Source organism: Lates calcarifer, unplaced genomic scaffold (genome assembly GCF_001640805.2).
Source record: "Lates calcarifer isolate ASB-BC8 unplaced genomic scaffold, TLL_Latcal_v3 _unitig_5390_quiver_850, whole genome shotgun sequence".
Classification (NCBI taxonomy): domain Eukaryota; kingdom Metazoa; phylum Chordata; class Actinopteri; family Centropomidae; genus Lates; species Lates calcarifer.
The window spans coordinates 1-52,212 of NW_026117487.1; the positions used below are offsets into that span (position 1 = coordinate 1).

Sequence of the window (52,212 nt, forward strand, 5' to 3'; positions counted from 1 at the left end):
CACCACCAACACAGTACTGTACCTGCAGTACTCTAATACTAATGTATAATGGGAAGTTCAGTGGCTCCGGGACGCTTCCCTGGGGACTCCACCAGTCCTAAATGTTGGACTGTTCCTTTAAATCACTGCTTTAAAATGATAAACAGCAGAGACAGGAGTGTGTGTGTGTGTGTGTGTGTGTGTGACCACAGTGAGAAGCAGCCGGTCCGTCGTCCATAGAAGAGCTTCCTGTATGATATCCCATCAGCCCTTCACCGCCCAACACGCCGCCGCCGACACACTGTGGTGGTCGTCCAGTGCAGAGAGACGCTGGGGAGGTCTGTTTGTGTGTGTGTGGACACTCAGGTGTTTGGTGTCGTTCTCTGGGTAAAACTCACCTGGTGTTGACGTTGGTGATTAAATTCAGCTCCTCAGGGTCAATCTCAGACCAGCAGAGTCTGGGTTCCTGCTGGTCCTGGAAATCCTTGAATATCATGGAGGGATGTTGTGGAAAATCCAGAACATAAACGAGGACTGGGGTTACATTTAAACGCTGTAATGAACTACCAGCATACATCATCAGTTAATCTATTGATTACTGTGATCAAACGATGAATCATATGTCTGTAAACTGTCAGTCTCTCCGTCAGAGTGACGTCTTCAGTTTTCACAGGAAAAATCACTGAAGTAATCGATCAGTGATTGGGTTACGGTTTGGGGGATGATGATGATTACAACAACAGGGTTCCCACATCTCCTGGAAGACCTGGAAAACCTGGACCAATCTTCCAGTCATGGAAAATAAGATAAAACATTTTTAAAAATCTGGTAATTCTCCTGCTTTCCTTTGGCTTAGAATCAACTACAAGGCTACCAGAAGCTTTCCAGCGGTTTTTAATTTGTTCAGCACTGAAGTCCATCCTGGCTTTTTTCTTGAACGTGTTTGAATACGTTTGTATTAAAAACAGACTCAGAGCAGAAAAATGTGCAACGTTAAAGAAAAAATATGAAGATAAATGTAATGTTTTTAGAAAAAGATGGAGCACAGTTATTCCTCTGATCATTTTGTGAAATGGCTTAAATGTCCCTCTGCTGAAAACAAGCCGAGCTAACGTTAGCATCTTTAAAACAACACATTAGCAGATGGTTTGATCGCTGTTTGTCATACAAAAGAGTGGGAACCCTGAACAAAGCTGTTTCTGTGTCGTCAATCTGATCACATTAATTGATGATTAATCTGTGATTGATAATCCCATTTGAGCAGAGCTCAGGTGACCTTTGACCACCAGGTCACAGTCGGATCAATCTGGGTAAAGCTCACTCACCTGAGTGTTCAGTTTCTGATCTCCTCCTCTTTGACCAATCAGACGTCACCTCCAGGACTCTGATGGCCCACAACAGCAGCCTGATGTCTGGAGTCCAGCAGGGGGCGCCACGGCTTGGATACTTAGGAACCACAGCCAGCTCCAGGCCAAAGTCAGCCAGGACCCCCCCACCTCCTCCACCATCTCCACCCAGGAGGAGAAGGAAAACTTTCTCCCTCAGACCCCCAGCCTCCTGCTTCCCTACTGTCTGCAGGTCTGGACCCACACAGCCCCAAACCTGACCCCCATCAAGACCAGATCACAAGGTAACATCTGGTCCCAGTTTTTATTTATATATTTTTATTAAAAAATATTAACAAATATTTAGAAAATAATGTAAAAATTGGGAGACAAAACTTTATATGTTAGGAAATGTTAATCATTTGAAAATACAGCTGCAGCAGTATTTGACATAAGAATATTTTTATAATGAAGTAGTAATATTTTAAAAATCCTGATACTGAAGACTGAAGTCTCAGTAGGTTCACATAATGTTTTATTCAAAAATCACTACATTCAAAATATAAAGTCAAAATAGTTTGAACAAAATTTTCAATACTGAACAAAAAATGTGAAAGTTAATATTTTTACAAAAAAAGTTGTAATATTTTTATAAAATGTAGAATTGTACAAAAAAGGCCTACTACTGTTAACTTCCTGTTTCATGCTGTTTTCATGTTTCTCGTCGTCAGTGTCGCTGTGTTGTCTCAGGAGTCTCAGCATCCTGTACCTGTGGCGAGCCTCAGGTGTTGGCCACACCCACTGAAGTGACGTCACAGGGTGGGAGTCGAGAGGTGGAGCGTCAGCAGCTCAGAGGCAACGCCAACGAATCAAAACCAAACACTAATCTTGAGCCCGCCCCCTCCATCACACCCACAGCCACGCCCACCACCTGTGACATCACCATTTCTGACATCATCACATCTGCCATTGTCTCTGACATCACCACTGCCTCCGGGCAGGGGGTGAGTCAAAGGAGCTGAGACCAGAATCCAGACTGATCGAGGTAAGACAGGTCTTTAAGAACTTTATCCAAAACTCGAAAGGTGTTATTTCTTTAAAATTTCCTTTTTTCTCAAAATATTAAAACTTTATGCTGAATAAATTCATAAATTCTGTTTTAATATTTACTGTCGTCAGTGTCGACAGATGATGTTTCTGAACAAACTGTCGGAGCCGATTCATCTTCATCTGATTCACCCACATCTTCCTCCTGCCCTGTCCCGCCTCAGACAGGTAACTTCCTGTCTATCTCATAGTCGGTAACATTGTAAGTCTCCTGCAGCGCCACCCTGTGGTCAGACTCCACCTGTGTTTAGAGTGAATCATCAGGCTGTTTGTTGTTTCAGGATCAGGTGATGTCGAGGAGTCGTGCAGCCTGCAGCAGTGTCAGCAGGTCGCCAACGAGCTGAGACAGACGGCGAGACGAGCCATACACCTCTACCAACAGGTTCAGTACTGACTGTAACTGTAACTGTAACTGTAACTAAAACTCATTTTCTCTCCTAATATAAAACATTCTCTTTAATTTTTTTCCTTAAAATGTAATATTTTAAGGAAATATTATAATATTTGAAATGTTTTCAATGATTTCTCAAATGTTACATTTATTTTATATATATATATATATATATAAATAAATTTTGCTTTTTCTTCACAATTTATGATTTTATGTCAATATATTTTGATTCTATGCTCAAAATATTTCTATTTTATTTTCAAGACTTCCCTCTGGAAATCTCAGTTTTTTTGTTTCTTTAAATATTCTGACTTTTCTTAGTGTATTTAGATTTTTCTTGTAATTTTGCGATGTTTTTTCAGAACTTTACAAATATCTCAAAAATTTATTTCTTTTCAAATTATTTCACCCTCATTATCGTAACATTATGACTTTGTACTTTCAGTCAGATTTTTTTATCTGTTGTTTTTATTTCTCCCTCTTGTAGCTCGGTGTGTCGCCCGGCGTTGCAGAGCGGCGTCTTCAGATGTCGTCCGTCCTGCAGGAGGCGTTTGATTTTGTTTACTCTGAGATGCAGGTAGTCCTGCAGAAAGACGGACAGAGCAGCGGCGCCCCCTCTGGTCACCTGGAGGATGACGGGACGATGTCACTGCTGGAGAAATACTCTGAGATGCTGGTTCAGATGACCCAGAACAAACTGAACCGAATCTGATCCAAGACCAGATGGTACGGAGGCTGAAAGAGGACAAAACTGACTTTGACCTCAGCCTGAGTGACAGACTGCTGCTGCTCATTCATCAACGACTGACAGATTTTCTAAACATCAGTATTAAATTTAAAGCACCTTACATTTTATTTGTGTTTTAACTCACGATCACTGTTTGTACATAAACTGTAGTTTTATGTTTCTTAATAAATGTTTAATGTTTCAGAATTTACTGTTTTTTATTTCAGGCTTAATTTGTTTTCATTTTTAGCTGAACAGAGAAGAAGAGAAAACAACATAGGAACTCTTCAACACTGAGGCATCGGTCAAAGATCATATGATTAACAACCAACACTTAAAAAGTGACTCACCAAATATTCACAAAACCTACACACAAAAAAATACGGCTAACTAAAAACAAAAGAGAAAACTCATGAAATAATTAATGTAAAACAAATATAAAATTTCAGTGGCTTTTGCTTCTGGAAAAAAATATAAGAAAATATACTTAAATTTATTGTTTAACATTTTTTTGATGTCTTGAAAATGTCAGGATAAAACAATAAAACAACATGATGTTTTATAAGATATATCAAATATCACAAAGTATAACAAAATGAAAAATATAATTGAAATAAATCATATCTTCAGTTTTGAAAAGTAATTTTATTTTGTTGGAAATGGTTTTCCATAAACTTTGTTATCACAAAATGCCAGCAATTATTTTAAATGTGTGATTTTTTTCAATGACTAATTAATTAATATGGAGATATGATAAATATTTAACTTAAGTTTTAGGATTTATTTTTTGATTTTATTTTGAATTAAATTATTGTATCAGTTACACCGAACTGACACACAAACTGAAACAAAACAAAAAATCGTTATTTTTCAGTCTAAAACAAACCAAAAAAACACAGAAAGTTAGTTTTAATGACGTTTCCAGGTGTCCCGTGTGCGTTTGTTTTTTCCTCCTTAAGTCAGATCAGGAAACGCGCGAGCGGGCGGAGGTTGGCTGAGACACCGGCAGCTGGCAGCACGAGCCACCAGCCTCCGCCCCGCCCCGTCAGAGTGACGAATCAGAGGAGAAGAAAGTAAAACAACAAACAAACAAACCTCAGAAAACAAACAACAACAACATCAGGAGTGAGGAGACTCTGACATGGCGGCGGTTCGAGGAGCCAGATCCTCGACCCAGAGCCGTCTGTAACATCAGGCCGGGCTGGGAGCGTCTGTCGGCGTGGACTCGGCGTGAAGCGGCCGGGGCTGTGGGGCATCATGGCCGCTGTCACCTCCCGGAGAATCACGACAGATTCAGCCGGAGGGTCAGACCCGAGAGGCCCCGGTCCTGCCTCCGGGGGGATCCGGCAGGTCGGCGGAGACCTGGAAGAGACACATCGTCCGGCAGCTGAAGCACCGAGACCTGAGCCAGCACGCCATGTTCCAGGACCTGATCCGCTTCTGTAAGACCACAAGTTTTATCTGAGCTGCAGCTGGACCGGGTTTTAGTTGACGCCCAGTGTGGTCCAGATTTACAGACAGAGGTCCCGGAACGTTCAGTTTTCTGAACCAAACTCCATTTAAAAATCAGCCTGTTTCAACAGGGGTGAGACTGAGTTATCATTAGGTGTCAGCTGTGAAGTTACAACGGCTGCTAAAAACCGAGATTTTTTGGAATGGAGTTTGGTGCAGAGAAATTCTTCCTGGTTACCTACCTGGTAAAAGAGTTAATAACAAAAACGAAGTTTATCGGGCTCCTGTAAAAGTATTTTTCAATGAGCCAAACTCCATTTAAAAAAGCCTCACATTATTTAACAGCTGTTGGTGATTAGAGATTGAGGTTTTTGTTTCACTTTTCACCTTTTCACCAAGTCAAAACAATAAAGTGATATTTTCTTAGTGGAGTTTGGTTGAGAAACATCCTGAGTTGCATAAATACAATAAAAGACACAGTTAATGCTGTTAAGAAGTAGATATGTAAACTACTATATACTATATGCAGAAAACAGATATTTAAATGGAGTTTGGTTCAGACAGATGCTACCTGGTGTCACACCTAGAAAAACGAGTTCTTCAGTTTAAGTTGAGCCAAATTGAATAAACAGAAATCAAGGCTCAGTTTTAAGATAACAAAAAAGCAGAGGTTTTGTGAATAGAGTTTTGGTTCAGAGACATTCTGCCTGGTTTATAATCTGTTAAAGACTCAAGTCCAGAAAGTTGTATTTACATTAGGACTGTTGGCAAACTATGAAAATTAACTAAATCCAGATGAGCTGGGTTTAGTTTATATGTGATATTTTCCAAACATATCTCAGGAAGCTCCTGTAAAGTTGTTGTTGTTGTTAAAACCAAAGGTCATTAAAAAATGTCATTTTAGTTTATAATTTCTAATCACAAGCCTGAGATTCAGCTGCTCTGAAGTTTGGCTCAAGTCTATAAATCCTACTGTACAGGAGTCCTGTCTGCAGTAGACCTTATTCTACTTTATTCCATTGGACTCATAACCAGGTTCTCTGAACCAAACTCTGTTCAAAAACTCTTTTATTTTATAGTTTTTGTTCACAAGGCTGAGATCAAGTTCAACACTGAAATCACCGTCCAGTGAAAAACTGTATTTTTTGAATGGAGTTTGGTTGAGAGACGCACTACCTGATTACACACCTGTTAAAACACAGTGAAACTTGGATCGACTGTAACTCCAGCTTTAGTTTTCAGATGAACGTTCTGACTTTAGCATCTGTTCACAGTAAACAAGTTCCTTTATTTTGTTGCCGTTCTTGGACAGGAAATGGTCAGAAAATAAACCTCATGTTTTGTTCCACTTCCTCTGAGAGGTGACTCATATGTGACGACCAATCACAGGTCTGCTGCTGCTGCTTCATCATCTGCTCTGATACTGATGGTGTCAGAGAACGTGATGCTGGTGGATCATCACAGAACCACAAACCCTCAGAGAACCAATTTTATTTCCCTGTTCTGCAAAAATTAAAGAGACTTTAGATTAAAAGATGAGAAACCAGGCAGGAATCTTAAAATCGTCTGATTTTGAATGGAGTTTGGTGCAAGGTTCTCTCTGTGGCTGTGAATGGACACCAGTTATTTTTACTTTAATTTTCATCACTTAGAGCTGTAGCTAATGTTAGCCAAGGGTCAGCACAGGTAGAAACCAGGACCAGGACCAGGGCGTGGACAAGGACCAGGATCTTGTCTGGATCTTGGTCTGGATCTTGGTCTGGATCTTGGTCTGGACCTGGATCAGTTCTGACTCCACTGATTCTGTTTCCTGTTTTGTTTGCAGACACTCAGCTGCTGGAGAAAACAAGTCTGGCCAAAGGAATCCTGAGCTGCTCCCTCAGGTAACTCACCTGTACATACACACACACACACAGTTCAGAGTCGGTGTGAACATGTGATGATGCTGTCGGGTGTGTTTGTTTTGTGTATCGAGGCGTCCCTCCCCTGACAGCAGCAGCTCCATCTCCGCTCTGCTCCACCAGAACAGCCAGCTGAAGAAAACTACAGGAGAGGTGAGAGACACTAACACCAGCACCTGAGTCACACCTGGTGACATCATCACTGCATCATGTGATGTCACAAACTCCTCTCAGTCCTCCTCTCTCTTCTTCTGTTGTGTTGTAGCTGGCCTATCAGGTGGTGGAGCTGCAGCAGCAGATCAAGATCAAGGAATGTGTTCTGGAGGAGCAGCATGCCAGGTGAGTCACATACCTGAACCTGCTCACCTGTCAGCTCACCTGTCACCTGTCACCTCACCAGTCTCTGGTTTCTCAGGCTGGCGGAGGAGGAGTGTCGGCTGGCGGGTGCGTTTGATTCCCATCGGGAGCTGCAGGAGCGGGTGGAGCGGGTTCAGGGGAAGAACGGGGTGCTGAAGACGGAGTACGACGCCCTGCTGGAGCGACAGAGGGGGGCGGAGACAAGACTCAGGGAGGAGAAGGTCAGAGGAGGACACCTGGTGGAGGACATGATCCACCTGAAACAGCAGGCTGCCGCCCGCATGAACAGCCGCAACGAGCGCAGGTCCAGGTACCTGAACACACCTGAACACACCTGTTCATCACACCTGAAAGTTGTTCTCGTGTTGTGACGTTAACGTCTCATTTCTTTGTTTCCATCAGAGCTCGTGAAGCGAACCTGCAGAAGGAGCTACAGACGGCTGCCAGGTCAAAGGTCACCATAGACAGGTATGATGCACCTGGTGTTTCAGTACATGATTTGTTGGTTCAGTGTGAAGTTGGTTCATGTTTACAGGTCTGGGCTCTTACTGTGGTCGTTTAATCTCTGGCTGTTTGACTCTCAGCTCCTCCAGCGCTCCGACCTCCAGATCCACGTCCCCAAAGAACGAGAACCAGGACCAGGAGTCCACAGAGCAGAGACACACCAGACTCTTCAGGTCCGACCAGACTCATTATTTAAACTCAGGTCAGTGAACTCGGGAATGTTTGGTCACCAGTTTAGTTTTCTGTTTTCTTGTTTTCAGATCGGCGTCGGCCACGTCCCCGAGGATCCTCTCCTCCATCAGAGAGCTGTTTGAGTGAGTCTTCACGTCCCGTTTTTATTTCAGTGTTTAGACACGTGACTTTAAAAATAACGTGTCTACCTGTGTGTGTGATGTCAGCAGGAAGAGGCGTGGCCACTCGGTCTGCAGCCTGGAGGAGGACCTGACGTGTCCTGTTGGAATCTGTCTGTCAGCCAGAGTCCCGGCCAGAGCCCTGCACGTCCTGGTAAAACACACTGATCTCTGTTAGTTCAGGAAACGTCTGTCGCCCCCTGTGGTGGAGATGAGAACTGCAGGATGTGAAGAGACAGTGTTCCTCTGTGTTTGACAAAGACCTCCTCTGTCTCCCTCTCATTACCCATCATGCCTCTGTGTAAAGCAGCAGCAGGTCGTGTTTTTACGTCACCTCCATGTTCCCTCAGTCTCCTCCTCAGCTGGAACCTGGAACCTCATGACCTTTGACCCGGTTCCTCTGAGAACCTGAACCTCTCAGAACTGTGTGGTTCAAAGTTCCTCTTGTGTTTTTACATCAGTATTAAGTCGAGGATGAAGCAGCTGATACTGATTCCAGGTTGTTTGTTTCCGTTGATTCGATGATTCTCGACCACGAGGACTCACCTGTATCCAGGTGAAGAACACACACACCTGTTCAGGGTTCACAGGTGTGAGACAGGAAACATGATGTGAAGGATGAGGCAGGCAAACTGTTCAAATCATGTTTTTTTATGAGGAGGGAGTTGAAGGATTCACACCTGTCTCACCTGTCTGTATCTCACCTGTGTCACCTGTCTGTCTCTTTCTCAGGACGCCCATGAGCAGGGCATTAACGCGGTGCGGTTCAGTTCCAGTTCAGACCTGTTGGCGACCGGAGGAACGGACCGGGTCATCAAACTGTGGGAGGTCCGAGCAGGTAAACTCACCTCTGCTCACTTTATTACCTGTATCCATTTAAATGATGAGGTGTTGTGACCTCACTGATGATGTCACCAGGCTCACTGACCCACAGAGCGACTCTGGACGGCAGCACCGAGGGTATCACCTGCATCGAGTTCGACCCCACGGTGAGTAAACCCTGCGCCTCAGGTGTTGGTTATTAAAGGACCAGTCTGATGTTTGATTTGTTTGTCTTCAGGGTCTGAGGATCCTCGCGGCGTCTTACGATAAATCGGCTTTGTTGTGGCGACTGGACGACTCTGTTCCCAAGGTAACCATGACGACTTCTCTGATTGATCTCAGTGTCTCACCTGTCTCACATGTCTGTGTCTCACTGAGAGACAGGTCAGTTTTGACAACAACTACTTTTGGACTTATTCTTCTGACTGGAAGGTCCTGTGTCCTGTGTCTCACCTGTCTCACCTGTCTCACCTGTCTCTCAGTGTCTAACCTGTCTGTGTCTCTCCTGTCTCTCAGTGTCTCACCTGTCTCACCTGTCTGTCTCAGCTGACTCTGACAGGTCACATCAGGAAGGTCACAGCAGCACGGTTCAGCAGTTTACCTCATCAGGTGGTGACAGGAAGTGCAGACAGAACCATCAGACTGTGGGACCTGCAGAGAGCTGCCTGTGAGTCACACTGATCAATCACCAATACCTGATCAATACCTGGTTGGTGAGTGTTCACTGAGGTGTGGACCTGTGTGTGCAGGTGTGCAGGTAGTTGAAGTGGCGTCGTACTGCAGCGACCTGGTCTGTTCTGAGAACTGTATCATCAGTGGACACTTCGACTCCAAGATCAGGGTCTGGGACACCAGGTAGCACCTCACCCTGTCATCACCTCACCCTGTCATCACCCAGTCATTTCTCTGCTACACATTCATTTACTGATGTTCACTCATACACTTTCACCACTTCAACATTTAACTCCACTGCTTCACCACTTCATTAATCACTCACTCACTCACTCACTCTGTCCAACTGAACTTCCTTCACCACGTTTATCATTCACCACTTCATCATCAGGCCTGACATCGAGCTTCTGTCAGTTTCTTTCAGTAGAGTCATGAACAGTAGAAACAGCTCATCAGTCGACTCTGTTTTCTATTCAGACTCCACTGCAGGTTACTGTCTCAGAAGAAGCAGTAGAAGCAGTAGAAACAGTAGAAACAGTAGAAGCAGTAGAAACAGTAGAGTCGTCTCTGTGACTGACGGCTTTAATTTAAACCACCTGACACCTCTCATTCATCCTCCCTCCATCTCCACGGTGACTCCTCGTCTTCCTCTGTTACCTAGCAACAGCTCAGCCACAGCACGACCTCCCCCCATCTCCACAGAGTCAGAGTCACACTCCACCATCCACCCTCCCTTCCCCTGATTGGACAGTGACATCGTTCACTGGGCTGTGATTGGTCAGAGTTGAATAATATCATCCTAATGAGGCTTTTTATTTATTTACAGAGGTTTGATCATAAATTCTGATCTAAAATCAATAAAATCAACAGGTGACATCATCATCTGCCTGTTGATTGGTCAGTTCACATCTAAGCTGAAAGCTCTGGATATTTTTATGTGGTTTAATAGGTGAAGGTTCAGGTATTAACCTGAGACACCTTTATTAACTTTTCTGTGAATGAAAAACTCATCAGACGAATAAAGTTGTTAATAAAGTTAATTGAAGTGTTGTGTTGCGTTCAGGGCAGTGAGCTGCGTTCAGGAGCTTCCTGCTCAGGGTAAAGTCACCTCGCTGGACCTCAGCGCCGACCACCGTCAGCTGCTCAGCTGCTGCCGTGACGACTGCCTCCAGCTGGTCGACCTGAGGAGGCGGAGCAACGACCGCATGTGTTTCAGGTAGAAAACATAAGAGTCTGATGAAGTTTGTTGTTGTTGTGGTTGTTGTGGTTGTTGTTGTGGTTGCTGTGGTTGTTGTGGTTGTTGTGGTTGTTGTGGTTGCTGTGGTTGGTTGTGGTTGTTGTAGGTTGTTGTTGTGGTTGTTGTTGTTGTGGTTGTGTGGTTGTTTTTGTTGTGGTTGTGGCTGTTGTGTGGTTGTTGTTGTGGTTGGTGTGGTTGTTTTTGTTGTTTGTGGTTGTTGTTGTGGTTGTGTGGTTGTTGTTGTTGTGGTTGGTGTGGTTGTTTTGTTGTGGTTGTGGTTGTTGTTGTGGTTGGTGTGGTTGTTTTTTGTTGTGTTGTGGTTGTGGTTGTGTTGTGTGGTTGTTGTGGTTGTTGTTGTGGTTGTTGTTGTTGTTGTGGTGTTGTTGTTGGTTGGTTGTGGTTGTGGTTGTTGTTGTGGTTGTTGTTGTGTGGTTGTGGTTGTGGTTGTTTGTTGTGGTTGTTGTTGTTGGTTGTGGTTGTTGTGGTTGTTGTTGTGGTTTGTTTGTTGTTGTGGTTGTTGTTGGTTGGTGTGGTTGTTTTTGTTGTGTTGTTGTTGTGGTTGTGGTTGTGGTTGTTGTTGTGGTTGTTGTGGTTGTGGTTGTTGTTGTTGTTGTGGTTGTTGTGTTGTGTGGTTGTGGTTGGTTGTTGTTGTTGGTTGTGGTTGTTGTGTTGGTTGTTGTGGTTGTTGTTGTGGTTGTTGTGGTTGTTGTTGTTGTTGGTGTGGTGTGGTTGTGTTGTTTGTTGGTGGTTGTTGTGGTTGTTGTTGTGGTTGTTGTTGTGTTGTGTGGTTGTTGTTGTGGTTGGTTGTTGTTGTGTTGTTGTGGTTGTTGTTGTGGTTGTTGTGGTTGTTGTTGTTGTGGTGTGGTTGTTGTTGTTGTGTTTTGTTGGTTGTGGTTGTGTGTTGTTGTTGTTGTGTGGTTGTGTTGTTGGTTGTTGTGGTTGTTGGTTGTGGTGTGTTGTGGTTGTTGTTGTGGTTGTTGTTGTGGTTGCTGTGGTTGTTGTGGTTGTTTTGTGGTTGCTGTGGTTGTTGTGGTTGTTGTTGTGTGTTGTTGTTGTTGTTGTTGTTGTGGTTGGTGTGGTTGTTTTTGTTGTGGTTGTTGTGGTTGTGGTTGTTGTTGTGGTTGTTGTTGTGGTTGTTGTTGTGGTTGTTGTGGTTGTTGTTGTGGTTGATGTGGTTGTTGTTGTGGTTGTTGTTGTTGTTGTGGTTGTTGTGGTGAAGGGACTGACTGTGTCTGTGTCTCCATCAGAGCTGAGGGGTTTAAATGTGGCAGCGACAGCACCAAGGCTGTGATCAGGTGAGTTCTTAACACACACACACTAACAGATGGAGGCAGTGGTATTCCAGCAGCTCCTGGTTAAATCCCTGTTTTTGTCAATGGAGTCTGGTACTGATATATAGAGATGTTTCTGGATCTTCCTCTTTAATAAAAAGCTCTGTCTCTGTAGGAATCCTGTCATAATGTTGTCAGACTCTGAGAAGAACAGTCTGAGTCTGTCAGAGATAAAAACTGAGGTGATCTGGTTTAGTGGTCCAGGTTCATGTTCATTTAAACACTAACTGACTAGAGGAGCAGAGAGTTTCTGTGTATTTAATCGTCTCAGTTTATGATCAGAACATTCCAGCAGAAAACAGAGAGATAAAAATAGAGGAGGATGGACGGAGAGAGAGAGAGAGAGAGAGATGCTGCCTGGTTCATGTTCTGCAGTTTCCATGACGACAGCAGGACCAGGATGCTGTGTGTGTGTTCATCTCTGTGACAGAGACATTAAATACATCAACCTGTTTCTGCACAAACACACACACAGTCTGCGTTCCCTGCTGGGTTCTCTCTCAGGTTCTACACAGAACCGACGAGGCTTCTAACTCTGCTCAGCTGGAACATTACCGTGATCAAACTCACAGGTTCGAACCCCTGACACAGAACAGGTGGTTTGTACCTGTGATTATACAGCTGTTGAGTTTATAAGCAGAGATCCACTGAAACCAAATAAATATGAATTTATTATTTGAAACTTTGTTGTATTGTATTCAGCTTCACTGTTTCACTGTAATTCACCAACTCAAGTCCTGGTTTGCAGGACTCATGACTTGGACTCGGACTCAAGCATTCCCTGAATTCAGACTCAGATGTTGTTTTTTGTAATAGGCCAAAATCTTTTGACCTGATTTATTAATATGACTATTAACAGAAAGGCAGGCAGGTGTGTTCACCTGTCTACCTGTGGATTCATGTGAATCCTGTCAGTGACAGAGACCAGACCGGGACCTGTCACAGTAAATCTTAATATATTGAATATATTGAAGTAAAAGTAACTGCAGATTTCTGTTGGCTGGAGGGCTTTTATTGTGAAGGAGCTGCAGGAAGTGAAGAGAAACATAAGCACATTAGTGGTGTAGAAAGTTAATAACTTTTTTTTTGGACGTTCTTTCTCTTCAGTCCAGACGGTTGTTTTCTGGCGGCTGGATCAGCAGACGGAACCGTTTACGTCTGGAACGCCTCGACCAACAACCTGGAGACCCGCCTCCCTGACAAACACAGGTATAACAATAGTTTTATTCTGTGAATGATGAGATGCTAAATGTTGTACTGTTCCTTTAATAATCCCTCTCTCTCTTTAGTTCGTCCATCAGCGCCGTGTCCTGGTCTCTGTCCGGCGAATACGTCGTCAGCGTGGACAAGAGTAGGCGGGCCGTCCTCTGGAGCGACATCTGAACCGGCCAATCCACGAGGAGGTCACGTTGTCACGGCAACACCACTCACAACACTGATCACAGAGCTGTTGCAGGGAACATTTGGGATTTTTTTAAAAGCTATTTGTTGATTGGACAAAAGGGACAGAACTTCCTGCTTGATGCATTTTTCTTTACCACAACACAGGAAGATTACTGAGGGAAAACACAAACATTCATTAACAAAGGGAAAACCTCGTCTAACATTTACAGCATGTCTCTGTGGACATTTTGTACAAACCTAAAACAACAGGCTGATTTTAGTTTACATGTTTTATTTTTCTGTGTTGTAAGTATGTTGTTGTTGTTGTTGTATGTTATTTTTTTAGGAGGTGCAGACGACCTCACATCCAGGTTTTTGTTTTTGGTGTTAAAGTGTGTGGTGTTCAGGGACTAAAATTAGCGTGGGGTATTCGGGTACTGAAACAAGAGTGGGGGATGTCAGTTGCTGGTTTAATCCTGCGTGTGACCGACGTCCAGACAAAAAGACAAGCAGGTCTGAATATTTATGATGCATTCAGGGACCAGTCAGAGCCCATCAGACTGCAGTGAAACATTTTGCACCTAAACAGGGACTGGAACTTCGCCTTCCAGTCCAGTCAGCTGTTGACTTTACATTCTTGTCCGTCCACCTTCTCTCCAAGAACAGAAACAGGGTTTGTTGTTGTCCTGGTTCTTCTGAAATCCACCACCATCTCCTTGGTCTTGGTGACAGGAACAGGTGATTACTCCCACAGCAAAGAGGTCCACCAGGTCTCCAGTCCACTGCTGAGACACCCCACAACTACAGAGTCATCTGAAAACTTGTGCAAAGAAATAAAATCAGTGAATCAGTCAATGAAAATATTTTTTTTCCCGTATACTACTCCAGGTCTCAGTCCACCCATGGAGCTGACTTTCTGTCCGGTTCATTTTTGATATCAACCTGATGAAGACAGTTTGGCTCAGACAGCTGAGTCTGAGGAGGTTGGACTTGAGGTGGATCAAAGGTTTCAGATGTGGACTCCCCATCAGAGTTGTGTGGACAGTCTGAGGTGTAGAGTGTGAAGAGGTCTGTGGTCTGTCCATCAAGTCGAGCAGAGTTTTGTTAGAGAAGAAATCGAAGAACATGATTGTCACAGAGCTGCAGGGTTTGTCCAGATGAAGCAGGTAGACTAAGGTTTCATGAAGAACTTGTTGATCAGAGGATGATGGACAGCTGCTTTACAAACTGATTCAGAGTCAGGTTGCTCTCTTCAGACAGGCTTTTGAAATGCCTAAAGTTTCCTTCACAAAGGTTTTAAATGTTGATGTAACATTAGTTATAAAACATTTATGTAAAAATCTCCAGTCTTCTTGTCAAATTCAGACGATCCATTCAGTCCCGTCCGGTCTGCTCATCCAGGACTGGGTCATGTTTAATGATTAGTTCATCATTTTTTGAGGAATTATTGTGTGATATACACCGATCAGCCAGAACATTAAAACCACCTGTAGGTCCCCCTTGACCTCTGGGGTTGTCCTGTGGATCCTTTGGGTCCTCTGTGGTGTGGGGTGGGTGGTCTCCATGGATCTGGCTTGTTCTGGATCATCCCACAGATGCTGGATCTGATTGGGATCTGGGGAGTTTGGAGTCCAGGTCAACACCTTGGACTCTTGTTGCTCAAGACATTTTTGAGCAGGCTTGGTGGTGTAGTGGGTTTGTCTTCCTGCTGGGGGAGGACCCTGTTGCCATGGGGGGGGGGGGGGGGTCAACAACAGTGTTTAGGTGTCAAAGTAAAATCCAATGAATGAAGGAGCCGAGGTTTCCCAGCAGAACATGGATTCTAACCAGATTATCAGTGTTATTCACTTCACCCGTCAGTGGTTTAATGTTGATCGGTGTAAATGTCACTTGGTAAATAATTCTGAGCCTCATCATCCCCACTGGGTTTTATTGATCTGCCTCAAATGTTCAGACTGAACAGGTTTCAGTGTAAGAGAAAACAGTTGTTCAGAAACAACCCGAGGAACAAATCAAAGAGTTTGGATCTGTATCCTGACACCGAGGAGTCAGAGTGAGGAGTTTCCTGCAGCTCTCTGCGCTGGATTTACATTTAAAAGGCGTCTGCATTAATCCTCTGTTTGGCCTCTCAGCTTTGAAGAGTGAAGTCAGCGGCTTCAAAGAGAAAAGTCGACGGCCGGAGGCTGTGATGGAGTCTGAGCACACACAGAGAGATTTACATCCTGTTAGATCAGCTGCTGAAACATCCAGAGCAGCTGATTTCATCGGTGTCAAACTCAGACTCTGTCGTTCAGTTAAAGTGTCGACGTTTCCTCTTCAGAGCTTCTGTTCATTTTCTGAACAAATCACGTCGCTGCCTTCTCACCTGAGAGACGAGCTGAGCGTCACTTTAAAAACGTTAAATATCAATGTTTACAGTCGTCTGATTTATTGATTTATTGATCATTTTTATCAACATGTTTCTGTTGTTTTTATTTATCTTCAGGTCTGAGGCTCCTGATGGTGAAAGGGAAACATTCTGTTCTTTGTCTTTATTTATTTACTCTCTTTGGCCTTAATGTACAACCAAAATCAGAAAAACAAAGTGTCTTCGTTTGTCCTAAAGAAAACTGAGGAAGAGATAGGAATTTAATAACTGAGTAAACAGCCTGAATAAAATAAAAAAAGAAAAAAAAGGGAAACATGCAGTTTGTCTGATGGAAGCAACACAAATAATTCATTGTTAAAGGTGTTTATATTTGTACGGAAGTACCACTATAATGATGCACAAATAGAGTTAATTAAATTATAAAATTAAGTAAATAAATAAAACCTGAGAGCCACAACATCATGAAAAAATCAATAAGAAATATGAAATAAAACCTGTTTTAAGATTTTGTCCAGATATTCAGTTTCATTCAGACATTTCTGATCAGACTGTGGTTTCCACTGAACCCAGTGAATCTGGATCAATGTATAAACTCAGGTTCAATGAAAACATCAAAGAATAACTCTCTAACTTTGAACCTGGCTCTTATTTTACATGTTTTTGGGTATAAATGATTGACAGGGACAGAAATATTTGGAATCGGTGCAGTATTGATCAACAACAGTGAACAGCTGCTGCAGTGTAATCCAATGGATGGTCGTCCACGTCAGAGTCCGTCCACTACAGTTCTTGTTTTTGTCTCTGACAGACTCAGATTGTTATTCTGTGTCTGACAACATGATGACAGAATTCCTACAGAGACAGAGCTTTTTATTAAAGAGTCAGATCCTTTTAGTTTAACCAGAAACATCTCTATATATCTCTACCAGACTCCATAGAGAAAAACAGGGATTTAACCAGGAGCTGCTGGAATACCACTGCCTCCATCTGTTAGTGTGTCTGTGTTACTGTGTGACTTTCAGTGGTGGAAGAAGTAATCAGTTACTTTACTGAAGTAAAAGTACCACAGGTCAGTCTCATATGAAAACAATTTGATAAATCAGACAGCTTCATGTGGCTGTGATTGAGTTTCCTTTCGCTTCCTTCACAGCAAAAAAAGACAGTTTGATAGAAAATATCTGACTCTGACTTTCTCTGTTCTGTTTTTCCTCTGCTGCTGTAACTTTCTAATAAACTCTATCTCTTCTAACGTCTGTCCTTTGTCCTGTTGTCTCCTCGCTCGTCTCTGATCTCGGGGCGTTTTTCTCGTGACGAACTGTTGAAGTCTCGTCTGCGAGTTTTAAAAATAAAGCGATGATGGTGGTGATGATGATGATGAGGAAGAGAAGCTTCGGCGCTGGAGGCTGTTTCATGCTGAGGTCATTAATGAGGAAACAGGAAACAGCTGCTGCCTCTGACCTGACCCACCGCCGACCCTCAGAAACTGATCCACCACAGAGACCAGGACCAGGATCAACAGCACAATCCTGATCACCCTGGATTTTGTTTCGCAGGCTGAATCCAAACCTCCACCCTCTGGACCTTTTGCCAGTACAACAGAAAAAAATCCTAATTATTCAGCCTCATCATGTTGTTCTGTTCATAAAATGACCTTGACATGGTTTTGCCATGGATTATGGGTCATTTAATGAGCTAGCAAACCCTCTGAAAGTCATACAAAGTCCACCTGAAGTCCCTTGGAAACTTTGTGGATTTGGACAGACTTCAGGACTCATGGCCTTCCCGAGAACACAGTCTGAGAGTCTGGATGTTTGTATTCAGTCTTCGTGGATGTTACTGGATCCTGCAGACACAACTCAGGGCTAAAAACAGCCATTTGTGTCAACGGTCCCCAACTATTGGGCCACGGACTGGTACCAGGCTGCACAGAAAGAACAAAAATGTATTTAGTGAATCCCCCCCCCCCAACACACGATTTCTGATCGGAAATATTGATCATGTTTAATATTTATCGATCGTCTTCAGAGCAGATCAGGGAGGGTAAGATCAGTCTGAACACACCTCACACCACAGGAGAATCTGACAAGATCATCTTTACAACCATCAGATAATCAGACCTGAGGACTCCGATCAGGAGACTCGGACTGGTTATCTTGTAGTGTGAACCTGCTTTACATGACACTGGTCGGTGGTGCACAAAATGTTGGTGGCCGCCATATTTACGTTGCCCTGCTGCAAAGCTCATGACTACAGGAGAGGGTTGGACCGTAGATACTGGTAAATCCAACCCTGAGGCCCTGAGATCCTTAACCTCCTTCACTTGGGACAGAAACTCCCCCCCAGCCCGAGAGAAACATTACTGTTTCCAGTCAGAACCACAGCCTCAGACTTGGAGGTAAAGGCTTTTTTTGTGAAACTGATTTTATTTGATTTCAGTAATGTTCCATAATATTTTGGCACTATAAATCTTCCATACAGCTGTGTTAAACTCTGGTCTGTTTCCCTCTGCAGGTTTTCTTCTGCTTTTTGAGGCAGGTTGACGTCTGATGTTTGGAGAATTTGTGACATTTCGAGGTAAAATGTAAATGAATGTTTCTATTTATTTCCTCAAGGACGGACAGACGGACAGATGGAGGGATGACGGAGGTCAGAGTCCAGCTGTGAGCTTGATGTTAATGTCACAGGCAGAAATAAAATCTGTCCTCTGGGTGTTTCATTTTTTAACACATTGTACTGCTAATGAGTCTGACAGCAGGGAGAGAGAGAGAGAGAGAGAGAGAGAGAGAGAGGCAGTGAGGGAGGTAGAGAAGGAGGGAGGAGGGTGAGTTGAAGAGGAGGAGCAGAGTGGTGGATTCAGTCAGTCGCTCAGTGGATCGGAGCTCAGATGGAGGTTTGTTCTTGTGCTGAGGAGAATCTGACGGTATGACGACGACTTCCTGAGAGAGAGAGAGAGAGAGACATCCTCCCCTCAGTTTCCACGGTGACGGCATCCCTCCATCCTCCTCTACCTCCTCCTCCTCCTCCTCCTCCATTATCTCTCCGTCCGGCTGCTGTCGGCTCGTCGGCGTCATCAGGATGGGAGATAAAGGAACCAGGTAAGAATAAGTGTGTGTGTGTGTGTGTGTGTGTGTGTGTGTGTGTGTGTCAGTAACACACCCTGATGAGTGCGAGTGTGTGTTTTTATACTGAGCGCTGCTGTTTGTGTTTCATGGTTCCTTCATGTCGTCCTGCTGCTGGTTACAGATACAGAGGAGGTGTGTGTGTGTGTGTGTGTGTGTGTGTGTGTTGTTGTAACATTATGTAACGTTCTGTCAGAACCTCGAGCAGTGTGTGTGTGTGTGTGTGTGTGTGTGTGTGTGAGTGATGTCTCTGATGGTTTCCTCTTCTCTTTTTTAAGGGATTTTTGTGCATTTCTGGCCTTTATTTTGATAGTGCGACAGACAGGAAACATAGGGCTGGGGGGGGGGGGGGGGGCACATGCAGGGTTGAGACAGTTACTCAAAAAATGTAATCAATTACTCATTATTTGTTAGTAGTTTGCAGGTAATGAAGTTATTTGACCTGAGTTCTGCTGCAGGTTCTTCAGACGAGTCAGATGTTCCTGACAGATGTACCACAGTGTGATCGCTGACGTGTTGTCAGTGTGTGTTACCTCCTCTCTCATTACACCAAATAATCTAAACTACAACACACAACTCAACAAAACCAAGCTGACTCAACCTGAAACAACCAGAGTGCAGAGTCCAGAGAGTCCAGTGATCACACTGGTGCTTACCTTCAGTCTGACTCCTCTGACGGTCCCTCTGGTCCAGGTCCTTCTAGTCCAGGTCCCTCTGGTCCAGGTCCTTCTGGTCCAGCTCCTTTTAGGCTGTCTGACACAAAAGAGGACAATCCAGACCAGGGGTCCTAGATCTCACTGAGACTCGAAGTTCGACCGAACTTTGGAGACCAAAAACAGCTGCGATCAAATTCTCATAGTGTAACGACACATAAATACAAACCAAACAGGTTTTTCTAACTTGAGTTTGAATTTTCACTCTTTATGTTTTTGGGTCGTCACTGAAGAAATCCAGAGAGGAACCAGAGAAACTGCAGAACTTCATTCAGAATCCTCCTGTTTTTAAGTTTCCTTCAGTTTCACAGAGATCCAGTGATAGGTGTCTGAACGTCCATGATACTCTGACAACAGGAGCTGATAACAGAGAGTTCAGCTGCTGTTAATGGAGACAGATACAGACTGAAAATACAAACACACTGAGCTGTTTATCTTGTGTTTAGTGCTTTTATTTCCCAGTTTGACCCAGTGTCACTCTGACAGATAGCGACCTGTAAACCTCTGCTGTCCAACACAGTCATAATAAAACTGTTTTTAACGGTGCAGAGGTTCTTGAAGCAGTTGTGGTTCCACACAGAACCGGACTCGGACCACAGAACATGGATTTCTCTGCTCTGTAGTGGATGTCCTCTTGTATCTGAGCGCTGAGTGTGTTTCTGTGTTTGCAGGCTGAATGATCCGAGTGTGTTGTGTCAGGAGAATATTAATGAGTTGAGTGTGATCAGTGGGACATACAGAGCAGCTCAGACTCTGTCAGCTGACCACGTTTCTACTGAAACTCAACCAGCAGCTCAAATATTTAAACCAGCGTCTGTTCAGTCGAACCTCATTTAACAAGTGAGTGCTTCTTAGTGAGGAGGCGCAGCATTAGTTTCATTTCTCACAGGTCAGTGTTCCTATCCTGACTTCAGACAGGAAACGCTCCTTAAATAACCTCTCCTAACTTTAGGACAAGTGTTAATCTTAACTCTGACTTTCCCTCCACCAGGTGGAGTCTGATGTCAAACCACGTGTTGCCATCTGACGACCAAACCCTCGTTAGTAGATCCAGGCTAACCCCAGGCCGTGATCCTGCAGTTAGCCCGGCAGCTTTGGAGAGGCCGACCCAGGTCACATGGTCTGTGTCGGCCATCTTAGTCCCACTTTCTCTCTCCACAGTTGACCTTGTTCAGATGTTACCAATATCTCTAACTCATCTGTCGTCAGGTTTCTGTGGAGAAATCTAACGGGTTACAGAAAAACCTCCGAGAAATGAGAGGAGAAAAGTGGAGTTGGTTGCTATGGTAACAGATAGACGAGATGAAGACTGATGTTGGATTTAGTGTTCCGGATTTCCTGACCTGAGATCAGGGAGGATTCATAAAGTTAGTCAGGATCTGATTCTGTCGTTCCTCTGATTCGGTCTCTGTTGAACATCTTTATTTAAATATCTGATTTTCAGTTTAACTGTCAAACCTGCTGCTGCTCGTTTGGTGTTCATCATCTCAGAACAGCGAAGGACCAGGGCGTCCTCAGTCTGAGTGAGTCCCTCCCTTCCTGTCATCTCTGTACTGATGGTATCATCAGAACTATTTAGAACACCCTGGTCTAACAGTCTCTGGCCTCAGTGACGTTGTACATCAGATCTTTCTGTTGGATATTTAACCACAGATTATCAGGAATGAATGTGTAATCATCAGCTCGTGTTCATTTTATATATTGTCTTAAAGCCTTTTTATGTCTTGAATAAAACACTTTGATTTGTCCTGTTGTCAAAAGGTGCTGCACTAATAAACCTGTCAACAGTGTTTGGATCAGCAGCTCACTGAGTTATGGTGCAGCTGAGCTGTGCCAGGCTTTAACAGTAATTAGAGCAATTCTGGGTTTAATCCTGAGTTTGACAGGGAGCCAGCGTAGTGCGGCAGCAGAGCGATGGTTCTGAGGAGTCCGAACTCTGATCATGCAGCAGGATTTTAAACTGTGAACATGCTGCAGCTTCTCTGTGTCTTGGTTTAGACGAGCTCTGAGCTCTGAGCTGTATCTGTCTTTAAGACATAAGAAGGCGCCGAGTTCACCAGGGTTTCATTAGTAAATATAATTGGACTGAATAACTGAGTTAAAGGAGCTAACATTAGCATTAGCAGCTGTTTACTCACCAGTCTAGAAGAAACATCGTTAGTTCAGCATCAAACTTCAATCCTTTACTGTAGATCTGCTTTATTTCTACTTTATTCTTTGTATTTTTCTTCTTTTCTTATACTGAAGTTAGCATACTAACCGGCTAGCCCTGCTAGTCTTGTCACTTTCCGATAGCAACTCACTGTAGCCTCCCGACTGTCCTGAAGAAGTAGCTCTGCTCAGAGGATGTGTTCTAACCTCTTGTAAACACAATGATGACCATCACCACCTCCAGGCAAGAAAACATGATTGGCTGCAGAGAAAACTTTTCCTTTAAGATGTTTCCAGAATACGCCTTAGGTTTCTAGAAAGCAGTTTTGGATTAGAAGTCACTCTGTTTCTGTTTGTCCTCCTGACAACGAAGACGACATCTGTAACACATCAGTTCGTCCACTGGACGAGATATCTCCCTCGTTTCCTAAGGTTTAACAGTTTAACAGTGGACAGTAAAGTTGGTCGTTCCTCCATTTTGTTTCAGGCTGAAACATCTCAACAATTATTGATTGGACTGTGATAAGGTTTGGTTCAGACGTTCATGTTCCATGTGTCCAAAACTTTGGTTTGGACCCTACAGAACTAATGATGTTCCCATCTGCCTTAGTTGGACTCTGGTTACTGCTGACTATCTGCTGATAACTAAGATGGTGAACATGATGCACAGCATGCTAGCTTATGTTGCTGTTAGCATTTAGCTCAAAGCACCACCCTGAAACAGCCTGAGCTGTTAGTGTGGCTGCAGCTTTTCTTGATCTGGATCGAGGGTGGAGGACTGAGACAGGAAACGTGTTACAAACCACAGGCGCTAAGTTTAACTCGGGAACAATAAATCAGATGCTGTGATGAGTGATAGCTCTATTTCTAACAACAATTCAGGGATATGAAATATTTCACAGCTTTTATTTTGGTGGAAAAGGGTAGAAACCAGTAGAAACCAGCTCTAAGATCAGACCCCGGTGTCAGTGTGAGTCTCTCTGCTGTACTCTGAGTATCAGGGGAGTCTTCAGTCTTCAGTCGTCTCCTGCTACAGCAAGCTGACACAACAATCAGTTATTGATCAGTCAGTCAGTGTTCCCTCTCTGTCAGAGCGTCCTGATCGATCAGACGAGCAGAGGCTGAACACAGGAGCTCTGCAGCTACAAAAACCACTTCACCTGCACAATCTCTTGTTCTGTCAGTCAGTTGATTCACTGCTGGGAGGTTTCCAGTCTTTACAATGAGAGGAACAGAGGCAGCAGTGTTTCTGTGCAGGATTCAGGAGTCAATTCTACGTTTTCATGGGAATTTATTACAGAAAAAGCTCATAAAAGTCCTTCTTCTTGAGGGAGTGGGTTCTATATGATGGTGGCTCCCACTGATTTCTCCCCAGCCCCCGTGTGATCTAGTTTTTATCAGTAAAACTTCAGTGTTTAGTTTCATGTCCGCTCAGTACTTTGAGGCTCCAGCTGCTGCCATCTTTGTTGTGTACAGTTACCATGGTTACATGTGCTGTTTACCTGTCGGTATCAAACTAGCATAGAGTCTGTGTTGCTGGTACAATTTGATCCTGGTCTTTTCTGGTTCCTGGTCTTTGTTTAGTTTCTAGTCTTGTCTAATTTCTGGTCTTTGTCTAGTTCCTGGCCTTGTTTAATTCCTAGTCTTGTCTAGTTTCTGGTTTCTGTCTGGGTCCTGGTCCTGACAGGCCCTACCAGGAGATTTTGAGGTGATGATTGTTGGATTAATTAAATCTGATACAGTGGATGGTGTTTTTCAGGACTGGGTTCTGGTGGCCTTGTGGTCTGACAGGATCTCACTCTTTCAGCTTGGTCTCATCAGGACAGAATCGGTTCTTTCCCCTGTAACTTCAGCTCTAACTGCTGAGCTGCTGTTCTGTCTGAATGAATCTTTAATCTGGTTTACAGTCGTTCTCTCACCATCTCTTCCTCGGTCTCTCTGACTCTGGTTGGGCTCCGGCCAGTGAAGCTAAGAGCCTGTGAGAGAATCAGAGTCATTACTGAAAATACAAGATGATCACATGAGCCACAGCTGCAGAGGATCATTATCTTGTCAGGTTTTGGTGAATGTGCATGTATATGAGTATGAATGTCAGGAAACAGGATGTATTTCTCTGAATGACTTTACTGTGCTTTCATTGTGTTTATTTTATTTTCATTTTTTAATGAACTGATTCAGTCACTGAAACCCACAGATCCTCAGTTCACTGAGAGAAAACTCAGGTTTAATCGTCATCATACAGATTATTGCTGTTTTGACGAGGCTGCAGAGTTGCTCTGTGTTAAAATTTAACTGGACTAATTGCTGAGACGACGGCGAGCAGATCGCGTGCTGAGAGGAGTTCCCAGGAGTCCTGGTGGTTTCCGATAAAACGGCATCCTGATGCTGCTGATGGATGAAGGTCCATTCAGGAGGAAGCTGAAAGCTAATGGAGCCACAGCAGCTAATTTATGACAACATTAACACAGAGGAGGGAGGAGGGGGTAACACTGTCAGACAGCATTAGACAGAGACTCAGAGAGAGGAAGCTGCTACTGATTATAGTGAGGATGATGATGGTGGTGACTGACAGAAGGACTTCCCCACAGGAAACCTGATCCCAGAGTCCAGTGTGAGGACGAGACCTGTTTGGACATTCAGCAAAAATCAGGATTTTTTTAAAGATGCCACATTTGGAAAATGAAGACATTTATGGAAAATTAAAGACAGACTTAAGAAGAGAATATTTTTTTTATAGCTCAGGCACCTACTGCCCAATCAGAAGCCAAAAGTTTCCATCGCCAGGCTGTGATGTAATTATAATCCTAACAATAACAGTAAAGTACCAATCTGTGTGATAAGTGAAGAAATAAGTCATACATTTAAAACAGCTGCTCTGATGTAACATACAGGAAACTCATTTGCAGATATTTCTGCACTGAAGAAGAAACAACAGGAAACACCTCCTCTGCAAAGGTCGACAGTTTCACTGACCTGCTTCTATATCTGTTTGTTTTCAGAGTGTTTAAGAAAGCCAGTCCCAATGGAAAGGTGAGTCCTGAGGTTCTTCATGTTCAAACCCTGGTTCTTATGAAAGTTTGTGGACCCCTGATTCTGATTGGCTATTTGTTGTTCCTCCCTCAGCTCACAGTCTATCTGGGGAAGAGAGACTTTGTGGATCACGTGGACCTAGTGGAACCTGTTGGTGAGATCAGTTTTTACTCTTTTCTAGTTAGTTCAGTTTGTTGTGTCAAAGAGTGAGAAAATAATAAAGTTTTGTTTTTTCCTACAGATGGCGTCGTCCTGATCGACCCCGAGTACCTGAAGGAGAGAAAAGGTGAGAAAACTGAAGCTCCAACCTGTTTATATTAAAACAGGAGGTTAAAACAGGGAACTTCCTGAGCTCTTCCCCGTGCTACATTAGTCTGGGGTGGAGATGGAGGTGGAGGTGACCTCTTCCTGGCTGCTGACTCAGAAAACTGCTCTAATTTCTTGCTTTTAGATGAAAATGCAGCTTTTAACTCAGGAGACCACGGCTCTCACCAACAGACTGAACAACAAGGCCATCGATTCTGCCTTAAACTGTTTTTCTTGATATTCATCCAAGACGTAGTTCAATATTAGATGACATGAGTTCCCACAAGGCAACATCCCCTCCTAATACCAAAGAGAAAATCTCTAAAACTAAAATTGTTTGGATTGGATACAGTTTCTGTTTGCTGTATTTCCAAACATGAGGGAATCTTCTTCCAACACTTAGCAATGAAATTAAAAAAGAGAAACTGAGCTTCATATATTTCAAGTAGTCAGATTTAACTATATATTGGCCTTTAAAATACTCACCATGAGTTTTGTACAACATAAATAAAAATAAAAATGGCCTCTTCATCCTCAGCCTCAATCTCCTTCAGAGTCCCTGAAGGTTCAACACTTCCTAATCCTTTACTACATTTATTTATTCATATGATCCTGATTGGTCCCATAATCCAAAAACACAACCTTAGCTGTCACTTTTATGCTGATGACGCCCTGCTTTATCTAATTCTTTTGTATAAAATATCAATTAACATATGTCAGTAACTGTGGGACTAATACATTTGTACAGCTTAAAAGCAGAGATTCAAAGACAAATATTTGGCCTGAAGACATAAAAACAATCAGGAATCACAAAGAGGAAAGATTAGAAATAAAAAATACATTTATGGGTTTTTGATGCTGTTCTGTTTTGGTTTTGTGTTTGTTTTTGTATCTTGCTATACCTTGAGATTAATTTTGTGATTGCTCAAGGGACCTAACCTGCTCCTTAGAGTGTTGTCTGATTAAAGGACCAGTCCACCCTTTTGTCCTCTCCTTTTCCTCTGGTCCACCATCTTCAGTAAGTGTGGGGTTCCTCAGGGAAGCGTCCTGGAGCCTCTGGCCTTTCTGTTAAACCTCATATAGACATAAATGAACATTTAAATCCATGATGTATTTAACCTAGCTTAGCACAAAGACTGGAGGCAGGGGGAAACTGTTTCAGGGGGAAGCAGGTTTCTTGTCCTCTAACAGGATGTGATTTTGTGTGTTTCCTCCTCAGTGTTTGTGACTCTGACCTGTGCGTTCCGTTATGGTCGGGAGGATTTGGACGTCCTCGGGTTGACGTTTAGGAAGGACCTGTTTGTGGCTAACATCCAGGCGTTTCCTCCGCTGCCAGAGGAGAAGAAGAGTCTGACTCGTCTTCAGGAACGCCTGATTAAAAAGCTGGGAGAACATGCCTACCCGTTCACCTTCGAGGTACTGAGTCCGCAGAGCTTCATTCAGATTCTGTCAGCAGTACATCATCTGATAAACCTGATACCTGACATTCGATACTGAAACCATCCTGTCCTCAACACCTCACTGTGAGAAATATTAACATGGTTTTCTTTTCTTCTCTCTTTTTTTATTGAACAAAGAAGCTAAAGTCAAATATGAACACACGCAGAGAAAAATCAGATTTATATCAGGAACTGTATCATCAACAAGTCTGTCGACAACATTGTGAATCTGACCAGACATTTGAACAACCTTTAAACAACTTTTAAGCCTTCACATGTTTGGAGGATTTACTGACCATCCAGCAGCAGCTAGCTTAGCATTAGCTCTCCAGAAGTCTGGACCTCACACCACATCTGAAAATCTGCCTCAGATGGCGACTTCATATCTGTAAAGAGGTTTATTGTTGAGGTCAGAGCTGATTCTCTGATGCATGCTTATTCATTTACTACAGAAACACTGTGAGGGTCAAACAAAGTTTCAAGCACTGCAAACAGGACTTCTCTCCTGATTTTATTCTAGACTTTAATCAAGAAAACTGATTGAGAGGGAGGAGGCTGCTGTACTGAAACTCTACAGATAATAAAATGAGGTCATGAAATGTGCCTAAAAGAAAAACTTTCCTCAGCAGCAAAAATCTGTCAGAAGCTGAGATACTTCTTGTGTTTGCAGATTCCTCTGAACCTGCCGTGCTCAGTCACTCTGCAGCCTGGACCAGAGGACACTGGGAAGGTAAAGACGCTCCTCTGGGGATAAACACCTGATAAATGACTACTGAATATGTATTTAAATAAATCAACATATCAAAACATATCTGTTTTGTGTCTTCAGGCCTGTGGAGTCGACTTTGAGGTGAAAGCTTTCTGTGCTGAAAACGTTGAGGAAAAGATCCACAAAAGGTAAAAGTGAGTCAGCTGCAGTCCGACCCCGGGCAGAGTAAAGAGATGAATTATGAATGAAAGTGAAATCAGCTGTGCATTAGCAGCTTCCTGCACTGAGACAGAGGACCACTGCTGTAGGCTGCAGGAACATCACCTCACCACTGACAGCCAATAAACCACAACCATCTCAGCCAAATCCAGCAGAATTTAAATATCTCCACGGTCATAAAATCAATACGCACGTGCACACAGTCATCATCAGTGAGTGTACAGTGTCACTCTGATTAAATGGGAGGATTAGTGTCAGCGTTATGTTAATGTTGCAGGAACTCTGTGCGTCTGGTGATCAGGAAGGTCCAGTACGCTCCAGAGAAACCTGGTCCTCAGCCGACGGCAGAAACCACCAGACAGTTCCTGATGTCGGACAAGCCTCTGCACCTGGAGGCCTCTCTGGACAAAGAGGTAACACCTGAGGATCACACACATATTTCAACTCACGGCCGACAGAGAATTCATTGGCAATAATCCTGATGATTGATAAAGAAAATAATTGCTGGTAACAGTTTCACATTTGTCCTCTGATGGAATAATACGACTTTAGAGGTTTGTTGAACTTTGTTACAGAGACTCTGCACATCTCTGACAAATATAAGATTCACAGACTCAAATGATGCAGAGTAAACCAGCTGCCCACTTTGTCTGAACCATTCAAATTGTCACAGGTGGGAAACAGACAAACAGACAAACTAATTTTATTTCTGTGGCAAAAATACGAAGAAGAAAAGAGAAAGGAGGAGGAAAGTTTAGTTCAGGCAGGGGACATGAAAACAAAATGTACAATCGCTTCAGCCTCAGTCACAGCTGTTTGTTTTTCATTTTTACACTTTAGAAGCTGTAGTTGTGTTGTTGTTACCCAAACTACTTTAATCTAATGTCAGTCTTTGGAGACTTAGAACTGAGCAGCAGCAGCTGAGCTGTCTATAAAATTGTACCATTAATGTTAGCTTAGCAGCAAAGCTTCAGCTTTAACTGTCAGACATGATTCACCAGCAAACAACTCTTAGATTCTCAGTGATAACAGTCAATATCAGCAAATGTGAGCTTCAGTGAACTGGTCCGGTTTTATTCACAGATTAACTTTGACCTCAAGGAAAATACTGATCAAATATTTACACATACATATCATTTTAATGTTATGTCACAGCGCCAAGTGGGTGAACAGTATTTTTCATGGCCCCCCTCTGATGGAGCAGTGACTCTCCAGAAGAGTACTAATGAGCCCATTTGACCCCCCCATAGAGAGCCCTGGAATCAAAACAAACACAGGAAGTACAGACACTCGTTATCCTGAGATAATGACACATTTCAGTGTCTGTCTGATCTCCTCTCACAACCTGAACCTTAAATCCTGATCCCAGAGCAGCAGTGTGTGAGAGGTAACCATCATCAGCAGCTGTGACCTCTCAGTGTTTGTCTCTCAGATCTACTACCACGGCGAGCCCATCAGCGTCAATGTCCACGTCACCAACAACACCAACAAGACCGTCAAGAAGATGAAGATCTCGGGTACGTCCAGGCTGTTACCTGTCTGTGTGTGTGTGTGGTTGTGTTACTGAACAGTGATTTGTGTTTCTGCAGTGCGACAGTACGCAGACATCTGCCTCTTCAACACGGCTCAGTACAAATGTCCAGTGGCCACTGAAGAGTCAGAGTGAGTTTCCATGTTCTTCTTATCATCAGCTGTTTCAGCAGCCTGGTTACTGCATTGCGTCTGTTTTTGAAACAGTTTTTGGGGAAATCCTCTCGTTTTGGGGACTGATCAGAGAGATCGATGGCTGTTTTCAGTCAAGTGTGTGAGTTTTTCTTTAATATTTGAAACAAACCAGCACAGAAGACGATGGCAGACAACAAGAATCTGCCTCTGACTGATATCTGACATCACATTCAGCTCAGTTACCATGAACATGTTTTTTCTTTCTGCAGTGACGTCGTAGCTCCCAGTTCAACTTTCTGCAAAGTTTTCACCCTCACTCCTTTTCTGGCCAACAACCGAGAGAAACGAGGCCTGGCTCTGGACGGAAAGTTGAAGCATGAGGACACCAACCTGGCCTCCAGCACGTTGTGAGTCCGACCTCACACTGTTGTTAACCTTTGATGGCAACTGAGCAATCCAATTGGTCAAACTGAGTGCTTTCTGTCTTGTCAGGTTGAGAGAAGGAGCCAATAAGGAGATCCTCGGGATCATCGTATCGTACAAAGTCAAAGTGAAGCTGGTGGTGTCGCGAGGCGGGTCAGTACATTGAGGTTTTAACTTCAGCTCAGAGGAACTTTAAAGTCAAACTGAAACGAAAACTCACGGTTGCTATTAGATGTGACTGGGCTATTTACCAAGAGGAAATCATTTAACTTTAACAACATTTTACAGAGGTACGGCTGTAGATCAGTCTTCACCTGCTGGAATGACTGTCGGGATAATGATTAGGCGGCCAATGAAAGGAGAGTGGAGGTCTGAGGGGGATCACTGTTCACAGGTCAGTCACTTTTAGCCAAATGAGATGGAACACTACTTTAAATTTGCAAACTAACTTTACCTTCCAGTGGATTTGAGATCTTTTCCTCTGAAATTAGTGGGTGATGATGGGGAATAATCTGTCAGTCGCTCAGGGAAAGGAGGGTCTCACCATCAGTAAGATGCTCTGCAAATGGCAGAAAGAAAAACCTTTATTGTTGCAATCAGCAAACTTTATGATTACTGCATTTAGACAAGGTGTAAGCTGACATGGTTCCTGTTTGTGTCTGTACACATCAGTAAGATTAACATAAATTTCACTGTTTCAATCATAATTCAAAGAACCTTTATATTCCACAAATCTGAATCAGTGTGAGGGGTCCCACAGGGCTCTGTCCTGGGCCCTCTTCTTTTTAACATATACATGTTTCCCTATGGCAGTACAATTACCAAATATAACATTAGCTCCCATAATTATACTAACAACACTCAACCTTTCACCCCATCAGCTGCATCGAAGAAAGCAACCACTGGATGGCAGCAAACTTCTTTCACATAAACAGGTTGTGGGTTCTAAAGTCCAGAAACAGCTGGTCTCTGAGGACCTGGAGTCCAGATTAAAAACCTGTGGACAGTGAACTCACCTTTAAGGACACTAGAATGAGAACGGCAGGTATAAAGCCTGTATCTGGTGGGAACAAAGAAACAATGGGACAAACTTCAGCTTTGAGAGGCAGCCTGTGTTTCCACTGTCTCTAACTGGAAGCTTTGATTCACAGAATTTCATCCTCAGTGAATTTCTTGAAAAAAAGGGGCTGCATTGTAGAAAAACACAATTTTAAAAAAATAAGAGGAACTCCAGTTGCAAATTGCTAATGTTGTGTTAGCATCAGTGTCTGTCTTAGGAAAACATCTGGGGTCCATTAGTTACATTAAAGCTCTGTTACAGGAGCTGCAGTTTTATTACTGCTTGTATTTCCTTTCAGAGAGAGTGGTGAGAATTCATCTTTCAGTTTGACTTTAAAGCTCAGTTTTAGTGTGAATCTCCAGCTTGTGTTTATCTGGTATCGTCACTGCAGGTGGTTTATTTTCTGTGCAGTCAGCAGATTGTTGCTGTTGCTGCATGTTTCTGATTTACTTAAACAGAGATCAGCAGTTTCTGTTACATACATAAAAACATAAAAATATCAAATAATGACGGAACAGTTTGATTACTCTCCTGTATTTGGGTTTACTGATTAAAACCATCCTATGGCGTCGACTGGATGAACAGGAAACTGCTCAGGTCACACAGGAGTTGGCCTCTAACAGCTCCATAACACCATGACAGTTAATGAGCACAGTAGAAAAGAGTAGAACCTGTGTGCTGCTGCTGTGAAGCTGAAGGTGTTACATGTTTATTGATTTCAGGCTCCTGGGAGATCTGGCGGCGAGGTAACCTTTCAACGTTCTGTCACATCACTGAGATCATCGACGAACACACTGACACAAACCACACACACTGAGATTTACAAAGGTCACCTGAATGTCTCACTGGACAAATCACTCACATACATGTGTTTAATGAAGCTGCTGTGGATTATTGGTGTTGTTATAACGACCTGTTTTTCAGTGACGTCTCTGTTGAGCTGCCCTTCACATTAATGCACCCGAAGCCGTTAGAAGAATCCATCTACAGAGACGGTGAGTCTCGTTTACAACACATTCATCTGTTTATAATGAACGAGTCTGTTATGAAAGCTGAAAATCAGTCAGGTCAAAGAAACTGCAGCGAATGGCTTCGGATTTCTAGAGTCTAACCCTGATCTCTGTCTGTTTCAGCTCCAGATGAAGCTCCAATCGACACAAACCTAATCGAATTTGACACAAAGTAAGCAGCCGTCTCTCTTTCCGTTTTCCTCTCTCTCCATCCTTATCAGTTCATTCTAACGCAGGCTCTCCTCTGTGATCTGATTGGCTCTGCTCTGGTTAACGGCCTCGTCAATAACCCTGACAGCAGAGAGGGTTTTCCTCTCCGCCTGCTGAAGCATTAACTGTGATGGACTCGTCTCCTGAGTCTCAGACTTAATGTGTGTTAATGCTGCTGCTGCAGGAAATGGGCTGCGAACTGGAAACTCGGAAAATGACTCCTCTGAGCCGACAAACAGCAACTCTGCATCTTACACGTGATTATTTCACACTCATGTCACCATGAAATAACAATGAACAATAATCTGTTCACCAGTTCTGATGATCACAGACAGATTAAGTAGGAAGGGTGTGTTGGTAGTATACCCTCAGTTTTGGTTTGGGTCGTTTCATGACATTTGTACTAAAAAACATCTAAAATATCAAAAGACTGATCCATCTGTAGGTTCTCAGTCATCCAGGTCATGGTGGTCTTAAGTGCTTTTAGGTTTCTCATCTGAAAGGCTTCATCAGTTCTAAAGGTTGGTTATGAAGGGAGCTGTTAGAGCTGATGAAGCCTTTTGGACGAGAGGAGAATAGACTGATACTTTAAGATGAAGATGCTTTTGCAGCAAGAGATGTTCTTTCCTCTTTTAGATTCAGATTACCATTCTGTGTGAATCAGACACTTGTGGAGTTGTTGAGGGGGGATTTTCTTCCCCTGTGTCCTGCCTTTGTGCTAAGCTAGGCCAAACTCATTTTGTACTAATCTCTGTACAAGATGAAGCACAGAAACTGACATCTGTCTTCTCTGGACAAACTGATCTGATTCCTTCTTTGGCTCAACATGTTTCTGTCCTCTGTATCTGTATCTTGTCCTCAGCTCATGAATCTGGATTGTTAGTTTTGTTATTGACTGACTTCCCTCCCTCCCTTAGTGACGACGACATCATCTTCGAAGACTTTGCCCGTCAGCGGCTGATTGGGGCAAAAGACGACAAGGATGAAGACGAGGAGCCGGTGGACTCGCCCAAACTCAACGACAGATAAAGGCGACGAGTGTCACCACTGCCGCCACTGCTGCTGTTTCGCTGCCGTTTGTAGTGTGGAGCTAACGGAGGTCACCTTTAGATCTAACCACAGTCTGGACACCCTTTAAACACTCGGTGGTGCCGTGTTTGTGTTCTCGTTCATGTTCGTCCTCTCTCTGCGTCCTGCCGGGCTGTAAAAAGCTAGAATACCACAGCCTAGACATCAGTTGTGTTTTCAGACGGAGCAGCTGTCCACTCTCGTGCCGGCTGAAGTGTTGAACCAGCGGTCACTGTATCTTAACGACGGCTGGTAGCATGCCTCCAATGTCACTTTGTTCTACATGTTTCCATTAGGGACCGAGCAGGAGTAACGTTGTGTTGAGATTAGTTTCGATGTGTCGTATCAGAGGGTCTTTATAAACAACAACACTGCCAACGTTGGTTGATCTGGAACAGTTCGCCACCACCTCGAACCACAACATGGACTTCAGCTGACGGAGGTTTGTTCAGGAACCTCCACAGTCAGTCTGGATGTGGACGAAGCTGCAGAGCTTGAGGAAACACCGGAGGAGGAGTGATCTGCAGGACGTCCCGACTCACCGAGAGGACCTTAAACTATCACAGAGAGAGAGAGCCAATCAACTGAGAGGAACTGGTTTGCATGAAATACATCAATACTTGATATGATTTATTAATGTCATGAATAATCAGCCTTTACAGAGAACGGTCCTGATTTTAAAGGAACATACACGTTTGTTGTTGATGTTTTCATGTTGATCATTTTCCAAATCATCCTCAGTATTTTGATGAATTGAGCTGCTGCAGCTTTCACCTCATCTCTGAAAATCAACTTGCAGAGAGACGACTGTTTTTATTCTGACTCTGTAGCACAACTGATAGTTCCTGATGTAAATCAACATGTTGACAGTTTGAAACTGGATTTTACTGAAACAAACTTCTTGTTCAGCTGCTTGTGTTTGGCTTCTGTTTTTCAATTAAAAATCATAAGATCATAATCAAACTTCTTCATATTTCTCAGAGTAAGGCATTGTAAAAAGTATTGCTTTGGTATCAATCTAAAGTGTATCAGTTGTTCACTGCTCCCTTTTAAACTTCTCCTTTATAACAAAGTTTTTTTAAATCTAAAAGCAAATGATAGATTTTACTTCTGACTCTCAAGTCTCTGAGACATGAGTGTCCTTGAACGCACCAACAGGGAGAGTTTTCTGCTTCATGTCCACATGATGATAAGGTACCTCTGTCTGAGGATGGACTCTCTCTGCTGGCTGATTCAAAAAGAAAGAAAATCATTAAAAAAAAAAGATTGATGATTTGGAAAATGATCAGTGAGGATGTGATGTAAACAAGACGTATTAATCAAATAATGATTGAGAAAAAAAGCCAAAAAACACCTTTAATGAACAAATATTATTCATGTAATGCATCAGGAGACTTGATGAAGTGTAATTACCGAGCATTTATTTTACAAAATAAATGTTTAATCTGAACATTCAGAGTAAAACAGTGACATACCTCCATGTGGAGTAGGTGCACAGGTGTGTCATTAGAAACTGTGATAAAGACGAGTCACTCTACCTGAAGAGACTGAACAAATCCATTTTTTTTTCATTGTAACATGACATTACAGGATTACTATCAAAATCACGCAAAAATATCTTTATTTCTCATATTATTTTAATTGGCTTTTATTTTGACAGGATCAGGAGGAAACCTGTATATTCCAATGCATCTTTAATAAAAGGAAGTTTGTGGCAACTTGTGTGTGTTTTGGCTTCATGATAACATCAAAAAATGTCACATATATATGTATATACAATACAATACACGACATGGTTCCTTTTTTTTAATTAAATGAAAGAAGAGAACACCTGCTAAGATGTGATTCCTGAGGGAATCAGGTATGGCTGCTGGAGGAGGCAAGAACCTGGAGCCCATGGTTGGAGCTGCAACTGCAGTTCCCAGAGTCCTTTGGGGAGTGACGTCAGCAGGAAGCGTGACGGCCTGAAGTGTGTCGAAGAGCTGAACATGGGCCCGGGTTGTTTACATTACGAACAGATGATATGGCGTTGTTTTCTAAAGACTGAATCTTTGCTTTCATGACGTTAAGTGCTGAGTTAACTTGAGGAAGAAAGTACGGGATGGATGGTTCAGCACAGGAGCCAGGTTCCTCTTTCTTTTGGAGGAGACACTGTCTGCTGGTCTGGAAGACGTGGACTGAGGAGCAGTGTGCTTCTTTGCCGGAGCTTTACCCTTTCTTTTGGGAGGAGCGATGTTTGGATGTCGGCACTGGAATTTAATTGTTGGGCATCAGCAGAGTTTTCGTGATTCAAAGGGGATTCGAAGAGCTCCTCATGACTAAGGTCCGATTGAACTGTGATTTCGGGCGTATAACTCCTTAAGGATGCGGTGTGGCGAGGCGTTTCCGAATGGTGTGGGAGCTCCGCAGTGGACGAGGGGCCTCCGATTCATTCTCGGAGCGGACCTTGGCGTGATGAACCTCTGCATCGGGAAAAAGCCAACCTCATCCCCTGAGGAGCGAGACTCACTCTCCGAATGGGAGATGGGAAGAGACATCGCGATCAACAGAACTAAAAGGTGAGATTGAATGAGACACGATAGCAGACACTGAAATGATGGGCAAAAACGTCAAAACAATGTTATAATATATTAAGGCATCGAAAACGTAAAAAAAAAAAAAAAAAAAAAAAAGCCATTGTATTGCCACGCATCAAAAAATCTCAAAAAATGTCATAGTATATTAAGGCGTCAAGAAATGGTAAAAAATGTCATAGTATCGTAAAGCATCAGAAACTGGTAAAAAAAAAAAAAAGTCATAGTATAGTAAGGCGTCAGAAAATGTCAATAAATCTCATAGTATAGTAAGGCATGAACAATCAGTAAAAAATGTCATAATATAGTAAGGCGTCAAAATCAGCAAAAAATGTCATGGTATACTAAGGTGTCAAAAAATGCTAAAGAATGTCAGTATAGTAAGGTGTCAAAAATTGGTAAAAAATGTCATAGTATAGTTAGGCGTCAAAAATTGACAAAAAATGTCATAGTATAGTAAGGGGTCAAAAATTTGCAAAAAATGTCATAGTATAGAAAGGCATCTAAAATCAATAAATAATGTCATAGTATAGTAAGGTATCAGAAAATGGCAATAAATGTCATAGTATAGTAAGGCGTCAAAAATTGGTAAAAAATGTCATAGTATAGTAAGGTGTCAAAAGTTGACAATGTCATAGTATAGTAAGGCGTCAAAAATTTGCAAAAAATGTCATAGTATAGTGAGGCGTGAAAAATTGGTAAAAAATGTCATAGTATAGTAAGGCATGAAAAATTGTCAAAAAATGTCATAGTATAGTTAGGCGTCAAAAATTGACAAAAAATGTCATAGTATAGTAAGGTGTCAGAGAATGTCAATAAATGTCATAGTATAGTAAGGCATCAAAAATCAGCAAAAAATGTCATAGTATAGGAAGGCATTAAAAATCAATAAAAAATGTCATAGTATAGTAAGGCGTCAAAAATTTGCAAAAAATGTCATAGTATATAAAGGCATTAAAAATCAATAAATAATGTCATACTATAGTAAGGTATCAGAATATGTCAATAAATGTCATGTAAGGTGTATAGTAAGGTGTCAAAAATTGGTAAAAACTGTCATAGTATAGTTAGGCGTCAAAAATTGACAAAAAATGTCATAATATAGCAAGGCATGAAAAATTGGTAAAAAATGTCATAGCATACTAAGGCGTCAAAATTGTCAAAAAATGTCATAGTATAGTTAGGCATCAAAAATCGGCAAAAAATGTAAGGCGTCAAAAATCGACAAAAAATGTCATAGTATAGTAAGATATCAGAAAATGTCAAAAAATGTCATAGTATAGTAAGGCATGAAAAATTGGCAAAAAATGTCATAGTCTAGTAAGGCGTCAAAAATTTGCAAAAAATGTCATAGTATAGTAAGGCGTGAAAAATCGATAAAAAATGTCATAGTATAGTAAGGTGTCAAAAATTGGTAAAAAATGTCATAGTATAGTAAGGTGTCAAAAATCGGCAAAAAATGTCATAATATAGTAAGGCGTCAAAAATTGGTAAAAAATGTCATACTATAGTAAGGCGTCAAAAATTGGTAAAAAATGTCATAGTATAGTAAGCCGTCAAAAATTGGTAAAAAATGTCATAGTATAGTAAGGCGTGAAAAATCGATAAAAAATATCATAGTATAGTAAGGTGTCAAAAATTGGTAAAAAATGTCATAGTATAGTAAGGCATGAAAAATTGGCAAAAAATGTCATAGTATAGTAAGGCATGAAAAATTGGCAAAAAATGTCATAGTATAGTAAGGCGTCAAAAATTTGCAAAAAATGTCATAGTATAGTGAGGCGTGAAAAATTGGTAAAAAATGTCATAGTATAGTAAGGCATGAAAAATTGTCAAAAAATGTCATAGTATAGTTAGGCGTCAAAAATTGACAAAAAATGTCATAGTATAGTAAGGCATCAAAAATCGGCAAAAAATGTAAGGTGTCAAAAATCGACAAAAAATGTCATAGTATAGTAAGGTGTCAAAAAATGTCAATAAATGTCATAGTATAGTAAGGCATCAAAAATCAGCAAAAAATGTCATAGTATAGTAAGGCGTCAAAAATTTGCAAAAAATGTCGTAGTATATAAAGGCATTAAAAATCAATAAATAATGTCATACTATAGTAAGGTATCAGAATATGTCAATAAATGTCATGTAAGGTGTATAGTAAGGTGTCAAAAATTGGTAAAAACTGTCATAGTATAGTTAGGCGTCAAAAATTGACAAAAAATGTCATAATATAGCAAGGCATGAAAAATTGGTAAAAAATGTCATAGCATACTAAGGCGTCAAAAATTGGTAAAAAATGTCATAGTATAGTAAACCATCAAAAATTGGTAAAAAATGTCATAGTATAGTAAGGCGTGAAAAATTGGCAATAAATGTCATAGTATAGCAAGGTGTCAGAAAATGTCAATAAATGTCATAGTATAGTAAGGCGTGAAAAATCGATAAAAAATGTCATAGTATAGTAAGGTGTCAAAAATTGGTAAAAAATGTCATAGTATAGTAAGGTGTCAAAAATCGGCAAAAAATGTCATAATATAGTAAGGCGTCAAAAATTGGTAAAAAATGTCATACTATAGTAAGGCGTCAAAAATTGGTAAAAAATGTCATAGTATAGTAAGCCGTCAAAAATTGGTAAAAAATGTCATAGTATAGTAAGGCGTGAAAAATCGATAAAAAATATCATAGTATAGTAAGGTGTCAAAAATTGGTAAAAAATGTCATAGTATAGTAAGGCATGAAAAATTGTCAAAAAATGTCATAGTATAGTTAGGCGTCAAAAATTGACAAAAAATGTCATAGTATAGTAAGGCATCAAAAATCGGCAAAAAATGTAAGGCGTCAAAAATCGACAAAAAATGTCATAGTATAGTAAGGTGTCAAAAAATGTCAATAAATGTCATAGTATAGTAAGGCATCAAAAATCAGCAAAAAATGTCATAGTATAGGAAGGCATTAAAAATCAATAAAAAATGTCATACTATAGTAAGGTATCAGAATATGTCAATAAATGTCACGTAAGGTGTATAGTAAGGTGTCAAAAATTGGTAAAAACTGTCATAGTATAGTTAGGCGTCAAAAATTGACAAAAAATGTCATAATATAGCAAGGCATGAAAAATTGGTAAAAAATGTCATAGTATAGTAAACCATCAAAAATTGGTAAAAAATGTCATAGTATAGTAAGGCGTGAAAAATTGGTAAAAAATGTCATAGTATAGTAAGGCGTGAAAAATTGGCAAAAAATGTCATAGTATAGCAAGGTGTCAGAAAATGTCAATAAATGTCATAGTATAGTAAGGCGAGAAAAATCGATAAAAAATATCATAGTATAGTAAGGTGTCAAAAATTGGTAAAAAAATGTCATAGTATAGTAAGGCATGAAAAATTGGCAAAAAATGTCATAGTATAGTAAGGCATGAAAAATTGGTAAAAAATGTCATAGTATAGTAAGGCGTCAAAAATTGGCAAAAAATGTCATAGTATAGTATGGTGTCAAAAATTGGTAAAAAATGTCATAGTATTGAAAGGTGTCAAAAATTGGCAAAAAATGTCATAGTATAGCAAGGTGTCAGAAAATGTCAATAAATGTCATAGTATAGTAAGGCGTGAAAAATCGATAAAAAATATCATAGTATAGTAAGGTGTCAAAAATTGGTAAAAAATGTCATAGTATAGTAAGGCATGAAAAATTGGCAAAAAATGTCATAGTATAGTAAGGCATGAAAAACTGGTACAAAATGTCATAGTATAGTAAGGCGTCAAAAATTGGTAAAAAATGTCATAGTATAGTAAGGCATGAAAAATTGGCAAAAAATGTCATAGTATAGTAAGGCGTCAAAAATTGGCAAAAAATGTCATAGTATAGTATGGTGTCAAAAATTGGTAAAAAATGTCATAGTATTGAAAGGTGTCAAAAATTGGTAAAAAATGTCATAGTATAGTATGGCGTCAAAAATTGGCAAAAAATGTCATAGTATAGTAAGGCGTCAAAAATCAATAAAAATTGTCATAGTATAGTAAGGCGTCAAAAATTTGCAAAAAATGTCATAGTATAGTAAGGCATAAAAAATTGGCAAAAAATGTCATAGTATAGTAAGGCGTGAAAAATCGATAAAAAATATCATAGTATAGTAAGGTGTCAAAAATTGGTAAAAAATGTCATAGTATAGTAAGGCCTGAAAAATTGGCAACAAATGTCATAGTATAGTAAGGCATCAAAAATTGGTAAAAAATGTCATAGTATAGTAAGGCGTGAAAAAATGGCAAAAAATGTCATAGTATAGTAAGGCGTGAAAAATCGATAAAAAATATCATGGTATAGTAAGGTGTCAAAAATTGGTAAAAAATGTCATAGTATAGTAAGGCATCAAAAATTGGTAAAAAATGTCATAATATAGTAAGGCATGAAAAAATGGGAAAAAATGTCATAGTATAGTAAGGCATGAAAAATTTGCAAAAATGTCATAGTATAGTAAGGTGTCAAAAATCAATAAAAAATGTCATAGTATAGTAAGGCATGAAAAATTGGCAAAAAATGTCATAGTATAGTAAGGCGTCAAAAATTGGTAAAAAATGTCATAGTATAGTAAGGCATGAAAAATTGGTAAAAAATGTCATAGTATAGTAAGGCATGAAAAATTTGCAAAAAATGTCATAGTATAGTAAGGCATCAAAAATTGGTAAAAAATGTCATAGTATAGTAAGGCATGAAAAATTGGCAAAAAATGTCATAGTATAGTAAGGCGTGAAAAATTGGTAAAAAATGTCATAGTATAGTAAGGCATCAAAAATTGGTAAAAAATGTCATAGTATAGTAAGGCATGAAAAAATGGCAAAAAATGTCATAGTATAATATGGCGTCAAAAATCGGCAAAAAATGTCATAGTATAGTAAGGCATGAAAAATTTGCAAAAAATGTCATAGTATAGTAAGGTGTCAAAAATTGGTAAAAAATGTCATAGTATAGTAAGGCGTCAAAAATTGGTAAAAAATGTCATAGTATAGTAAGGCATCAAAAATTGGTAAAAAATGTCATAGTATACTAAGGCATGAAAAAATGGCAAAAAATGTCATAGTATAATATGACGTCAAAAATCGGCAAAAAATGTCATAATATAGTAAGGCGTCAAAAATTTGTAAAAATGTCATAGTATAGTAAGGCATGAAAAATTGGCAAAAAATGTCATAGTATAGTAAGGCGTGAAAAATCGATAAAAAATGTCATAGTATAGTAAGGTGTCAAAAATTGGTAAAAAATGTCATAGTATAGTAAGGCCTGAAAAATTGGCAACAAATGTCATAGTATAGTAAGGCATGAAAAATTGGTAAAAAATGTCATAGTATAGTAAGGTGTCAAAAATCGGCAAAAAATGTCATAATATAGTAAGGCGTCAAAAATTTGTAAAAAATGTCATAGTATAGTAAGGCGTCAAAAATTGGTAAAAAATGTCATAGTATAGTAAGGTGTCAAAAATTGGTAAAAAATGTCATAGTATCGAAAGGTGTCAAAAATTGGTAAAAAATGTCATAGTATAGTAAGGTATGAAAAATTGGTAAAAAATGTCATAGTATAGTAAAGCATAAAAAAATGGCAAAAAATGTCATAGTATAGTAAAGCATTAAAAACGGCAAAAAAGGTCATAGTATAGTAAGGCGTCAAAAATTTGCAAAAAATGTCATAGTATAGTAAGGTGTCAGAAAATGTCAAAAAATGTCATAGTATAGTAAGGCGTGAAAAATCAATAAAAAATATCATAGTATAGTAAGGTATCAAAAATTGGTAAAAAATGTCATAGTATAGTAAGGCATGAAAAATTGGCAAAAAATGTCATAGTATAGTAAGGCATGAAAACATGGCAAAAAATGTCATAGTATAATATGTCGTCAAAAATCGGCAAAAAATGTCATAGTATAGTAAGGCATGAAAAATTGGCAAAAAATGTCATAGTATAGTAAGGCATAAAAAATTGGTAAAAAATGTCATAGTATAGTAAGGCATGAAAAAATGGCAAAAAATGTCATAGTATAATATGGCGTCAAAAATCGGCAAAAAATGTCATAGTATAGTAAGGCATGAAAAATTGGCAAAAAATGTCATAGTATAGTAAGGCGTGAAAAATCGATAAAAAATATCATAGTATAGTAAGGTGTCAAAAATTGGTAAAAAATGTCATAGTATAGTAAGGCCTGAAAAATTGGCAACAAATGTCATAGTATAGTAAGGCATGAAAAATTGGTAAAAAATGTCATAGTATAGTAAGGTGTCAAAAATCGGCAAAAAATGTCATAATATAGTAAGGCGTCAAAAATTTGTAAAAAATGTCATAGTATAGTAAGGCATGAAAAATTGGCAATAAATGTCATAGTATAGTAAGGCGTGAAAAATCGATAAAAAATATCATAGTATAGTAAGGTGTCAAAAATTGGTAAAAAATGTCATAGTATAGTAAGGCCTGAAAAAATTGGCAACAAATGTCATAGTATAGTAAGGCATGAAAAAAATTGGTAAAAAATGTCATAGTATAGTAAGGTGTCAAAAATCGGCAAAAAAATGTCATAATATAGTAAGGCGTCAAAAAATTTGTAAAAAATGTCATAGTATAGTGAGGCATGAAAAATTGGCAAAAAATGTCATAGTCTAGTAAGGCGTCAAAAATTGGCAAAAAAATGTCATAGTATAGTAAGGTGTCAAAAATTGGTAAAAATGTCATAGTATCGAAAGGTGTCAAAAATTGGTAAAAAATGTCATAGTATAGTAAGGTATGAAAAATTGGTAAAAAAATGTCATAGTATAGTAAGGCATAAAAAAATGGCAAAAAATGTCATAGTATAGTAAAGCATTAAAAACAGCAAAAAAGGTCATAGTATAGTAAGGCGTCAAAAATTTGCAAAAATGTCATAGTATAGTAAGGTGTCAGAAAATGTCAAAAAATGTCATAGTATAGTAAGGCGTGAAAAATCAATAAAAAATATCATAGTATAGTAAGGTATCAAAAATTGGTAAAAAATGTCATAGTATAGTAAGGCATGAAAAATTGGCAAAAAATGTCATAGTATAATATGTCGTCAAAAATCGGCAAAAAATGTCATAGTATAGTAAGGCATGAAAAATTTGCAAAAAATGTCATAGTATAGTAAGGTGTCAAAAATCAATAAAAATGTCATAGTATAGTAAGGCATGAAAAATTGTCAAAAAATGTCATGGTATAGTAAGGCGTCAAAATTGGTAAAAAAATGTCATAGTATAGTAAGGCATCAAAATTGGTAAAAAATGTCATAGTATAGTAAGGCGTGAAAAATTGGCAAAAACTGTCATAGTATAGCAAGGTGTCAGACAATGTAAATAAATGTCATAGTATAGTAAGGCATGAAAAATTGGCAAAAAATGTCATGGTATAGTAAGGCGTGAAAAATTGATAAAAAATATCATAGTATAGTAAGGCGTGAAAAATCGATAAAAAATATCATGGTATAGTAAGGTGTCAAAATTGGTAAAAAATGTCATAGTATAGTAGGCATGAAAAACTGGCAAAAAATGTCATAGTATAGTAAGGTGTCAAAAATTTGCAAAAAATGTCATAGTATAGTAAGGTGTCAAAAATCGGCAAAAATGTCATAGTATAGTAAGGCATGAAAAATTGGCAAAAAATGTCATAGTCTAGTAAGGCCATGAAAAAAATGGCAACAAATGTCATAGTATAATATGTCGTCAAAAATCGGCAAAAAATGTCATAGTATAGTAAGGCATGAAAAATTTGCAACAAAATGTCATCAGTATAGTAAGGCATGAAAAATTTGCAAAAAAATGTCATAGTATAGTAAGGTGTCAAAAATCAATAAAAAATGTCATAGTATAGTAAGGCATGAAAAATTGGCAAAAAATGTCATGGTATAGTAAGGCGTCAAAAATTGGTAAAAAATGTCATAGTATAGTAAGGCATCAAAAATTGGTAAAAAATGTCATAGTATAGTAAGGCGTGAAAAATTGGCAAAAAATGTCATAGTATAGCAAGGTGTCAGACAATGTCAATAAATGTCATAGTATAGTAAGGCATGAAAAATTGGCAAAAAATGTCATGGTATAGTAAGGCGTGAAAAATTGATAAAAAATATCATAGTATAGTAAGGCGTGAAAAATCGATAAAAAATATCATGGTATAGTAAGGTGTCAAAAATTGGTAAAAAATGTCATAGTATAGTAAGGCATGAAAAATTGGCAAAAAATGTCATAGTATAGTAAGGTGTCAAAAATTTGCAAAAAATGTCATAGTATAGTAAGGTGTCAAAATTTGCAAAAAATGTCATAGTATAGTAAGGCATGAAAAATTGGCAAAAAATGTCATAGTCTAGTAAGGCATCAAAAATTGATAAAAAATATCATAGTATAGTAAGGCGTGAAAAATCGATAAAAAATGTCATAGTATAGTAAGGCGTGAAAAATCGATAAAAAATATCATAGTATAGTAAGGTGTCAAAAATTGGTAAAAAATGTCATAGTATAGTAAGGCCTGAAAAATTGGCAACAAATGTCATAGTATAGTAAGCCATGAAAAATTGGTAAAAAATGTCATAGTATAGTAAGGTGTCAAAAATCGGCAAAAAATGTCATAATATAGTAAGGCGTCAAAAATTTGTAAAAATGTCATAGTATAGTAAGGCATGAAAAATTGGCAATAAATGTCATAGTATAGTAAGGCGTGAAAAATTGGCAAAAAATGTCATAGTATAGCAAGGTGTCAGACAATGTCAATAAATGTCATAGTATAGTAAGGCATGAAAAATTGGCAAAAAATGTCATGGTATAGTAAGGCATGAAAAATTGATAAAAAATATCATAGTATAGTAAGGCGTGAAAAATCGATAAAAAATATCATGGTATAGTAAGGTGTCAAAATTGGTAAAAAATGTCATAGTATAGTAAGGCATGAAAAACTGGCAAAAAAATGTCATAGTATAGTAAGGTGTCAAAAATTTGCAAAAAATGTCATAGTATAGTAAGGTGTCAAAAATCGGCAAAAAATGTCATAATATAGTAAGGTGTCAAAAATTGGTAAAAAATGTCATAGTATAGTAAGGTATGAAAAATTGGTAAAAAATGTCATAGTATAGTAAGGCATAAAAAAATGGCAAAAAATGTCATAGTATAGTAAAGCATTAAAAACAGCAAAAAAGGTCATAGTATAGTAAGGCGTCAAAAATTTGCAAAAAATGTCATAGTATAGTAAGGTGTCAGAAAATGTCAAAAAATGTCATAGTATAGTAAGGCGTGAAAAATCAATAAAAAATATCATAGTATAGTAAGGTATCAAAAATTGGTAAAAAATGTCATAGTATAGTAAGGCATGAAAAATTGGCAAAAAATGTCATAGTATAGTAAGGCATGAAAACATGGCAAAAAATGTCATAGTATAATATGTCGTCAAAAATCGGCAAAAAATGTCATAGTATAGTAAGGCATGAAAAATTGGCAAAAAATGTCATAGTATAGTAAGGCATAAAAAATTGGTAAAAAATGTCATAGTATAGTAAGGCATGAAAAAATGGCAAAAAATGTCATAGTATAATATGGCGTCAAAAATCGGCAAAAAATGTCATAGTATAGTAAGGCATGAAAAATTGGCAAAAAATGTCATAGTATAGTAAGGCGTGAAAAATCGATAAAAAATATCATAGTATAGTAAGGTGTCAAAAATTGGTAAAAAAATGTCATAGTATAGTAAGGCCTGAAAAATTGGCAACAAATGTCATAGTATAGTAAGGCATGAAAAATTGGTAAAAAATGTCATAGTATAGTAAGGTGTCAAAAATCGGCAAAAAATGTCATAATATAGTAAGGCGTCAAAAATTTGTAAAAAATGTCATAGTATAGTAAGGCATGAAAAATTGGCAATAAATGTCATAGTATAGTAAGGCGTGAAAAATCGATAAAAAATATCATAGTATAGTAAGGTGTCAAAAATTGGTAAAAAATGTCATAGTATAGTAAGGCCTGAAAAATTGGCAACAAATGTCATAGTATAGTAAGGCATGAAAAATTGGTAAAAAATGTCATAGTATAGTAAGGTGTCAAAAATCGGCAAAAAATGTCATAATATAGTAAGGCGTCAAAAATTTGTAAAAAATGTCATAGTATAGTGAGGCATGAAAAATTGGCAAAAAATGTCATAGTCTAGTAAGGCGTCAAAAATTGGCAAAAAATGTCATAGTATAGTAAGGTGTCAAAAATTGGTAAAAAATGTCATAGTATCGAAAGGTGTCAAAAATTGGTAAAAAATGTCATAGTATAGTAAGGTATGAAAAATTGGTAAAAAATGTCATAGTATAGTTAAGGCATAAAAAAATGGCAAAAAATGTCATAGTATAGTAAAGCATTAAAAACAGCAAAAAAGGTCATAGTATAGTAAGGCGTCAAAAATTTGCAAAAAATGTCATAGTATAGTAAGGTGTCAGAAAATGTCAAAAAATGTCATAGTATAGTAAGGCGTGAAAAATCAATAAAAAATATCATAGTATAGTAAGGTATCAAAAATTGGTAAAAAATGTCATAGTATAGTAAGGCATGAAAAATTGGCAAAAAATGTCATAGTATAATATGTCGTCAAAAATCGGCAAAAAATGTCATAGTATAGTAAGGCATGAAAAATTTGCAAAAAATGTCATAGTATAGTAAGGTGTCAAAAATCAATAAAAAATGTCATAGTATAGTAAGGCATGAAAAATTGTCAAAAAATGTCATGGTATAGTAAGGCGTCAAAAATTGGTAAAAAATGTCATAGTATAGTAAGGCATCAAAAATTGGTAAAAATGTCATAGTATAGTAAGGCGTGAAAAATTGGCAAAAACTGTCATAGTATAGCAAGGTGTCAGACAATGTAAATAAATGTCATAGTATAGTAAGGCATGAAAAATTGGCAAAAAATGTCATGGTATAGTAAGGCGTGAAAAATTGATAAAAAATATCATAGTATAGTAAGGCGTGAAAAATCGATAAAAATATCATGGTATAGTAAGGTGTCAAAAATTGGTAAAAAATGTCATAGTATAGTAAGGCATGAAAAACTGGCAAAAAATGTCATAGTATAGTAAGGTGTCAAAAATTTGCAAAAAATGTCATAGTATAGTAAGGTGTCAAAAATCGGCAAAAAATGTCATAGTATAGTAAGGCATGAAAAATTGGCAAAAAATGTCATAGTCTAGTAAGGCATGAAAAAATGGCAACAAATGTCATAGTATAATATGTCGTCAAAAATCGGCAAAAAATGTCATAGTATAGTAAGGCATGAAAAATTTGCAACAAATGTCATAGTATAGTAAGGCATGAAAAATTTGCAAAAAATGTCATAGTATAGTAAGGTGTCAAAAATCAATAAAAAATGTCATAGTATAGTAAGGCATGAAAAATTGGCAAAAAATGTCATGGTATAGTAAGGCGTCAAAAATTGGTAAAAAATGTCATAGTATAGTAAGGCATCAAAAATTGGTAAAAAATGTCATAGTATAGTAAGGCGTGAAAAATTGGCAAAAAATGTCATAGTATAGCAAGGTGTCAGACAATGTCAATAAATGTCATAGTATAGTAAGGCATGAAAAATTGGCAAAAAATGTCATGGTATAGTAAGGCGTGAAAAATTGATAAAAAATATCATAGTATAGTAAGGCGTGAAAAATCGATAAAAAATATCATGGTATAGTAAGGTGTCAAAAATTGGTAAAAAATGTCATAGTATAGTAAGGCATGAAAAATTGGCAAAAAATGTCATAGTATAGTAAGGTGTCAAAAATTTGCAAAAAATGTCATAGTATAGTAAGGTGTCAAAAATTTGCAAAAAAATGTCATAGTATAGTAAGGTGTCAAAAATCGGCAAAAAATGTCATAATATAGTAAGGCGTCAAAAATTGGTAAAAAATGTCATAGTATAGTAAGGCATGAAAAATTGGCAAAAAATGTCATAGTCTAGTAAGGCATCAAAAATTGATAAAAAATATCATAGTATAGTAAGGCGTGAAAAATCGATAAAAAATGTCATAGTATAGTAAGGCGTGAAAAATCGATAAAAAATATCATAGTATAGTAAGGTGTCAAAAATTGGTAAAAAATGTCATAGTATAGTAAGGCCTGAAAAATTGGCAACAAATGTCATAGTATAGTAAGCCATGAAAAATTGGTAAAAAATGTCATAGTATAGTAAGGTGTCAAAAATCGGCAAAAAATGTCATAATATAGTAAGGCGTCAAAAATTTGTAAAAAATGTCATAGTATAGTAAGGCATGAAAAATTGGCAATAAATGTCATAGTATAGTAAGGCGTGAAAAATTGGCAAAAAATGTCATAGTATAGCAAGGTGTCAGACAATGTCAATAAATGTCATAGTATAGTAAGGCATGAAAAATTGGCAAAAAATGTCATGGTATAGTAAGGCATGAAAAATTGATAAAAAATATCATAGTATAGTAAGGCGTGAAAAATCGATAAAAAATATCATGGTATAGTAAGGTGTCAAAAATTGGTAAAAAATGTCATAGTATAGTAAGGCATGAAAAACTGGCAAAAAATGTCATAGTATAGTAAGGTGTCAAAAATTTGCAAAAAATGTCATAGTATAGTAAGGTGTCAAAAATCGGCAAAAAATGTCATAATATAGTAAGGTGTCAAAAATTGGTAAAAAATGTCATAGTATAGTAAGGTATGAAAAATTGGTAAAAAATGTCATAGTATAGTAAGGCATAAAAAAATGGCAAAAAATGTCATAGTATAGTAAAGCATTAAAAACAGCAAAAAAGGTCATAGTATAGTAAGGCGTCAAAAATTTGCAAAAAATGTCATAGTATAGTAAGGTGTCAGAAAATGTCAAAAAATGTCATAGTATAGTAAGGCGTGAAAAATCAATAAAAAATATCATAGTATAGTAAGGTATCAAAAATTGGTAAAAAATGTCATAGTATAGTAAGGCATGAAAAATTGGCAAAAAATGTCATAGTATAATATGTCGTCAAAAATCGGCAAAAAATGTCATAGTATAGTAAGGCATGAAAAATTTGCAAAAAATGTCATAGTATAGTAAGGCATGAAAAATTTGCAAAAAATGTCATAGTATAGTAAGGCGTCAAAAATTGGTAAAAAATGTCATAGTATAGTAAGGCATGAAAAATTGGCAAAAAATGTCATAGTATAGTAAGGCATCAAAAATTGGCAAAAAATGTCATAGTATAGTAAGGTGTCAAAAATTGGTAAAAAATGTCATAGTATTGAAAGGTGTCAAAAATTGGTAAAAAATGTCAGTATAGTAAGGCGTCAAAAAATGGCAAAAAATGTCATAGTATAGTATGGCGTCAAAAAATGGCAAAAAATGTCATAGTATAGAAAGGCGTGAAAAATCGATAAAAAATGTCATAGTATAGTAAGGTGTCAAAAATTGGTAAAAAAATGTCCTAGTATAGTAAGGTATGAAAAATTGGCAAAAAATGTCATAGTATAGTAAGGCATGAAAAAATGGCAAAAAATGTCATAGTATAAAATGGCGTCAAAAATCGGCAAAAAATGTCATGGTATAGAAAGGCATCAAAAATCAATAAAAAATGTCATAGTATAGTAAGGCATGAAAAATTGGCAAAAAATGTCATAGTATAGTAAGCCGTCAAAAATTGGTAAAAAATGTCATAGTATAGGAAGGCATGAAAAAATGGCAAAAAATGTCATAGTATAATATGGCGTCAAAAATCGGCAAAAAATGTCATAGTATAGTAAGGCATCAAAAATTGGTAAAAAATGTCATAGTATAGTAAGGCATGAAAAAATGGCAAAAAATGTCATAGTATAATATGGCGTCAAAAATCGGCAAAAAATGTCATAGTATAGTAAGGCATGAAAAATTTGCAAAAAATGTCATAGTATGGTAAGGTGTCAAAAATTTGTAAAAAATGTCATAGTATAGTAAGGCATAAAAAATTGGCAAAAAATGTCATAGTATAGTAAGGCGTGAAAAATCGATTAAAAATATCATAGTATAGTAAGGTGTCAAAAATCGGCAAAAAATGTCATAGTATAGTATGGCGTCAAAAAATGGCAAAAAATGTCATAGTATAGTAAGGCATGAAAAATTTGCAAAAAATGTCATAGTATAGTAAGGCGTCAAAAATTTGCAAAAAATGTCATAGCAAGGTGTCAGAAAATGTCAATAAATGTCATAATATAGTAAGGCATGAAAAATTTGCAAAAAATTTCATAGTATAGTAAGACATCAAAAATTTGCAAAAAATGTCATAGTATAGTAAGGCGTCAAAAATTTGCAAAAAATGTCATAGTATAGTAAGGCATCAAAAATCAATAAAAATTGTCATAGTATAGTAAGGCATAAAAATTTGCAAAAAATGTCATAGTATAGCAAGGTGTCAGAAAATGACAATAAATGTAATAATATAGTAAGGCATGAAAAATTTGCAAAAAATGTCATAGTATAGTAAGTCGTCAAAAATTTGCAAAAAATGTCATAGTATAGTAAGGCATCAGAAAATGTCAAAAAATGTCATAGTATAGTAAGGCGTGAAAAATCGATAAAAAATATCATAGTATAGTAAGGCATGAAAAATTGGCAAAAAATGTCATAGTATAGTAAGGTGTCAAAAATTGGTAAAAAATGTCAGTATAGTAAGGCGTCAAAAATCGATAAAAAATATCATAGTATAGTAAGGCATGAAAAATTGGCAAAAAATGTCATAGTATAGTAAGGCATGAAAAATTGGTAAAAAATGTCAGTATAGTAAGGTGTCAAAAAATGGCAAAAAATGTCATAGTATCGTAAGGCGTCAAAAATCAATAAAAATTGTCATAGTATAGAAAGGCATCAAAAATTTGCAAAAAATGTCATAGTATAGAAAGGTGCCAAAAAATGGCAAAAAATGTCATCAAAGATGTCAAAAACATCTAACTGTCTCTCAAATGTAAGAGGTAATTGTATTTGTAATAAAGTTTCAGGACTTAATGCTTTGGACAATTTGTGATTAACTGTGTTCTGTGTCTGCAGGAGGAGAAAACTGCATCACCCGAAGAGGACAACAAAAGTAGTTTGTTCTTAAAGATGTTCAGAGATGTGTAAGACTTGAATAAGCATATGTGCTCATTATTACATTAAATTTGAGCTGAGAGAACAAAACAAAGTCTCTCCGAGTGGTCAAACATCTGTCATTATCTTTGCTGTGGTTTGTGAAATGTTGTAAAGAACAGAATCAATAAAGTTTTGTCACTTAACTTTCGAGTTGTCTATTTTCGAATTAATATCACAAGAATGATTTTGTAATGCAGAAATGCCAGCTATTCTGTACTAGCAATTAAAATGCATAAACGTGACTAAAAACTGAAATCTTAAAGCTCTTACAGGGTTATAGGGTTTTTATTTTTATTTTTTAAGCCATGTGTAGCCAGAGGTTAGGGTTAGGGTTACCTTTTTCTTAGCCACATACAGCCAGAGGTTAGGGTTAGGGTTAGGGTTACATTTATTTATTTTTAACCACGCACAGCCAGAGGTTAGGGTTAGGGTTACATTTATTTATTTTTAGCCATGCACAGCCAGAGGTTAGGGTTAGGGTTACATTTTTTTTAGCCACATACAGCCAGAGGTTAGGGTTAGGGTTAGGGTTAGGGTTACATTTATTTATTTTTAGCCATGCACAGCCAGAGGTTAGGGTTAGGGTTACAGCTGTTTTTAGCCATGTACAGCCAGAGGTTAGGGTTAGGGTTACCTTTTTCTTAGCCACATACAGCCAGAGGTTAGGGTTAGGGTTAGGGTTACATTTATTTATTTTTAGCCATGCACAGCCAGAGGTTAGGGTTAGGGTTACATTTTTTTTAGCCAAGTAAAGCCAGAGGTTAGGGTTACAGCTGTTTTTTAGCCATGTACAGCCAGAGGTTAGGGTTAGGGTTACCTTTTTCTTAGCCACATACAGCCAGAGATTAGGGTTAGGGTTAGGGTTACATTTATTTATTTTTAACCACGCACAGCCAGAGGTTAGGGTTAGGGTTACATTTATTTATTTTTAGCCATGCACAGCCAGAGGTTAGGGTTAGGGTTACATTTTTTTTAGCCAAGTAAAGCCAGAGGTTAGGGTTAGGGTTACAGCTGTTTTTAGCCATGTACAGCCAGAGGTTAGGGTTAGGGTTACCTTTTTCTTAGCCACATACAGCCAGAGATTAGGGTTAGGGTTAGGGTTACATTTTTTTATTTTTAGCCATGCACAGCCAGAGGTTAGGGTTAGGGTTACAGCTATTTTTAGCCACGCACAGCCAGAGGTTAGGGTTAGGGTTACAGCTATTTTTAGCCACGCACAGCCAGAGGTTAGGGTTAGGGTTACATTTATTTATTTTTAGCCATGCACAGCCAGAGGATAGGGTTAGGGTTACATTTTTTTTAGCCACATACAGCCAGAGGTTTAGGGTTAGGGTTAGGGTTAGGGTTACATTTATTTATTTTTAGCCATGCACAGCCAGAGGTTAGGGTTAGGGTTACATTTTTTTTAGCCAAGTAAAGCCAGAGGTTAGGGTTAGGGTTACAGCTGTTTTTTAGCCATGTACAGCCAGGAGGTTAGGGTTAGGGTTACCTTTTTCTTAGCCACATACAGCCAGAGG

General features: G+C 38.9%; 2 protein-coding genes across 2 annotated transcripts; both read left to right on the forward strand.

The window, feature by feature from the left end:
• The first annotated feature begins 3,525 nt into the window (after window positions 1-3,525).
• On the forward strand, window positions 3,526-17,159 carry LOC108874433 (protein Atg16l2-like). Its single transcript, XM_018662883.2, has 20 exons — window positions 3,526-3,574; window positions 4,489-4,579; window positions 4,766-4,971; window positions 6,807-6,864; window positions 6,957-7,035; window positions 7,148-7,221; window positions 7,298-7,549; window positions 7,642-7,707; window positions 7,824-7,916; window positions 8,004-8,057; window positions 8,142-8,247; window positions 8,826-8,931; window positions 9,012-9,082; window positions 9,154-9,225; window positions 9,462-9,582; window positions 9,665-9,770; window positions 10,651-10,803; window positions 12,072-12,119; window positions 13,263-13,364; window positions 13,445-17,159. Exons 1-20 carry the CDS (start codon window positions 3,526-3,528, stop codon window positions 13,536-13,538), a joined length of 2,001 nt encoding a protein of 666 aa, XP_018518399.1. The 3' UTR covers window positions 13,539-17,159.
• Window positions 17,160-18,570: 1,411 nt separating this feature from the next.
• arrb1 (arrestin, beta 1) lies at window positions 18,571-50,838 on the forward strand. Its single transcript, XM_018662884.2, has 17 exons — window positions 18,571-19,001; window positions 24,889-24,919; window positions 25,013-25,073; window positions 25,161-25,205; window positions 26,445-26,641; window positions 27,335-27,394; window positions 27,494-27,561; window positions 27,870-28,005; window positions 29,025-29,109; window positions 29,182-29,254; window positions 29,527-29,664; window positions 29,750-29,833; window positions 31,463-31,486; window positions 31,665-31,735; window positions 31,874-31,922; window positions 32,878-35,586; window positions 50,615-50,838. Exons 1-16 carry the CDS (start codon window positions 18,982-18,984, stop codon window positions 32,987-32,989), a joined length of 1,254 nt encoding a protein of 417 aa, XP_018518400.1. The 5' UTR covers window positions 18,571-18,981; the 3' UTR covers window positions 32,990-35,586; window positions 50,615-50,838.
• Window positions 50,839-52,212: the final 1,374 nt, after the last annotated feature.

What these genes read in the sequence shown, in the direction of transcription:
- arrb1 (XM_018662884.2), top strand. Translation starts at nt 18,982, where the DNA reads ATGGGAGATAAAGGAACCAG. An exon ending in CCTACCCGTTCACCTTCGAG is followed by an intron (nt 26,642 to 27,334) that starts GTACTGAGTCCG and finishes TTGTGTTTGCAG; the next exon opens with ATTCCTCTGAACCTGCCGTG. An exon ending in CTGGGAGATCTGGCGGCGAG is followed by an intron (nt 31,487 to 31,664) that starts GTAACCTTTCAA and finishes CCTGTTTTTCAG; the next exon opens with TGACGTCTCTGTTGAGCTGC.
- LOC108874433 (XM_018662883.2), top strand. Translation starts at nt 3,526, where the DNA reads ATGGTACGGAGGCTGAAAGAGGACAAAACTGACTTTGACCTCAGCCTG. An exon ending in TCAAAGGTCACCATAGACAG is followed by an intron (nt 7,708 to 7,823) that starts GTATGATGCACC and finishes TTTGACTCTCAG; the next exon opens with CTCCTCCAGCGCTCCGACCT. An exon ending in GCATCGAGTTCGACCCCACG is followed by an intron (nt 9,083 to 9,153) that starts GTGAGTAAACCC and finishes GTTTGTCTTCAG; the next exon opens with GGTCTGAGGATCCTCGCGGC.